A 72,089-nucleotide genomic window follows, 5' to 3' on the forward strand; every position below is an offset into this window, starting at 1 on the left:
GTTTATATCAAAATATTCTCACCTCAGAACTGCGCTTCTCCTACGGTGCTGGTCCTTTTCAAACCTGTTTCCTCTCTTCTTTATCCTCATGACCTCCTGTGGTACAACAGGAAATAGAAAGTTGGTTAAAAAGGAAGGTCAGTATTTTTCATTTTGTCTCCTATTAGATAGTTTCTTTTTTTTTATCATATTATTAGCACTGAGATAATCTGCTGAGCATTAGTTAACATTCTGGCAAATAAACATGAAGCCACTAACTAGTTTTTAGCATTATTATATTTAAGAAAGTTCAGTCTGATTAGAGGAATGGCAGGAAGCTGTAAGATTGAATTTTTGAGCCAGACATGAGGGAGAAGAGTTGAAAGGATAAAAAATTCCAGCAAGATATCACGCCTTAAACAAGGCAACAACAAGGGAATGGAGAGGAGGCAACATATTTGAGTTAATTAGAAGGGAGAATGGGAGTAGAGCAAGTGAAGACTGAAAAGTCAACACTATTCTTCCTGGAGCTTGTCAGAGAAGGAACTAGGTGGAGAGTTAAACACAAAGAAACACAGTCCATGGGTGGGCTTCACTAGCAAAACAGAGTTATTAGTAGAAGGGAAATGTCCAGGAGGGAGGAAGAGTTCAAAGAACATACAAAAAGAGCATGACTGACATCGGGATAACTGATGGGAGTCATCAATACTCCCAAGAAAGGGGGACAGGAGGACACTCAGAGCAGAGAAGGATTAGCTTTAAACTGGAGGGAAAGATATGCAGAGGACACCACCCTAAAGGCAGAAAGCAAAGAACTAAAGAGCCTCTTGATGAAAGTGTAAGAGGAGAGTGAAAAAGTTGGCTTAAAGCTCAACATTCAGAAAACTAAGATCATGGCTTCCTGTCCCATCACTTCATGGGAAATAGATGGGGAAACAACGGAAACTTTGTGAGAGAGGGCTCCAAAATCACTGCAGATGGTGACTGCAGTCATGAAATTAAAAGACACTTGCTCCTTGAAAGAAAAGTTATGACCAACCTAGACACATATTAAAAAGCAGAGACATTACTTTGCCAACAAAGGCCCATCTAGTCAAAGCTATGGTTTTTCAGTCATGTATGGATGTGAGAGTTGGACTAAAAGCTGAGCGCCAAAGAATTGATGCTTTTGAACTGTGGTGTGGAGAAGACTCTTGAGAGTCCCTCAGACTGCAAGGAGATCCAACCAGTCCATTCTAAAGGAGATCAGTCCTGAATATTCATTGGAAGGACTGATGTTGAAGCTGAAACTCCAATATTTGGCCACCTGATGCGAAGAATTGACTCAGAAAAGACCCTGATGCTGGGAAAGATTGAATGTGGGAGGAGAAGGGGACGACAGAGGATGAGATGGTTGGATGGCATCACTGACTCAAAGGACATGAGTTTGAGTAGGCTCCAGGACTTGGTGATGGACAGGGAAGCCTGGCGTGCTGCAGTCCATGGGGTCACAAAGAGTTGGACATGACTGAATGGCTTAACTGAACTGGAGGGAAGGAAAGGGGGCCACGAGCTATTTACAACATTTCAGAAAGCCTTCTGGAAATTGCAATTAAATAAAATGTCAAGTTTCTTTACTTTTGACAGGCATTAAATCAACCCTGCAGGCCAACACTGGTTATCACGTGCTGATCAGAAATTCTAATTTGCTGTTGATGACATCATAGAAATTTCCAAGATGTGATTTGGTAGACCGTATACTGTTAGCGACTTAGCAGCAGCAGCAGCATACTGTTAGCAGAGTTAACCGTTTTTGGTGTTTTTTTTGCAATATCTGATTTAATTCTCCCAGCATGTGATCAACCTTGGATCAGAAGAACGACAGCCAAAATTAAGCAACCATTTCCAGGGAACAGTGCCTAGTGTTTGTACACTTATTTAGCTTTATTGCTTATTAGCATTATATCCATGACAGTGATGCATGTGATTTCATTTAAGTGACAAAAATCTTTCAAGATATGGGGTCCATAGATAAAAACATAATAAAAAGAGTCCTTGGATGAAAAGAATTAGGATGACAAGATCTCTACAGTCCCATCATATCGAACATTCTATCACTTTAAGAGGGATCTGTAAATACAAGTTCAGGAATGGCTAAATGGGAAAGTTGCAAAGAACGCCTGAAAACACCCTAACTAATCAGTAACTCACTCAAGTAGAAAAGGAAGCAAATGTAAATAACCATTCCCACATGGAAGGCAGCACAGGGGAACCTAGAAAACTAAATAAATAAAATGGGGGACTAAGGAGCGTTTAACAAAGGCAAAGGAGTGCTCCCTTTTGTGATAACCTCACTAACCAACTTCAGGAGCATGAGTGACGGTCCCGAGAACACATTTTGACGTCTGGCCCAACCACCTAGGCAACGCTCGTGTAAATACCAAAAAGTGGAGTTCTTTTCTCACCAACACCTACATTAAGCGAGGCTCGTTTTGTACCTTCTACTCTGTTCATTTCAGAAGGGAGTGGTAACCCACTCCAGTATTCCTGCCTGGTGAATCCCATGGACAGAGGAAGCTGGTGGGCTCTAAGTTCATGCGGTCTCAACGAGTCGGACTTGACTGAAGCGACTGAGCAAGGAAGCACTCTGTACTTTTGATATACTTTCGCTCACTGGAACTGGGTAAACCCAGGACATTTTTTTTTCCCCCAGCTTTCTGCAGTGTCTACACCTGGCTTGCATCTGGGGGGCATCCAGACTGACCAGAGAGCCTGACGATAAGCCCTGGTGACACTGGGGTGGCCTTCGCGTCCTGCTAGGCAGGTTTAGGGAGTAGAAAGCTCGTTAAAGGGTGTGTTGGGGAAGGAAGGAGGGGAACGATGTGTGCTTTTCTTCCGGAACAGTACTTCTATTGCCCCAACCTGGGCTCAGGTTGCCGCCAGTAAGCTAACTGAAAGCCCAGGAGTCGCGTTCGGGCCAGGGTGCAAGCCTGGTCCCCTCTGCTCACGTCCCCATGTCTCTGCCGCCGCCGCCGCCGCCGCCGCCTGCCGCGGGCGGCCCGGTGACCCAGGCGGACGGCCTGGGGTCCGGGGCCCCGGAGGCCCGGGCACCCGGAGCCCCCTCGCCAGCGCAGCCTCTCTTACGACGGGAGGCCAAGGCGGAGGAGGAGGAAGGGGAGGAGACAGGCGTCCAGGGCGCCCGGGGGACCGGCACGGCGGAGCAGCGGCGGCGGGGCTGCGGGGAGGCCGCCGAGGCGGCCGGGGAGGGGCAGGCCGAGGCCGGGGGCGCCGCGGGGGCGGCCTCCGCGGCGGGCTGCGCGGGCGGCGGCCGCGGGGGCTGGCGGCGGCTCCTCGGCTGGCCGCGGCGGCGGCCGCCCCAGTGCTGCCCCTGTGCGGCGCCCCTGCCCCGCTCGGCCGCGCACTGTTGTCATGGAGGAACCAAGATGGCGGCTCTGGCCTACAACCTGGGCAAGCGGGAGATCAACCACTACTTCAGCGTGAGGAGCGCCAAGGCCCTGGCGCTGCTGGCCGTCCTGCTGCTCGCGGCGTGCCACCTCGCCTCCCGCCGCTACCGAGGTGAGCGCGCCCTCCCGCCGCCCGGGCCGGGGCAGGCGACGCGGACGCCGGAGGCCGCCCCCTCGCCCGACGCCCGCCCGCGCTCGCGCGGCCGCCGCCGGGACCCCCCGCGCCCCCGAGCGGTCCCCAGCCCGGGCGAGGGCCCGTGGTCCCGGGCACCGCCCCTCCCCGAGCCGCCCGCACCGCAGTCGGGGCGCCCGCCCGCGCCGGGCCCAGCGGGCGGCGGGGGTCCCGGCTCCCGCGCGGGCTGGGCCGCGGGGCTCGCGGCAGGCCCGGGCTCGCGTGCGGCCCTCGGGGAGCCAGCCCAGCGCGCCTGAGGGCCAAGGCCGCCGGGCGCGGGGGCACCCCCGCTCCAAGTGGGGTCGCCCAGTTCTGCGCCTTGGGTGCTAGGGTGTTTAGCCTTCGTTTATCCCGTTTCTGCCCCTGGAACAGCGAGGCCAAGCTGTTGGACAGCGGCAAGGGCCGCCCCATTCTCTTTTGCCGCCGAGTTGACAGCTGGCAGAAGATGCCCTTGGCCGAATGGAGGAGGTGTCACCCAGGCTTTGTGATTCAGACACGTTTAAAGGGGTCTGGTTGCATGCTTTTTACAAAGTGAAGCCGCAGCTGCCAATATTAGAAAAGGACTTACGGGTTGACAGGAGTTGAGGTGGGCAATGAAATCAAGTTGGAAGCAGTCTGAGAGGAGGCCTTCGCTGTGGGTTTTGAAATTGGTGCAAAGAGTAAGGAAATATGACCTCATTACTTCAGAACGGGTTATTTTTCAGTAATCAAAAGATATTTACTTGTCCTTTTGGTTGTTTTTTTTTTTCCCCTTAATTTTCTCTGTAAGAATGTCACTAGGATCGAGGCTGACAGGCTGAGGGAAACTAACAAAGATAGGATCTCTTGTTTGTGGTTCTTACACTCTTGAAGCCATTATCTGGACAGCTTTTGGTGATTGTGAGATAACTGGACAAGAGGTAACGTGTAATAGGTGCGCGTTTAAGGTGTTTCCCCTTTAGCTTCACACCTACTTTGGCAAAATATCCAGCAAAGGGGGCACTAGAATCTGAACTCTGTTCTCATTTAAAAGTAAAGGATATTTTGATCAGTTGTGCTGCTTTGTTTTCTGCAACGCTTGAGAATTAAAAATCTTATACTACTACTGTACTGGATGAATAGACCTTTATATAAATACAGGAAATCGATTGGAAAAGATAAATTGCTTATACCCTGTTGGCCTTTCTTCTCCAGCTTCCCATAGATCACATTCACATGATCTGGCAAGACTTTGGTTCATTTGCTGTAAGGGAAGTCCACCACTTTCCTGTACAAAATAAAGCTAGCAATTTGATACATGCATTTATTGTCATTTTACATAATTTTCTGACCACTGACATTTTATGCTATTTTATTATAAGATGACAGTAATCTAACTCAATTTTATGTATGTGATAGTGGAGATAACTTCTATAACTGTGTGCTATGGTCCTCCTGTAAGTTAAACATCTAGTCCCCCCCACCCTCCTTTTTTAATTGTGCTTTTGTCTTTTTGATAAAAGTGGATCCTAATTGCTCTATTTAGATTATAAATTTCATCCTTTCAAGATCTGTCATCAGCAGGGAAAACAGAATGTCAGATGGAACCTTATGAGTCAGTGTAGCAATCTGGAATTGTTTATAAAGCCTCCTCCAGAAGCTCATCATCAGCTTCTGTAGGTGCTTCAGTGTCTTGAGTGTGAAGCAGTACACCTGGTGTGTGTACATGCCCAAGCGGAATGTCAGGAACTTGAGCCAGAGACTAGTGGAAAAAATGATCTTACCAGAAACTTTTTAGCCAGCCTCATGCTTTAGCAGTGTGAAACAGTCAGATGCAATGCTTTTCACACAAGGATAATCAAACACTTGAATCATAGCATCATAAATCTTTAGAATAAGTGAAGTGAAAATGAAGTCATTCAGTCGTGTCCGACTCTTTGCGACCCCATGGACTGTAGCCCACCAGGCTCCTCCGTCCATGGGATTCTCCAGGACCTTATATTACATATAGAGGTTTGCTGCTGCTGCTGAGTCACTTCAGTCGTGTCCGACTCTGTGTGACCCCATAGACGGCAGCCCACCAGGCTCCGCCGTCCCTGGAATTCTCCAGGCAAGAACACTGGAGTGGGTTGCCGTTTCCTTCTCCTATAGAGGTTTAGGCTATGTATTAAAATCTCCAGTGTGTGAGTATGGGTTTGCCTCAGGCCAGGAGAGTGGATGCAGTTGAAATGAACAGATTCAGTATCTCTTGTTTTACAAACTAAAGAAAGTAAAAAAATGCACACTACAGAAAGCAAAGCTTGGCAAAACTACATGCTCTCATCGAGCACTTATTATATGCCAGGTGCTGTTCTACTAAGGGTTTTAAACCTTAACTCATTTTGTCTTTGCAACCAGCCTATCAGTTCAGTTCAGTTCAGTTCAGTCACTCAGTCGTGTGTGACTCTTTGCGACCCCATGACTATGGGTAGATACAATTACTAGATTTCAATCTTCCCACTTCCTGCCTCCACCATTTTTACTATCTGTAATCAAGATGAGTTTTTAAAACTTTGATTGCATGTCAAAGTTTAATTGATAACATTTTTCCTACTGTTATATAAAATAATGGTGTATTTTATAATCAGTGGTCTTAGATTCAGAGAATTGCAGTGTTATTTACATTTTAAAGATGAGACATGAGAGGTTAAGTTGCCTAAAGTGAAAGTGAAGTTGCTCAGTGGTGTCCGACTCTTTGCGACCCCGTGGACTGTAGCCCACCAGGCTTCTCCGTCCATCGGATTTTCCAGGCAAGGGTACAGGAGTGGGTTGCCATTTCAAGACACACAATTAGTCTGACTGAGCTAGGATTTAAAACCCAGTTAGTCGTGGCTCATACCATTATGTTATATTCTGCCTTTCTGGAGCCTCTTAGACAGTAGTAATGTATAAAAGGAGTGAGAAAGCGTTTTCTGGCAGAACATGGGTTAAATCATTTAGAAATACTAATTCAACCTCACAGTGCCAGCCAAGAATTGTCTTATTCATTTTCCAATAAATTCTGATTTTCTAGAAGTTACATGTCTAAAACTTCAAAACCTGACCTGTTTACTTGTTCCTTCAAATCCTGGTTGAGATGTCACCAGGATAGAAGTAGAAATTAGGAATTCAGTGTTTCTACAGTAACTAGTACAGACTTACCATCTTGTATTATAATAATTTGTATTTGACTTCCCCACACAAACTTTGAGCTTCCAAGGGTATTTTATTAATCCTTAAATCATCAGAGCTTAACACATAGTAGGAACTCAGTAACAATTATTGGATAAACAGATTTTTGAAGTCCTTATTTCCTTCTCTTTGCCTCCCTGCATTTGGTTCTTTTGCTTTTAATTGAATTTCATGTTCTAAGAGCATGTTCTGATCTTAACTTTAGAAAGTAGTGTTTTGTGGTTTTTTTTTTCATTATTAATATTATTTCACATAATATTAAAAAAATGACATTTTAAAAAGTAGTTATTCTTTAGTTACATTTTTTGTAAATTTTACCATTGTGGAATCACAAGATATCCATTAGTATTGTGATTACAGACTAAAAACATCATTTCTGGGTTAAGAAGCCAGTATCAATAGCCTTAAGAGTAGTTCCAATCTGGTTAAATTTAGATTTTCTAATTGATAAAGTTAACTTGCTTCAAATATCTTAGTTTTGTTGAATTATAATTCCTTTCTGTCATAGGCATATTTAATGCAAATATGAAATAATACTGCATGGAAAATTGAGTTCAAAGCTTCAGAAATTAAAACAAGAAGCAGCGTTAGGTCTCTCCGGCTTTTCCTTCTTTGGCTGCTAGAAAAATCCTGATCTACCTGACACCGCTTGTAAAGAGGCACTCCTAGCTTATCTAAAGAAAATTGTAAATGGTGATTTTTCAACACAGAAGTATAACTTGCTAAATTTGGGGCAAATAAAATATTCTGCAGATCACATTGTAAACTTAATGATCTGGTATTTTCATGGTTGATAGACACATACAGATTTGTCAAGATGATTCAGTCTGAAGGTGCCCTGTGCCAGGGGTATTCTATTCAATGAAAAATACAAGCCTCAGTTTATTTAGCAGGTCAGGTGTTTTCTTTAGTTGTTACATTTTGTTTTTCAGCTTTGTTTTTTTGTTTTTTTTTAACTTGTTTACCTTTTTACTTACTTTGTTTGCTCTTAGTATCTTTCTATTATAGAAAAATCATGCATAAAAACCTGAGACTTTAGATTGACAAACCAGAGTGCTTATGCTTAAGATAACAGAATGAAGGGAAGGCAGCCATTCATCTAGATAATCTTTGTATTAGAGATAGCTGAAGTAGATAATTCTATCCCATTAGTTGCATTTTTTAAAAATTCTGTTCCTAACTTGATTTATCTGAGCACTTGGCAACTTTCATCTCACTGGTTGTATTAAGGTAACTACCTAAATTATATGAAGCAATTGAAAATAATGACTGCAGTAATTTGTTTTCTTTTGTTTGGGGTTCTTCTGGGTAAATTTTGAAAGGAAAATAATGTGCCAGCATATGTTAACTTGTAGCTAGTATACACGGAGAAGGCAATGGCAAGCCACTCTAGTACTCATGCCTAGAAAATCCCATGGACGGAGGAGCCTGGTGGGCTGCAGTCCGTGGGGTCGCTACGAGTCAGACACGACTGAGCGACTTCACTTTCCCTTTTCACTTTCACACATTGGAGAAGGAAATGGCAACCCACTCCAGTGTTCTTGCCTGGAGAATCCCAGGGACAGGGGAGCCTGATGGGCTGCCGTCTATGAGGTCACACAGAGTCGGACACGACTGAAGTGACTTAGCAGCAGCAGCAGCTAGTATACATAATATAAATGTGTCACTTTAACATTTAGATTTACATTTAGTGATTTGATTTTAAAACTGTTTCCTTCCCAGGAAAAGAGAACTAGTTTTAGAGTATAGAATTTTGTGGAGTTTTTTTAGGACTAGTTAATTGATTTTTAATCAGATATTGTAGTCTGCACTAGTGCTCCTGTTTTTATTATTTTGCTGACAAATATGTAAAAGTCTGTGTCCTGCTAACCTGTTCAGTTATCTCCTTAGCAGCTCTTTTACTTTCCTGACAGGTCTTCGTATTACACTCTCTCTACTCAAATAGCTGGTGTAGTTTCTGTGTTTTGAGTAGACACTTAACTGGCTTCCCTGGTGGCTCAGACGGTAAAGAATCCACCTGCAGTGCAAGAGACCTAGGTTTGATCCCTGGGTCAGGAAGATCCCCTGGAGAAGGGAATGGTTACCCACTCCAGTATTCTGGCCTGGAAAAGTCCATGGACAAAGGAGCCTGGCAGGCCTCAGTCCATGGGGTCCCGATGTGTCAGATACTACTGAGCGGTTTTCACTTTAACTGATAAGATACAGAGACTGTTTCAGATACAAGGTTGTTTTTTTTTTTATTTTATTTTAATTTGCATCATAGACTATATTATGAAGAGTCACTATTAACTATCATTTATTCAACTACCGTATTAAGGATATTTTTCCCAGAAAGACCAGCTAGTTTTTAAAATACAGTGTTCATAATGTCTTTTGGCCAGTGACAACTTTAAAATCTGTCTTGGTATGAGGTTTTTCTAATGTGGGGTCTTGAGATTAGAGCTTTTGTTTTCTACCAGCTGAACTACTGAAAAATAATGTCTGAGTAATAATATTGAAGAGGGAAAGAATTTGGCATTTTAACACACTTTCTGGTGGAGAAGATTGGTTATCTTAAGATACTGGTGTGACACTTCCATCTCCACAAAATCATGTTGATAACCTTTAGAGATGGTTAAACAAATGGCATAATCTAACACACTGAAGATTGAGCCAATTTCTATTAAGGAACAGAAGTCAAGTAACAACAACAGCAAGAAGGGATGCAGAAAGGAAAACTTTACAGAATGCCAGTTGTTGAAAACTTCTTATATAACTTTTTAATAAATGTGTTACTAACTTTTTGCTTGGTTTAGTAGATGTATTTAAAGAGGTAGAAGTGCTGTAAATATGGAATTTTCATCCTAATTTTGAAAATTTACTGGATTTTTAATAGGATTTTACTGTATAGCGATTATTAAAAATTGCAGCAGCAGTGCTGTTTTTAGGAAATAATTGTGTGTTTCTATAGTCCTTTCTTTACTCCTCCATGATTGTTTATGTAACTTAATTTTGTTTTTTAGAACTAGCATTAGTTTTTGATAATTGAAAAGAATTAAGAACTGATTATTTATAGTTTCCTTAGAGAGATGTTATTAAAAATCTTTAAAATACAGAAAAAACTGCTTAGGCTACATCTGTAATTACAAAAATATAATAATTTATCGCCTACTTTCCTCATGCAGTTTTCACCAACAGAAACAGCGTACTCTTTTCACTTTCCTCCCTGCTCTGTTTTAGAATTTATGACACTGTGGCATCAGCATTTTCACTGTTTATGCTTACTTGCCTTGTGTTTGTATCCCCTCTTATCTGTGTGTTGTCCAGATAAATGGATGACTGGATGGAGAAAAGAGATGTGTTCTACTTAAAATATCTTTGGCTCTTTCCTATCTCCACTGTTTTGTTCTGTAGTATTCTTTTTACCAGATTCTCCAAACTGACCTTAACTATTTGTAAAACAAGTAGAGATTGCTAGTGACTGTTGAAGAACTGGAGATCAAATTTAAAAGCACATTAAGTGTAACCCCACAGTTCCTGTACACATCTCATTTCTCCTTCGTCCATTTGACATATTTGACCTTTTCTAATGCCTCAGCCCCCTTTTTGACCACATACATTGGTCATGTACATTAAGCTAATGTACAGCAAAATGGCCAAAGGAAGAAGGGTAGCCATCTGTCCCCGTCTACACAGGAGTGAGGGGGTTTGCAGATACGGGATTTTCTGTTTGAGACTTCTCCCAGCCACAGTGGGAGGAATTTGCTGTCATCCTAACAGTGGAGGCAAGAGACACTCGAGAGAAGTAGAGGATGGAGAGTAATAATAGTATTTATTACTGGTAATTGATTATGTGTATCTTCAGCCATCTTATGACTAACAGTGTTTCAAGTCTTTGTGAGATTGTAAAAGGATGACATTTTGTTATGCGTTTTAAGAAGTCTTTTTAATAAGTCTTTCTCTGTTTGCACATTTACAGAGTAGGGATATAGCCCATTTCCTTCCAGGGAATTTGTGAAAATGAGGGCGTAGATTTATAAAATACTTCAATATTTACCAGGTTTCTGATGTACTAACACACGAAGTACTGTAATAGTTGAATAGGAAGTCATTTCCAAAGTCTTCTCTTTTATCCCTTAAACGTTTCTTTCCCAACTAGAAGTAGAAGTGATAAACAGATACAAAGGCTCTTTTGAGGCAAGATGTCATTGGAGGGAAAACTTGCAGTAGAAGGAACTGCCAAAGCATTAAGGTAGCACGGGGGATGAAGTATATTCTAGGTAAATTATCTGTACTCGTGTCTCTTATTGTTTCCAATATTAATATATTAATGGCTACTATGCTTCTCATGGATGAGTCGTGTGTACCTAGAGGTATAGTGAAGTGTAGAAAACTGTACTCTCTCATCTCCAAGGGTAAAATGGGGTAGACAACCAACGTATAAAAATATAACTATTGTTAGCAACAGTATGTGTTTAATTATTACAGGCAATGATTCATGTGAATACCTTCTCTCAAGTGGCAGATTTCTTGGAGAGAAAGTTTGGCAGCCTCACAGCTGTATGATGCATAAGTACAAAATCAGGTAAAGTTTCTTCATTTATTTTTCTTTTCTAAGATGGGTCTTAGTATCTGGTAGAGAAGTGTTAATAGAGCAAAGAAAGTGGCAGTTGGTACTTCCCTATGTGATGGTAGAGAAGTGCTGACAGGACAGGAGTGGGGGTGAGTCCAAAGGAGTATTCTTGCTCTAAAGCATTAGGGAAAGCTTTGGACCAATCTACTTTATCTCAGGTGAGAGAAAACCAGGGGCCGAGGTCAATAGCCTAGGAATGAAGGGCTTTTTGCTTTGGTACTTGGATAGCTACCTCATGCAGTTTTTCTGAGAGAGTGAGCATTAAGCACTTACTGTGGTTCGAGTACATATGAAACACTTAATCGAATTAATCAATCATACACGAACTGGTAGGTTAAACAAACCTGGCCACCTGTTTCTAAAACAACAATGTAACTGTATATAATAATCCTGTACTACTTTCTTCACAAATTATGTGCTTTGAAGATGCCTGTGCTGATTTTCTGTATTCTAATTGATGTTTCCTTGTTGATTTCAGTGAAGCAAAGAACTGCCTCGTAGATAAACACATTGCATTTATTGGAGATTCCAGAATTCGTCAATTATTTTATTCTTTTGTGAAAATAATTAATCCTCAATTCAAAGAAGAAGGAAATAAGGTAAAATCTGTCTATTCATTTCATTAGGGTATTGTTTTTAGAAGTTAGGCAACTGAATAGTTATAGGAGGAATGTGCCCTTTCACATTAACAAAAGAAACTATAAAATTTTTAGTTTGGTTTTGGGAAAGGTAACGCGGGACAATTTGCCATTACGGAGCCATAAGAAAAACAAGTGGTGGGTAAAGTATTGACAAACCTTTTATTGACTTAAACATTTTGTTTTCAGAAATATTAAAATTTTTTCCATGGAAAAACTTAAGACAATTTTTTTAGAAAGAATAAAGAAATATCCCTTATACTCCTTTTAATATTTTGCTATATTTCCTTTCAGTCTCTTTTTTAAAAAACAAAATTGTAATAGATTAGCATGTACAATTTGAGATCTTCTTTGCCACCACTTATCATAATTTACCATGTTATTATAAATCAGTGTAAGTATCTTCATAAGGGCAGCATACTAGTGAGTGGATATAATGTGGTCTTATATAATCTTCCCTTTTCTTAAATTTTTGTAGTTTTCTAATTTTTAATATTTTGTGATTTTAAAAAGGACATTTTAATTACATTTTTGTGTAAAAACTTTGCTTTTTAAATTGTTTCCTTAGGATAGCATCTTTATAGTGCAAATATTAGGTTAAAGAATATAGTACTTTAAAAATTATTGATTATATTGTTAAATTCTTTCAATTTATACTGTAATTAGCAATGTACATTGGAACCTAATTTTCTGTAACCTTTCTGGCACTGGACATTCATGCTATATAATTGAAATGACAGTGTGACAAATTTCTGCTTTTTAATTTCTCATTTTAAAAATGTATCTTTAAAAAAAAAGCTAACAAGGATGAACATCTTTCTAAATGTTAATTTTGTTAATTAATTGATTTTCCTGAACTATTTCATCGTATCTTTCTGTTTAATACATTTTTAAGTGATCTGAAGTTCTCATTTCTGTCTTTAATTGCATATGGTTGGGAGTGGGGAATAACAAGAAGAAAATAGTAAAGTACAAGAAAGTTCAGAATTGTAGGGGTAGTAACTCATTAATTTATGATAAAAATCTGCCTGTACACATCACATTGGTAGGAAACTGAAAAATCAGGGACTTTACAGCTAACTAGTCTCATCATGATGATGGTAATGGATATGAAGTCCTTAGGAACTCTTGTAAGAAGAGTCCAGTAGCGATTTTGTCTACTAGGAAAAGCTAGTATAGATTTTAAAGCTGAATAATAGAAGATAGCAAAGTCAACTTTTCATTTTATTTGATATCTATAAATGTATTTTGCATTCGTATTTATACATACAAAACTATACAGAAGATTTGAAACTATTTAATGACTTGAGATTCTTACAGTTTAAAGTAAAAAACCCCAGTAAACTTAAAAAATAGATGTCTGAATTTAAAAAAAATAGTTTTACAACTTCTAGGCTTAGAATAGAGGATTTGAAAATTGGAATAATGCATTTGGCAACAGTCAGTTGGAAAAAATCTATAATGGTTTCGTCCATGGCCAGAAGTAGCTGCAATGTGGTATGTTGTTCCTGAGCACTAGGTTCCCAATTTTTATTTTCTAGAGGTTCCTAGTTATCCCACAATTACCAAACAAGATGCATTTTATGTTATATACATTTTGCAAATAAAGTTTGTTATAGTTTTAAAGAGACAGTTACTGTGAAACTATTTAGTTCAAACTACTGGTGGAGCATTTGCAAAATTGTATTTTACTTATTCTCTTCTCTCTGAACACCTTGAGGACAGAGATTGTGTATTATCATTATTTTTTAAATATGTTTCTTACATATTTCACAACATAGCCTGCCATGTTGTGAAAGTTGGTTAATTTTTTTTTAGCCTTGGTAATGGGATTCTTTAAGTGGAATAGGAGTATTGAAATTAATTTTTTTGAATTTCATTTCTGTATTGAGGAAAAAATTTTTAAAAAGCTTTAGAGCAGGATTTACTTTTTTCAAATTATATTTTGTGGAAGACTATTTCTGTAAGAAGCTCTGGTCAAATGTTTGGGCAGAGGCGAATATCATATCCTCCTCTTAGATAGTTTTAGTTTAGGCTAGGATATTAAAAACTTGAGAAGTCTTGCAATGAAGAAAGCTGTTTGTGTTACTTCTAGCCAGAGGGCAAGTTAGATACTCTGGGGGCCCCTTCCACCTCAAACCAGCTAGATCCAGATTAAAAAATACTTGTTGATGTATTTCTAGACTTTGAAATGGGGGACACATCCCCCACAAAAAAGGAACAAACTGTGAGGCAAATCCACTAATGGGAACAATAACAGCCAGTATGCAGGAGGTTTGGGTTGCCCTAAAGATAGATGCCTGTAGCTACAATGCCCTGTATGTAGCAAACAAAGCTCTGAGCCAGCATATTTCTCAACAGTAATATTGGTAGCCAAAGGACAGTAGACTAATAGCTTTAAAGTTCTGATAGAAAGTATGTTTTAACCTAGAATTGTATCCCTAACATACGAATTCCTCTATTCTTGAATTATAGGACAGTTTTAGATAAAACAACAACTACGAGGACTTACTGCTATATAAACTTATACTAAAGAGTTTTCCAAAGAATAAACTTCAAGAAGGAGGGAAATAATTCAGGAAAAAATGATCTGAATTAATGGTTAAAGAAAATAGGAAACATGTATACGAATCTAAACAAACTGTGTCAAATAGTATCTTTTTAGACTTTATGAAAACACAGTACTAAAGAACTGACATCGCATGTAAGTCCGAGAGAGATGACCACAATTAAAGTGTTCTGATGGCCTCTTTACACTTTGAGGTATCATCTTCACTTAGAACCTAAGATGCCCTTTAGTCCAAGGACAAGGACTAGAAGGATAGAGTTAGGGTGGGTAATTCCAAACCAGAAGAAGAAAAAAATTAAATGAAACCAAACTCACCTAATATCAAATATAATACATAAACATACATACCTAAGCACACACGTACGTGTGTACTCTGATATACACATGTGAATACATATATATATAAACATTTATATTACATGTTAAAAAATCAGTGTTTAATTTTGTTTGTATAAAATATATATACGTGTGAGGGAGCTAGAAATCAAAAATTAAGGTGGAAACATTTATTATCAAAATAAATATAAATAGTCTAAACTTGTCAGCTAAACAAAGATTTTTCAGATTGATTTCAGACTGTCTACCATAGTGGAAGAATTACTCACTGCTCATGTAATTAATGATAGTGCAAGCAAATAAGTAAATATAGGCTTTTAGTATGCTGATTTTATAAACTTGTAACTCAGTACTTAAAGAATATGCTAAGATATCAGAGAATATCTTTCAAAGCACACATGAAATCCTTTTTTTGATCACATATTGGTCCATTAATCAAGTCCTAACAGTATCAGGGAATTGGTATCATCTCTCTCTTTTAAGTAAACTCCTTTATATTCTTCTTCTGATAAAAATTCTAAAAACCTGCAATAAATGTTCCAGTGGTAAGATGGTAGACATATGTCCATTAAACTCAGGATGTTCATTATTGCTTCTTCTATTCAGTATTGTATTAGGGATCCTTAGGGAGACCCAGGTTCAGTCCCTGGGTTGGAAAGATCCCCTGGAAGAGGAAATGGCAACCCACTCCAGTATTCTTGCCTAGAGAATCCCATAGACAGAGGAGCCTGGTGGTCATGGAATAGCAGAGAGTCAGATATGACTGAGCAACTAACTCTTTCTCAGCCAAAGAAAGGTGGTACTTTGAAGATGTAAGGATTGGAAAGAAGTAACTTGATATTTTATAATACAGTTATCTACATAGAAAATCCCAAAGAACCTATAGAAAATTTACTAGATATAATAAAAATTTTAACAATATAGCTAATTATAAATATATGAAAATTGATTGTACTGACTCAATAAAGCTGTTAAAAATTAATTGCATATCTACATGTCAGGAATAGAGAGTTCAAAAATGTTATTTAATATATACTCTGTGCAATAATAATAATTAAAAAAACACAGTACATAGGAATAAACCTAGTAAATAAGCCTACATCTGTATGCAGAAAGCTCACAACATTTTATTAAAAGACAATTTAGTTTTCTGAGGAACCTCCATACTGTTTTCCATAGTGGCTGTACCAACTTACATTCCCACAAACAATGTAGGAGGGTTCCCTTTTCTCCACGTCTTCTCCAGCATTTGTTATTTGTAGACTTTTTAATGATGGCCATCTGACTGGTGTAGGCTGGGACCTCATTATAGTTTTGATTTGCATTTCTCTAATAATTAATGACACTGAGCATCTTTTCATGTGCCTGCTGGCCATCTGTTTGTCTTCTCTGGAGAGATGTCTATTAAGGTCTTCTGCACATTTTTTGCTTGGATTATTTGGTGTCTTGTTGTTGTTGCTGAGTTGTATGAGTTATGTATATATTTTGGAGATTAAGCCCTTGTCTGTAGCATCATTTTCTCCCATTCTGTGGCATTGTCTTTTCATTTTGTTTGCGGTTTCCTTTACTGTGCAAAAGCTTGTAAGTTTGATTGTGCTGTGCCGTGCTTAGTTGCTCAGTCCTGTCCATCTCTTTGCAACCCCATGGACTATATCTCATCAGGCTTCTCTGTCCATTGGGATTCTCCAGGCAAGAATACTGAAATGGGTTGCCATGCCCTCCTCCAGGGGCTCTTCCCAACCCAGGAATCAAACCCAGGGCTCCTGCATTGCAGGTGGATTCTTTACCAACTGAGTCACCAGCGAAGCCCAAGAATACTGGAGGCGGTAACCTAACCTTTCTCCAGGAGAACTTCCCGACCCAGGAATTGAACCAGGGTCTCTTGCATTGCAGGTGGATTCTTTACCAGCTGAGCTACGTGGGAAGCCCCAAGTTTGATTAGGTCCCATTTATTTATTTTTGTTTTTATTTCTATTTCCTTGGGAGACTGAGCTAAGGAAATATTGGTAAGATTTGTGTCAGAGAATGTTTTACCTATGTTCTTTTCTAGGAGTTTTATGGTATTATTATGTTTAAGTCTTTAAGCCATTTTGAGTTTATTTTTGTACAAGGTGTGAGGGCATGTTCTGTCAGACAAAAATATAATTCAAAAAGATGCATGCATCTGTTATAGCAGCACTGTTCACAATAACCAAAACATGGAAACAACCTAAATGTCCGTCAGTGGATGAATGCAATGCGTAAAGATGTGGTACATATATACAATGGCACAGTACTTAGCTAGAGAAAGGAACAAAATAATGCCATTTGCAGCAACATGGATGCAACTAGAGTTTATCATATTAAGTGAAGTAAGTCAGAAAGAAAAATACAGATATTAATAGTAAGGACTGTGATGAAAAAAAATGTCATGGTCTAAAGGTATTGAGATCATACAGAGACTGTTCTCTTATCACTGTGAAATTATGTTAGAAATCAATATTAAAAAAGATATTTGAAAATAACCCACATATTTTCAAGTGCATTGTGACATTTACCAAGAGAGATCTTTGGCTTAGACATTGAAAGCCTCAATAAAGTCAGAAGACAGAAAACACAGAGGGTGATTGCAGAGAAGAAAGGATTTAAATGAGAAATTAATATCAAAGATACTTTTAAAAAGCCCATGTATTTGGAAATTAAGTGACCCCTTTTAAGTGATGGGTGTATCTAAGAAGCTGTAACAAGGAAAATTAGAAAATATTTGTAGCAGAATAAAAATGAAAAAAGACCGTACCAGGATTTGTTGCATGCAGCTGAAGCTGCTGTTTTGGATTTGGTTTTGTAGAGTCATTTTCTTCTTCCTTCTTTTGTTCTCTTCTGATTTGATGACTGTGTGTAGTGCTGTGCTTGGATTTTTTTCTTTTTTGTATGTATATCTTTTATAGTTTTTTGGCTTGTGGTTACCGTGAGGTTTTGATATAGCAATCTCTCTATACACACACACATACTTTGGCTTGTGGTTACCATGAGGTTTTGATATAGCAATATCTCTCTCTATACACACACACACACACACACACACACACGATTGTTTAAGTTGCTGATCTCTTAATTTCAAATGCATTTCAAATATCTTGAATTTGTACTTTCCACCTCTCACAGTTACTGGTTTATATATTATATTTGTGTGAGGGTAGTTTTCTTTACTATATGTTTGATTTATCCAGTGAGCTTTGCCATTTTGTAATTTTAGTGTTTCTAATTGTTGCCTTCTCTTTTTCTTATAGAGCAGTTCATTTAGCATTTGATTTGGTGGTGCTGAATTCTTTTAGTTTTCGCTTATCTATAAAGTTATGATTTCTCACACAAATCTGAACAAGGCCTTTGCTGGGTAGGGTATTTTTTCATTGTAGTTTCTTCCCTTTCGTCACTTTAAATATATCATGCCACTCAATTCTGGCCAGTACAATTTCTGCTGAAAAATCATCTGATAGTCTTAATAGGGATTCCCTTGTTGGTTATTTGTTGCTTTTCCTTCATTGTTTTTAATGTTTTTGCTTTGTTCTTTAATTTTTATTGGTGTTATTACTGTGTTTCTGGGCCTGTTCCTCCATGGATTAATCCTATATGGGACTTTGTGCTTCCTAGACTTTGTTGACTGTTTCTTTTCCCATGTTAGGGAAGTTTTCAGCTATTGTCTCTTCAGATATTTTTTAGGCCCTTTCTCTCCTCCTTCTGGGATCCCTATTATGTTATTGTTGGTGTATTGGACAGAGCCCCAGAAGGCTCTTAAACTGTCCTTTTTTCTTTTCGTCCTGTTTTCTTTATTCTCTTCCGTAGAAGTAGTCTCCAGCACTCTGTCTTCAAGCTTGCTTATCCATTCATCTGCCTCGTTTATTTTGCTGTTGAGTCTTTCTCATGTGTTTTCATCTCAGTTGTTGTATTCTTCATCTCCAGTTGTTCTTGGTATTTTCTGACTCTTCTGTAAACTTCTTGTACCTTCCTGCTCTGTGCACGCATTACTCTTAACTCTTTTCTCGGATAGACTGCCATCAGTTGTCATCTTGGGTGTCTTTCTTTTTCCTTTGTCTGGAACGTATTTGTCTGCCATCACATTTTGTCTAAATTTCTATTTGTATTTTTATGTATGTGGAAGTTTAATTATGTTTCTCATAATATGTTTCTCATATTTATATTTCATAAAATTATGTTCTCATATTTATGTTTCATAAAATTATGTTCTCATAATTATGTTTCTCAAACTTTTTTTGGAGAAGTTTCCTCCAATAGGGATGCCCTCTGTGTCCAAGCAGTACATTTCCCTCTTATTACCCAAGGTCCAGTGACCAGCTGGTCCCAAGGTTGGTTCTGACCTGAATTTGCAGACTCAGTTCCATAGGGTGCTGTACCGTAGTTTTCTCGCCTCTGGTGTCTGCCCTCTGGTGGGTGAATCTGGTCCAGAGTCTTGTACAGGCTTTCTGGTGAGAGGCCAGTGTCTGCCCCCTGGTGGGTGAGCCTGTTCTAGAGGCTTCTGAAGGCTTCCTGTCAGGAGAGGCTGTTGCTTGCCCACTGGTGAGTGAGGCTGGGTCTTGGTTCTCTGGTGGGCAGGGCTGTGTCAAGGGCCATTTCTGTAGGTGACCATGGGCTGAGAAAGTCTTTAGGCAGCCTGTCTACTCATGAGTGGCCAATACTTTGGCCACCTGATATGAAGAACCAACTCATTGGGAAAGACCCTAATGCCGGGAAAGATTGAGGGCAGGAGGAGAAGGGGATGACAGAGGATGAGATGGCTGGATGGCATCACTGACTCGATGGACATGAGTCTGAGTAAGCTCCAGGAGTTGGTGATGGACAGGGAGGCCTGGCATGTTGTAGTCCATGGGGCCGCAAACAGTCGGACACAACTAAGCAACTGAATTGAACTGCTAATGAGTGGGGCTGTGTCCTGCCCTGTGGATTGTTTGGCCTGAGACGTTCCAACTTTGGAGCCTGTAGGCTGTCGGGCAGGACGTGGTCTTGCTGCTAATTACCCACGTAAGATGTCTGCCTTTAACAAGAGTTCAAGTAGAGGAACACTCCCCAATATTACCACTGCCAGCTATTATGACACTAGAGAGAGCCACAGCTGCCCCATGCCTCCACAGGACACCCTCCAGGACCAGCAGGTAGGTCCAGCCCAGTCCCCTGTGAAGTGCTTGCTTTTGCTGTGGGTCCCTGTTCTCATGGGACCTTGCGTGCACCCTCCACGTATGGAGTCTGTCCCCCAGTCCTGTGGAACTCCTGTAATCAAGCCCCTTTGCTGAGAAAGCCAAATGCTCTGGAGGCTCCCCCTCTCAATCCCAGACCCCTACACTGGGGAGCCTAGCATGGGGCTCGGAAGACGCCCTCCTGTGCGAGAACTTCTGTGATATGGTTTTTCCCCAGTTTGTGGGTCAGGATATGGAATCTGAGTGTATCACAAGTGTGACTCTCCTGCCGTTTTGTCGGGCTTCCTTTGTCTTTGGATGCAGAATACCTTTTCTGAAGGGTTCCAGTCTTTTCATCCGTGGCTGTTCAGCACTTAGTTGTGATTTTGGTGTTCTCGTGAGAGGAGGTGGGCTCAAGGTCTGTTTTCTCCACCATCTTATCTTCAGCCACAGACATGATACCCGGCTTTTATTGAACTCTAGGTTAAAATATAAGAACTGTAGCAGAGACTTTATTAGGGAAAGTTGAACATGCACTGTATTATTAGATTTGATAATATTTTATCAATGTCAAATTCTTTGGAACTGTAGATTGCAGTTATGCAAGAGAATGTCCATATTCTTCAAAGATATGTGTTTAAATATTTAAGGGTGAAATGTTATTAAGTCTGCAGTTTACTTTTACATGGTTCAGCAAAGAAGAACTGTGTATGTGTGGTGCATAGAGACACATGAAATTAGTGTAGAGACACCTGGGGCAGATTCTTGTCAATGTATGGCAAAACCAATATAATAATGTAAAGTAATTAGCCTCCAATTAAAATAAATAAATATTTTTTAAAAAAAACAAAACAAAAAAAAACTGAAAGAAAAAAAAGAAAAAATACAATTGGTAAAGGATGTCAATTTTGCTGTAAGTTTGAAATTTTTCAAAATTAAAATGGAGTGAAAGCCAGCGACATTGAACAGTGTATCATTTAAAGATGCATATATGTGTAACAAAGCTGTATAATAAAATAGAAAGCAAAATAAAATTTAAGATGATTGTTCTTTTTGGGTGAAGCAAGGAATTTAGAAAGGGAGAAGCCAACATAGCTCATTTCGTGTGTTGGCAACACTGATTTGTGCCATGGATTCATGAGTGCTTATTTATTTTTACTATGACTTGTGACTTACGTATAGGTGATATGTTATTTTGTATATATCAGATGTTATATTAAAATAATAAAAGAAATGAAGAGATTGAATGGACTGAATTAATGATGCATTGCAAAAAGGAGAACTATTTCATGACACACTGTGTCTCGGAGGGGGAATTTTTTAAAGGTTAGGATGGGATAGGAAGAGGAGAACACCTGTGTGATTTTCTCTGACCCTATTTCCCAGACTTATTTGACCAAGGAAACTCTTTTTGTATAACATACCTTGAAGTACTGGAAAAGGAAATGGCAACCCACTCCAGTATTCTTGCCTGGAAAAATCCCATGGACAGAGGAGCCTGGTGGGCTGCTGTCCATAGGATCACAATAGTCAGGCATGACTTTAAACCACCACAAGTACTATTGAATTAATGGTCTCAAGAGTCCTTTTGGGAAAAAAGAATGCAAGTGAACTTATTTAAAACACAGAAGTAGAGTCCCAGATGTAGAAAATGAACTTATGGTCACCAGGGAATAAAAGGGAGGAGGAATAAATTGGAATATTACGATTAGCATATACATACTACTATATATACAATATATAACTAAAAAAAGAGTGGATGAACGTGTATGTATATCTGATTCACTTTGCTATACACCTGAATCTAACAACACTGTAAGTCAATGCAATTTTTTTTTTTAAAAAAAAGCCCTTTTTGGAAAAGATCCTTAAACAGGACTGACAAGAATTTTTAAATTTAGCCTGTTGATAAAAACAAACTTTATTTCTTAATAAAAATGAATACTATCTGTCTAGTTAAATTAATTAAAATGTTTCAACCTTGATTTAGGAAGACAGTTAGCTTCTTATTAACCACCCCCTGCCATCAGGGATATTCAATTATGAAATGATTTTTTTTCTTTTTATGAAACAGTTGCAAGAAGTTATAGTCTTTGGATTTTAATTTTTTTCTGCAACTGGACTATTTACCATCTTCAAAGTGAAATCTTTAATAACCTAGAGTCTTATGTGTCCATTCATGTTTAGGCAGGGCCTTCACTAGTATAGTGATGAGGATGGACTAGCTGTTGCTACAGCAATGAACCCGTATCACAGTCTTAATACTTAGCACTTCTTGTCCTAGCCATCTGGGACAAAGAGCTTTGCTCCCTGCAGTCATTCAGGGATCTTTGCTGTTGGAATTTTTACTGTTTTCTAGTTGTTCCATTTGGGACATTCAACTTCCTCAGTCTCTGTATCAGGTTAAACCAGATGAGCAGAATTGCCCTGGAAACTTCAGCCTGGAAGTGACCCATATTACATCTAGTCATAGGACATTGGCCAGAACTAGTCATGTGGTCCTGTCTAACTGGAAGGGATTTGGGAAATACAGAGCAGCAACTGGTCTCTGCCATAGGTAATAATACTAGGACTAAATTGGAATCATGGGAAGCTTGACAAAAAGATAATTTATGTAGGCATGTTCGCCTACCTGCTTATTTATAGTGGGAGTTTTATCTGTAACCTACCTGTAAGATGTTGAAGATCACAAATAAAAAGTTTTTTTTTAAATAGTATCACTTATTTTGGGGTAGTCTATGCAGGTCGAGTGTACTCCGGGAGTTGGTGATGGACAGGGAGGCCTGGCGTGCTGTGATTCATGGGGTCGCGGAGAGTCGGACACGACTGAGCGACTGAACTGAACTGAACTGATGCAGGTCTTTTCCGCTTGGGGTTAAAGGTAGATAATTGGGATATGGTGTATAAATGAATCAATGAAAGCAGTTGAAGGAGGATTTATTTACATAAAATTAATCTATACCATTAATATTTTTCTGTCATCTCTCCCTCATTATGGTAGCATGAAAACATTCCTTTTGAAGACAAGATTGCATCAGTTAAAGTGGTAAGTGCATATAGTAGTAAACTCAGTGTTATGATGCTGAAACTATTCGTTGGTTAATTTGCATGTACATGTAGTGTCTTGAGAGAAGACAGGTAGAGTAAGATCATGTAATGCGCTCACTGTTTTGTGTAACAGAAAATTTGGGCTCTTAGATTTTTATCCAGGAAAAAATAATCTTGTATGTCAATTTGTATGTTAAGTGTGTATTCAGGATTACTCTTCATAAGAGAACACTATATGAATTTTCTGAATTCCCAGTGCCTTCTAGGTCCTGAGAGTACAGATGGGGATCAAGACAGCAGTGTCCTAGATCTATCTAACGGAGCTTGCAAGTCATTATAGTTTTCTGTGAGCATTTAAACGTGGGATTAAGTGTTAAACTGTTAGTCACTCAGTTGTGTCTGACTCTTTGCAACCCCATGGACTGTGTAGCTCACCAAGCTCCTCTGTCCATGGAATTCCCTAGGAAAGAATGCTGGAGTGGGTTGCGATTCCCTTCTCCAGGGGATCTTCCCAGCCCAGGGATCAAACCCAGGTCTCCTGCATTGCAGACAGATTCTTTACTGTCTGAACCACCAGGGAAGCTAAGGATGGCAAAAAGAAAAAAGTAGGACATTATTAATGTATAGAATAGGGAATTGAAAGTAGTTTTCCTCCTTGAGGAAGTCATGCTTTACCTGAAGCCTCAAGGGTAAGTAGGAGCTAGGTAGACTGAGGGGGAAGGAAGCTTATGAGCATTATAGGTGGGAGGAGCAGGAACAAAGCCCTGGAGAAAAAGGAACATGTAGAGCATCCCAAGAGCTGAAGGAGAACCAAAAGTATACTTAGAACAAGACGCAAAGTGGCAGAAAAAAGGCAGACTATCTAGGCAGAGGCCAGACCTGCAACTTCTTGGAATTTTAAGGACTTTGAAACTTATCCTCAGGGCAATTGATTGATAATGCTTAAATCCTTAAGCAGGGATATGGCAAGATCAGATTTTAAATTTTAAAACATTACTCTGTTGAAAATATGCGGAAATAGTCTAAAGAATAGCAAAAGTAGACATACAGAGAACTTGCCGAATTGGGATGAGAGGTGAAGATACTGTAGATAAGGTAGTGTTTTACTTTTGACCACTGTCAGAGATGTGTTAAAGTTTGTTTTGAGCAGTGGACACAGTATTGTCTTTGACTTCTTTTCTTACATTTCTCTCTTAGGATTTTCTGTGGCATCCAGAGGTTAATGGTTCTATGAAACAGTGTATCAAAGTGTGGACTGAGGTCTGTATTTGAAAATATGGCCTTGCTGGTTTTCAGCAGTCAAATTTTGAAAGCTCATTCTCCTACCCTCCTCTGCTTTATAGCCTTCTTGATTTCGACCGTGCTAGACTGATTGTCACTTTACAGAGAAAACAAAGTTTTGATCCAGTGTCTCTGGACATTGCCATTCTAACCCTGTTGTGATTAGGCTTATACCACACTTTACTGATTTAAAGCTTTCTTGATTTAAAACTTTCTGTTGTGTGCGTTTGCATGCTCAGTCATGGCTGACTCTTTGCAATCCTGTGGACTGTAGCATGCTCGGCTCCGCTATCCGTGGAACTTTCCAGGGAAGAAATACTGGAGTAGGTTGCCATAGCTCAGTTAATTCAAACTCAGATAATCTTTTTATCACAATACACATTTTCTTGAGCATTTTTCCACTTTGTTCTTCAAACTTATGTCCTGATACTTCTGGAAAAAAATTTTTTTTAATATCCTTATTCCCTTTTATTATTACATTTGTGACCTAAAAATCAAGCCTAGTGTGTTTTGCTCATAATGTTTGGAGATAAATTAGATATAAGACAAGAGTGCTGTTATCCTCAGAAAACCCCTGACTTCTCACAAGTCCACTTTAGAATTCCCACGGTGTCTCCATACATCTCCTTGTCAGTCCTTTAATTAAACCTGTGTCCTTCCCAGAGGTATTTGCACTGAGGATGGATAAAACAATATGTGACTTTGTTGGCCTTGCTTTGCTTAACTACTTGTGTTGCAGCGGTATTTTTCTTTGCTTCTTTTCACAATAAGTATTTTAATGCGGCAACTGTAACATGTTAAATAGAATTTTGTAGGATCCAGTGAGAACCTAGTTAACATTTTTAACTTTGTTTCTTTGAGAAAATGTTTAAGTTTTCCAAAAACAAACATACAGACAACTTTTAGAATTCAACTTTCTGGAAAATTTGGATCTCACATAATTTTGTTTTGTTTTTATTAATATATTTTTAAATGTCCAGAAATAAGAATAATGTTATGTGTGTATTTTAGATGATTTAAACTTGTGATTTATATTTATGCTGAACCTGAAAGTATATCCATTAAAGTTGTAGAATTTCACAGTTAAACAACATCAATGTAATATAATTTAGAATTCAGGCACGATCACAAAAACCTTTGTTATGACTAAGCTGAAGATATACTGCATATTCAGATCTTCTATTCTTATAATTTGCTAAAACTTGATTTTGGAGCTTTAGGTTCTATTGTAAACCTCCTTTTGATTCTTGGGGAAGAGGAAATATTCAGCTTATTGGATAAATGGTCATGTAATTACCTGAGATTGATTAGTTGACTGGTTTTAATTATTCAAGGAGTATGTTTGTATGCATATATTCATGTATTTTTTACTATTTCCATAGTAAGCTGCTGAATCCTGAGAGTACATATTTTTATTATATCTGTACTGTGACTAGCTTTGTTCTTAGTATTAGGAATGTGACTGGAAATTAGCCCCAGTCTCAGCCCTCAAGGAGTATGCAATCTAGAAGGTAGACTAGACTTTCTTATGAAGGATGACATGATAATATGAAGGGTAACAATAGACTTGGCCACAGAGAATTATGAAAGCACCATGGACAGAGGCACTTAGGATGAGAGTTGTTTAGAGTACAGGTGAAGATCTAAGAAAGCTTTACAGAGGAGATAAGAACATTGGATTAGAAAGTTATGAACTGAAATAACCTTACAGATACCTACAGGCATAAAAGCAAAGTTGAATTTAAATAACTCCACTGTTATCCGACAGATATTTATAAATCATGTCATATTTTAGGCCTCAGGCTAAACACTGCTGATACTTTGATTAACATAACAAAGTTCCTCTCCTCAAAGAGCTTTTAGATGACTGGCAGATATGGGTAATTAAGGAAGCCAGCAATTTAGATTTATTTCTATAGACGAATGGTAAGCATTAGGTCTCAGTTACTTAGACCAGTTTGGGGAGTCTTGGTGTGAAGTGAGGTGATATTTGAAGCAACTTGAATGGAAATAATTCGATAGACAGCAAGTGTAGATAAAAGAGAATGTAGGAATGAAACAGAAAAGATTCTGAGAGAAGGCAATAAAAGAGGTAAGGCAACAAATGCAGAAGAATAACTGTAATATGACACACGGGTAAGGAAAGAGTTTTAAAAGCGGATAGTAGTGTCACTTTGGGCTTCCCTGGTGGCTCAGAGGTTAAAGCGTCTGCCCCCAATGCGGGAGACCCGGGTTCGATCCCTGGGGCGGGAAGATCCCCTGGAGAAGGAAATGGTCACCCACTCCAGTATTCTTGCCTGGAGAATCCCATGGACGGAGAAGCCTGGTAGGCTACAGTCCACGGGGTCGCAAAGAGTCGGACACGACTGAGCGACTGAACGGAACGGAACGGAGTGTCACTTTAGGAACTATACAGGATAGACTGAAACCACAGGACTTGGCAATTCAGAATTCATTAATGGGCTCTGAGGGAGGTTTTAATGGATTATTAACTCAGAATCAAAACATGATAAATTGAGGCATAAATGAGAAAGAAATTAGCACAGTGAAAGCCAAGTGCCCTTCCGAGTAATCTGTTGGTCAAGAGTGAATGGGAAGCATTTGAGAGTGAGACAGAATTGAAGGAACATTTTTTGAGGATAAAGATGATTTGACATTTTGTGGATTGAGAGAAGGACGAAGAGGATGATGAAAGGGATAATTCCAGAGTTTGAGAAGACGATTTACAGACAAAGCTCCAGATGTAAAAAGGAAAGAGGTACAGACTCAAGAGTAACCGGTTAGCCATTAAGTAGAATGGGGACACATTTGGTTTACTCTTCATCTGTCAGAAGGTGATAGACTGTGTGACTACTGGATTAAGTTGTGAGAATGGAGCCAGGAAGGCAAGACCACACAGACCAGATGAGTTCTGTTTTTCTCTAAATTTGAGGAGTAGGCTTTATGCAGAAGTGAGGAGGAGGGCAGGCGGGACCTGTGTAAGAAAAATATTTACTATGATTTGGGATAGCTGCTGTGAAGAGTGAGAAAGGGAGCCACCTACAGATAAGGAAGAAGTTTCAGTAAAATAGCAATGTAAAATGGGGACTGCTAGCCTGGAAATTGGAATATCTAACAGGAAATAGACTCATTTTGTTACTACGTTTCTCTGCTTTCATAGTTCTCTGCACTTAGCATGTTTTACCTTCATAATGAGACAGTAACTGTCACTTCTCTTTTTGTAAATGGCTTGGACGTTTTCTGATTTCTTACTGTGAATCGTTTCTTGTGCACGTGATCGTAATGTCAGGCCTTCTGTTGTAAAAAGTGCACTGAACTCAGTAGTCAGGGACTGAAGGTCTGCTTCTGTCTCTGCCAGGCCTCAGTAATACCTATAAACTTGAGTCTACAGCCTTCTTTAAAACAATGTATACATATGTATATCTCCCTGCCTGTCTCGCAAGTGGCAGGAATCTATATTAAAATGAGGTAATTTAAGAGAAATACTTAGTAAATTACCAAGTCCTTTGCAATTGGTGTGTGTGTGCTCAGTTGTGTCGTTGCAACCCTATGGACCATAGCCCACCAGGCTTCTCTGTCCATGGGATTTTCCTAGCAAGAATGCTGGGCTGTGTTGTCATTTCCTCCTTTAGGGGCTCTTCCCCACCCAGGGATCTCCTTTGGCAGGTGGATTCTTTACCATTGAACCACCTGGGCAGCCTCTATATAACTGGTGGTATTATGAATAGTATAATTTGCATGAGGTGAGGATTTCTTCCACATTTCTCCTTGTTTTTTTCCCACATTGTGGTCTATAATAGTTAACACACCAGACTCAGAAGATCTTGTCTCCTTAGAGCCCTACTTTTACTTAACACTGTAACTGTGTACCCTGTAGTTTTCCAAAGAAACTTTTTAATTGGCTGACATAGTATTCTAGAGCTTTACATGATTTACTCAGAATTCAGAATAATATTAGGCCATATCAGATTTTAGTAGTGTTTTTTTGGTTTGGGTTTTATCTTCAGTTCAGTCGCTCAGTCATGTCTGACTCTTTGCGACCCCATGGAGTGCAACATGCCAGGCCTCCCTGTCCATCACCAACTCCTGGAATTTACTCAAACTCATGTCCATTGAGTTGGTGATGCCATCCAACCAACTCATCCTCTGTCATCCCCTTCTCCTCCCGCCCTCAATCTTTCCCAGAATCAGGGTCTTTTCAAATGAGTCAGCTCTTCGCATCAGGTGGCCAAAGTGTTAGAGTTTCAGCTTCAGCATCAGCCCTTCCAATGAACACCCAGGACTGATCTCCTTTAGGATGGACTGGTTGGATCTCCTTGCAGTCCAAGGGACTCTCAAGAGTCTTCTCCAACACCACAATTCAGAAGCATCAGTTCTTCAGCACTCAGCTTTCTTTATAGTCCAACTCTCACATCCATACATGACTATTGGAAAAACCGAAGCTTTGACTAGACGGACCTTTCTTGGCAAAGTAATCTCTGCTCTTTAATATGCTGTCTAGGTTGGTCATAACTTTTATTCCAGGGAGCAAGTGTCTTTTAATTTCATGGCTGCAGTCACCATCTGTAGTGATTTTGGAGCCCCAAAAAATAAAGTCTCGCTTTTTCCATTGTTTCTCCGTCTATTTGCCATGAAGTGATGGGACCACATGCCATGATCTTAGTTTTCTGAATGTTGAATTTTATCTTAGAGAACACCAAAGAATTAGCCATACAAGCTTCATACCATCCTGTGTAGTCATACAATCATGTAAGGTTTTAAGCATAGGATGTCCATCTTGTTGTAACAAGAATCTGATAAGGAACCCTAGAAAATTAAAATGCATTTAAATGGAAGAAAAACTTGAGGGAAAATAATTAAGTAATATTACTTATCGATCCTGGGTGTTCATTGGAAGGAATGATGCTAAAGCTGAAACTCCAATACTTTGGCCACCTCATGCGATGAGTTGACTCACTGGAAAAGACTCTGATGCTGGGAAGGATTGGGGGCAGGAGGAGACGGGGACGACAGAGAATGAGATGGCTGGATGGCATCACCGACTCGATGGACATGAGTTTGAGTGAACTCCAGGAGTTGGTGATGGACAGGGAGGCCTGGCATGCTGTGATTCATGGGGTCGCAAAGAATCGGATAGGACTGAGCGACTGAACTGAACTGAGCTGAACTAGCTTGTATTAATCTCCTGACTAGAACACTATTATAGAGATTTTTCTTTCTTCAGGATTCTGTTGCAAAGCCCCATGTGATTGTAGCAGGAGCTGCCACAGTAAGTTATTATCTGTATTCTTACATAAATGATTTTTGTTTCATATACTTAAGAACATGCTAAGAAAAAATTAACTTATGCTAAATAGAATTCTTGATTATACTTATATTTAATTCTTATTTCTCTTATAATTAATTAGACTGATAATTTTAATAAAAAAGATCTGAATGAACTTAGGAAATTTGATAGAAAATGTCAATATTATTTTTATATCTAAAATTACATTCTTTTTTCTTGACTGTTATACATTGAAAGTCTAATTTTTTATCAGCTCTTTGTAACTGCTTTCATGTATTTCATGAAATAATTGACCATATTTTATTCTAATATTGAATAAAAATGGGAATTCCCTTAAAATAACCTTTTTTACAATAGAGGAAATTATATACTTTCATTTCCCTGTGATAAATACTGAATTAATGCCTAATTTTTACTTCCTCTTAGTGGTCTATCAAGATTCACAATGGCAGCAATGAAGCGCTTTCCCAATATAAAATGAATATTACCTCCATAGCACCACTTTTAGAAAAACTGGCAAAGACTAGTGATGTTTATTGGGTCTTACAAGGTAAAAGTAATGAAAAAAATGTCATTTGTATGTGTTTTGAGGTTTGAGTTTCTATTATCTATTTCAAGAAGCAAAATTAGTACTTTATGAGAATAAATTTTGGAGTAAGGTTTGCAAAATTAGAGTCAACTTGAGCTGTTTGGTTTCCTGTTTTGAACTTAAGGAACAGACAGACTAATAAATATAATAAGTAAAAAATTAATAATAAATTCTCCAAGGAGTCTCAGCAATTAGAATAGAACAAAGAGAATAAGTCCTAAAGGCAAATTAGATGCTTGCCTTTGATTTTATTTCTTATCAAGTTTTTATTGTGATTGGGATATAGAGAAAAAATTATCTGGTTCATAATATTAGACTCATTGGAAGTAAACATTCTTGGGAATTGACAGTATATTCAAATTCAAACCATCTAGTTTATATTTGGCAATGAACTTCTTTAAGAAAAAGTTGACATTAGATCAACTCACTTCAGTTTATTGAATGCCCATTATTTAATGGCCTGCACAATATGAAATGCCTTGGGTATTTTAGCAATTTAAGTTGTTTGTCAGAAACTCAATTTAAATGATTATGCTTAGTGGTAAAAAGCTTTGATTACCTCCTAATTGTGTGAATAAAGTTTGCAAAAGTTAAGCAGCAACAGGAGGAAAAAACAAGATTGACTGCTATTCTTAATTAGGAGATCTTCCATAATCCAGTTTTGAATTCCCATTACCTGATACAATCCAGCATCCAAAATTTTCAAACTCTTTAAGACATGCTGGAACATAAAAATGTTTCCTGAAAGTTGTGTACCTAAGAGAGAAGAGGTATAAAAGTCTTTTAATTTGAAGAGAGATATAGATTGATTCAAAATTTGCATATAAACTAGGAAGTCTATTACAAAATCTTGGTCAACTATTTTAAAAAATGAATTATTAGGTGCTTGGAATTCTCAACTTTAACAGCAAAATATGAAATGCAGTTAACTAACTTGCATGATTATAATTTCTACCAGTAGGGACTTATAAGTGTATTTTTAAAAATATGTTTCATGTGCAGATCCTGTTTATGAAGATCTATTAAGTGAAAATAGGAAAATGATCACTAATGAGAAGATAGATGCCTACAATGAAGCTGCAGTCAGTATTTTGAATAGCAGCACCAGAAATTCTAAATCAAATATTAAGGTATTCAGTGTTTCCAAATTGATTGCTCAAGAAACCATCATGGAATCTTTGGATGGCTTACATCTTCCTGAATCAAGCAGAGAAACTGTAAGAATTCTTGTTATCTGTCAGTAGGAACCATAATATCTAACCTGTAGCTATATATCACTATAACATGGTAATAAATAATTTAATTACAGTCAGTTATTTTCAGTTTTTCTGTCTCAACATAGATCTAGAAATAATTTGACTTTCCATCACCTAGCTGAATATGTAAGCGTTTTCGTATACTCTAAGGAAGAAGGTTATGGAAGGAAGGAAATGCAACTTCATTTAGTCAGTGCTAGTTACTCTTAAAAAGCTTTTAAGTCCTCATTACACTCATGTTTGAAAACTACTGCTCCATGTTCTCTTTGCCCTAAACCTTAAAATTAAGCTTCTGCGAAGAGCATATTTTAATATGATGAACAATTTTTTATTATTTCCTTCTAATTCTGATACCCTAAGCATTAGTCATGGTACAGAGTAGATACTGAACAACTCCAGATTAATGGGTGGAAAGGGATTTTAGTTTAAATACAAGAAAGGAGTGAATTATTATAAATTTTCACACATAGTGCAACAGATACAGCAGTGGTCCTGAATCTTTTTGAGTATCACATAACCCTTGTATCTGATAAAAAATAACTGTTCCATTCCTCTCCTGTAGAAAAATGCATATTTGCGTACTCACACACACAACAATTCTCCATATTTTTTCAAGGGCTTTGTGGACTCCCTAGAACTGTTTATGAACCTTGGGATGGAGTTTGTAGACTAGTGTCTGCAAGAGTTCCAGGCTCAGAATCTTCTAAAGTCTGAAAGCTGAGAGAATGAGATTTTCTAAACGGCTGAATACTTTGAATGCTTTAGGCTTAAGTAGTATATAATCTGGAGAAGGAAATGGCAACCCACTCCAGTATTCTTGCCTGGAGAATCCCAGGGACGGGGGAGCCTGGTGGGCTGCCGTCTATGGGGTCGCACAGAGTCGGACACGACTGAAGTGACTTAGCAGCAGCAGTAGCAGTATATAATCATCTTAGAGTTCTAAAGGTTTTTAGAACCATAAAGTTTTTATAAAACTAAATTTGACTGAACCTTCAGCTAGAAAGGCTCCTGATAGCTTGCCTAGAATATTTTATTATGATAAAACTGTGTTGAAGATTCTACACTTCAAGTTAGAAACACTAAAACTATTGAATCCCAAGTGGTCCATAAACTGGTAAACCAAATGAAAGGCATATGATAAATATTGTTAGCTAAGAGTTAATCATTTTTGATGGCAGTTACTCTACATTCTTTTTTCATATCTAAAGACTGGAAGTGTATCTTAAGTATCTTGGTATCTTCTGTATTGAACATCTGTTAATTACAATTCTTTGGTCCTTGACATCTGTCAGTGTTTTTGTAACCAAAAGTCACGGACCATTAACAGTCATGAAGTCCATATTTTTTTCTTTTTTTTAAAGAATAGAATAGAAAAAGCTCAGATGCATTCTGAGTAGTCAGGATGGATATAATGAACTTTTCACTATGGATCATAACCCAAGAAGTTTGAAAAACCCTGAACTAGTTATTTACAGATTGAAGGACTATCATTATTTACATGATTGTTTGGGAAATGGTAGTAAAAAGTACAAAAGCATTTTGGTTTCAGTGCTAAAAAGTCAGTTGTATTCACAGGAGAAAATCTAATGGGAAATACATTACTGACAAGATAATAACGAAATCACTTGATTTGTTCACAGAGTGCAATGATTCTTATGAACGTGTATTGCAATAAGATTTTGAAGCCTGTAGATGGTTCCTGTTGTCAACCTCAGCCTCCTCTTACTCTCATACAGAAGCTAGCTGCTTGCTTTTTCACTTTATCTATTATTGGATATTTAATTTTTTATATAATTCATCGTAATGCTCATCGGAAGAATAAGCCTTGTACTGACTTGGAAAGTGGAGAAGAAAAGAAAAATATTGTCAATCCCCCTGTGTCTCCATTAGAAATACTTTTACAGTCTTTCTGCAAACTTGGCCTGATTATGGCTTATTTCTATATGTGTGACCGGGCAAATCTATTTATGAAGGAAAACAAATTTTATACACATTCAACTTTCTTTATTCCAATTATCTACATCTTGGTTTTGGGAGTATTTTACAATGAAAATACCAAGGAGGTAAGAATCATTTTCTTTTTAGTTCATGTTATCCTTCTCATCTCATTATGAAAGTCTGGATTAAAGAATTAATACTATTTCTCATGCTATCATATACAAACATTTACATCTATAGAAGCCGATGCAGGAATATTGCAGTTGTACGTCAATTAGTGGACTCTTAACTGTTGCTTTTTTGAAACAGTTTGGAGAAAGTTCAGTTTCATAAAGATTGTTGAAAAGTTGGGAAATAATGACTGTGGAAAAGATGCCATGACTTGGTGTTGTTTTGCCTGCCTGAGGGTGGAGAAAGCAGAGATGCTCCCAACTTTGTGATGGTCCACAAACATGAGACACTATTATCTTTTACAAGTTAAAAGTATATAATTACACTAATAAACACTTTTTATATATTTATACACTCAGGCATGCACACACAAATTAGAACTTACATAATAATGTGGGCACTGTTAAAAGTGTTCTGAATGCCTATTTTAGCTTTGCTGTAATTGCTCGGAATATAAATGTAACTCCTTTATAAGTCATGATTTATTTGAATTAATAAAGTCTTTTGTAAGAAATAACTTTCATATGAAGATGATTAATCAGTTCTTCATCCCCAGTGGGAATATTCTAGAGAAAATAAAGTATGATAATGGAGCTTTTTTCTTCACAGTGCAGTGTAAGAGAACTATGAGAATTTTTCCTAACTGAAATTCTAAGATTTTCTTAAAGAAAATTATAAAATGCCACTTTTTAGATTTATAAATACATCTGTCACAGTTTAGAAAATAATATAAAACTATATGTATCAACTTTTAAATCTCTTATATTCATTTTTTAATTCATATTATACTTAAATAGTTTATTATCTCTTTTATCAAGAAATTAAATGACAGTCTTTAGACGTTTTTCCCCCAAGATTCTTTTGAAAGAAGCATTAACTTATATCCTATAAGAAAAATTTTAACATACTTAATATATTCTGTCTAGATAATAGCTTTTTGATGAGTTTTAAAACAAATATTGATTCTTTTGCACAGACTAAAGTATTAAATAGAGAACAAACAGATGAATGGAAAGGCTGGATGCAACTTGTGATTTTGATTTATCATATCTCTGGAGCAAGTACAGTAAGTATTTCAAATTTAAGTTCAGAAAATATAGGAAATAATGTCACTTTGTCACGACTGAGCGGCTGAACTGAACTGAATGTTTGCTTTAGGGCACCAACTGTTTGTGTTTTATATTCTCTACCATTTAGAGACCCATCGTATTTCCCACCCAGTCTTTCTGCCTTCCCATTTCTCTCCTACCGCCTGATCAGAGAATGTATACACATAAAAGCAAATTAATTATTTTCTTAAAGATAAGGCAATAATTTGTTTGTATTTACCTGACATTAATTTTGATGTAGTAGGAACAATCAGCCAAGGGTATTGTTTCATGTCATCCTGTTAGAAAACTAATTTATTAAGAGACTTTCTAGATGATACTTAGTTGCAAAGGATTTAGAATAGGCAAGTTACTATTAAAAGAAATCAGCTTAGATGATTATATTTTATATTCTACCTTTCATTGTATCTTAGCAAATTTGACCAACCAGTTTTATACTTCTAAAGTTTAAAAATGTAGAACTCTCTTGCCCCAGTATTCAGAATCCTCAAATACTGATGATCTGTTGTTGATCATGTATTATGTTCCATACCTCCTAAGTATTACCGCTTCCATGAGATGGAGGACCCTTCCCTTAGCTCACCTGGTACCCTCTGTACCTGGCCAAAATCATTTTTCCCTCAACAGTAGGTGTCTTTTTAAGTCTTTTAGACTTAGGATTCTCATTAACTGCAGACACCAGATTTGGTGGAGTAGAAAAAAAATGTATTCAGAATTGTAACATTAGAGCTACAGTTAAAACAAGCTTTTAAAAGTGAACCTAGGTATCTAATAACCACTTTTCACACATTTTAAGTGAAGGTACAAATTGATTTCTATAAAATTTGCTTTTATAGAAATCAAATTTTATTTGATTTCTATAAAATGTTTTAAAAATTTAACAGATTCTTTCATAATTTGGGAACTATTGAACTTGAACTGGTTTTTGTTTTATTTGCTTATATAAAGCACATGTCTAAAAACAGTAATTTAACATAGAATCAATATTATGTTGAGATAACAGGGGAGATTTGCCAGAAAGGAGTGTTTTGAAATTTCCATAGCAGCAGTTAAGATAAATAATACTGGGGTTCACCAGATATCTCGTAACAGTTAGAAAATACTAATGTTATTCTTTGTTAAGTCTCTTTATTTTCAAAACTTGCTGGTCATTTTATGAATGACTTGTTTAAGGGGTAAAAGGCAGAGGGAGAAGTTAAAACTGAAGTTGTACAGCTATAATATGTATATCTGTGACAGCAGTAAAATTCCTGTGCCACTGCAGCTGAAGGGGATCTAGTAAGTTCAAGCAATTGTGAAAGAGCCAAGACAGTGAAAGAGATCCAAATCAAGAAGACATGAAGATAGTAAGGGTTACTTTATAATCCCGGTTCAGAATTTGTAGGATAAATTTAGCAAGTTCTCTAAAAAGTAAGTAAAGGTGAATATCGAATCATAGAAATAGCTCTGACACCTGAAGAAAGATTAGATTAATTTGGGGTGGGGGTGGGGAAAGATTTGAGAGGGTGTGGAAAGGGTTTTGTTTTAAGAAAATGACACTTAAAAACATAATTAATTGCTGACATATTAAAAGGTAATAGTACTGTAAAAAAAAAAAAAAAAGATAAAACGATAAAAACCCAAATCAGAAAGTATTAATGGCAGATTCAGTTTTTCAGTTCAGTGATTCCAGAAAGCATTTGGATCATAAAGGGATGAAAACAGTTTGGCATTCTATTATAATCATTTGCCAAGTTAGCATTCTAATACATCTTTAACTACATCCCAATTCATTCGAAATTATAATTTAAAAATATCTATATTCTGGATAGATATAAAGATCATTTGTGATGATTCACATATCCCTCTTCTTTTATATAGAATTTTGTGGTTAAAAATTACCTGTATCTACATTTGGCAAAGCAATATCAGCATGGGTTATAACATATTTTGGGACTTGATTCTTGGATATTTGTGGAATTACCCTCATTAAAAACTTTTTAATTGTCATGATTATTTTAATTACCTCATATTAATGTTTTATATTTTGAGTAAAATATGTCAGGCTTTAGTTGTGCTGTGTTTTTATAGTAAAATAGAAACTATGTAAAAAAATTAGAGAATTATTAAAATAATCCAGGTGAACTGGCAGATTGCAATTGTTGGTGTTAAAATTCCTTTAAAACATAACTTAGATATAGATAAAATAATGTGAAATACAGAGTGTGCAGCAAGTTAGGTATATACAGTAGATGACTTTGTGACTTTTTCTTCTTTGAGAGTTTGTAAATAACTTCCCTGAAGGGACCTGAATAAAAAGGTCTCAAGGGAAATTTTGTGAGGCTAGAAAAAGAACAGAACCAGAAGTCAGCCTTATTAATTCTAATGAAGTTGGATACTAAATACATTTTTAATAATAACATTTTGTTGTAATATTTGACTGACTCCTGAAAGACAAAAAAGGAAAACAGTTCAGATTAAAGGAGGCTAAAGAGGAATAAAAACTAAATGCAGTGTATGATTCTTAAGGTTCCTAAATTTTTTAAAAAAATTAATAATAAAAGATATTGCTGGGACAATCAGAGAAATTTGTATATGGATTGTACAGTGGATGCTGTTCTATTCATATTAAATTTCTTGGGTGTTATAATGATAATACAGTCATGTAAGAAGCTGTTCTTTCTTCGGTGATACTGATAGTTGCTGAAATTTCTAGGGATGGTGTCAGGTGGGCAGCAACACACTTTTTAAGTAGTTCAGCATAGTAAACAGGCGTGTGTTGCACTGTTCTTGCAACTCTTCTGTTGGCTTTATCTTTAAAAAGTCAAAAGTATTATACAACATTTGCAACAATGCAGCATTGTTACAAACTTGGCAAATTGTTGTGATAGTGTTTAATTCCATTTAAATGGTTGCATTTCCTGTTTAAATATAACTTAAGTCTCAACGCTGTAGGCCCAGACCCATCCTTAAAGGGGCTCAAAAGCATGTTTCATGGAGAGTGGGTTACGTAATTGGAAATCATTAGCCTCAGTTTGACCTCTGTTTATAAATGCTTACAGAACAATCAGATGTAAAAGTGATAAAGGGCATGCATATGGCTCTAGAGCTAAACTGTCCATTTTGGTGGCCACTAGCCATAGGTGGCCATTGAACACTTGAAGTGCAGTCAGAATTGAGATGTTCTGAAATGTGAGATATGTATCAGATTAAGTATGATTCATTTTGATAAATGCATACAAAGTTCACAAACCTAGTGTGAAAAAGTATGAAATGTCTCAGGATATGTTGGGATGATAATTTTGGATATATTGAGTTAAATTTGTTTATTAAAATTAATTTCACTTATTTCTTTTAACTGTTTAAATGTCTGGCAGCCACGTGAAAAATTTGCCACATGGCTCGCATTTTATTTCATTGCACAGCACTGCCCTAGAGAGCTTAAATTGGTAGCTTTTACATAGTTTGATTTCAGTTTTCTATGACAAGGAACTTTGTAACAATTAATGACCATCTGAAAATGGAATGGATTGCCTTGAGAATTTGTATGTTTTCCACATTAAAAGGTGCTCAGATACTTGAAGGAAATATTTTCAAGTGCATTTAAGAATAAAGTAAAGATACAGGTTTGGATTAGAACAGTTTTAAGGCTCTTTCAGTCCCGTGTTCCCACCTTCATCCCCATGATTCTCATATGTTATACCTGCACTGAAAATTTCTGATCTAATGGTAAGACATTTAAAAAGAACTAATGATGAAAAGGAATAAATAAAAAATCTGATATGTAGATGTTTGTGCTAAAAGACCTCAAATGAAGAAGAAATGACTTTCATCTGAGAGTAAAAGATTGGGAAATTTCACCAGGGCTTTCTAGAAGAACAGGATATGTATAAATAGCATGTGGTTAGGAGAACATTCCAGCATAGAATGAGCAGGTAAACAAAGGGGAGGTGACAGGAAAACACAAGAAGGGCCAGTTTAGGAGACAGAGAATCTAACAGTTTGGCTAAAGTGGAGGCTATATTGAAGAACTTATAATTTATTATAATCGGGGGTTTCCTTCCAGAAAAAAATATTATCCTTCAGAAAACATAAAAGAAATGTTCATGGATGCGTTCAAGGATACATACAAAAGATGCATATGTTCAAGGCCTTAATAAATCTGTTTAAGGCATCTGCTCAGTTATTTTATCCTGCAAAGTATCACTTGGGGAAGAAACACTTAGCTAAAGTGGCCATAACCAGTGTTAATGCTGGATAATTACAGAGATGATCAGATGAGTCAATCAAATAGAAGCAAAAAAAAAAAATGTTTACATAGATTTAGTGATTATTCGTAGAAGAATGGCCTTATTATTACAAATGTTGGATGTCACTGAACAAGTCTTTTAAAGATCGTTTTGAAAGGCAGTGCACTGCCTGTATAGTGAAATAGTGAATAGACAGCTGGGGGACCAATACGTCGTAGAGAGGTGCACTGACAGTGGTTTAAGGCTAAGAGGATTAGGACTTGTAAATGAAATACTATTTCCAGTGACTCCCACAAAATATAGATGAGAAATGTACTTCATTCAGCTTAGACAGAAGTGAAGATGTGATGCATTGAAAAATCATGGTAAAGATGAAACATAGAGGAGGGAAAAATAAAATTGTTTTATAAAAGAAGATTAGGAGGGAAATAATGTTTCTGAATTATGTTTGCGTATGTTTCTTAAATGTGCAATTTTTGCTAAATAAGTAATCTTGTGACAATTTTGTTTACAAGTCTAAATTCCATATGTTTAAGGGGGCCAAAGATGTAGGATTTTATTTGGTTTTTTTATCTTGTTATTGAGAAAATGTGAACTCCAGAGTGACCTCATGTTCAGCATATATGATGATTAACAATTATGGATATCATATATTTAATTCAACTTGAATGAAGTGTATAAAGTGCTTCACATTTATTAAGTCATTCATTTCTCACAAAACCCTTTGAGAAAGAAGAAGATGGTTTCATTTTGCAGTTTAGAAAACTCTAAAGTCACATAACTAAGTGTTAGAACCAGAATTTGAATCTAGATCTATCAGATTCCAGAGTCTACTTTTTTTTTAACCAACCCCTGCTATGATGCCTAATTTTTGAGAATAAATCTTTTCATTGAGCTAACACCTAATGATAATAATGCTCCATTATCTTGGTTAAATATTTGGCCTGTTTATTTTTGTCCACAGTTTTTGCCTGTGTACATGCACATTCGGGTTCTGGTTGCTGCGTATCTATTTCAGACAGGGTATGGGCATTTCTCATACTTTTGGATCAAAGGAGACTTTGGAATCCATAGAGTATGTCAGGTAGGAATGCACTGTTATTCTTTTTCTTTCATTTCAACGTGCTTTTGTGCCTGACTATTGAGAAAATATAAATATGGCCATGAATAATTTGAAGTAATTTGAATTTGTGAAATAGCACTTTAAAGTTGTGTTATTTCCATGTTCTATGGTTAATAATTCAAGATAAGTAATTTATTACTCAGGGATGGAAAAACAGAATTTAGATGAATGTATAATAGATGCACACAAGGGAAAACATTGCTGATTCACTTTAGTTTTGTAGAAATGTCCAGTTACCCGGGATTTTTATAATATGCTATGTTTTCTCTCTCTAAGAAGAGGATTAAGATTTATTAAATTTCTACATTGTGCTAGGCAGTTTGTAAACATTATTTTATTTACCATTCATTACAACCTTGAGTTATGATCTCTATGTTTACAGACAAGGACATTGAGGCTCAGAGAGGTTAAATAATTTGCCTAAGCTTCCCTGGTAGCTCAGTTGGTAAAGAATCCGCCTGCAATGCAGGAGACCCTGGTTCAACTCCTGGGTCAGGAAGATCCGCTGGAGAAGGGATAGGGGACCCACTCCAGTATTCTTGGCCTCCCTGGTGACGCAGCTGGTAAAGAATCTGCCTGCAATGTGGGAGACCTGGGTTCCATCCCTGGGTTCAGAAGATCCCCTGGAGAAGGGAATGACTACCCACTCCAGTATTCTAGTCTGGAGAATTCCATGGACTGTAGAGTCCCTGGGGTCTCAGAGAGCCGGACACGACTGAGTGACTTTTGCTTGAAAAGGTCACATTGTAAGTGATAAAGCTCTAATATTAAATCTGCTCAAATTCTGTGTTCTTTGACATCACACCATCTGAAATGACTGTTACGGAAGTCCCAAAGATACTTTTGTTTTTCAAAGGCCCTTTTAAATTTGAGTAATATTATTTTGTATCTATTAAAACTTTCAACTTAATACCAAATGGGATAAATCAACATCAAACAGAGATCAAATGGACATTCTTTCATTGAGATAATCTAATCTTTGTTTATGAACTGTAGCTCTAGGAAGGAAGTTTATGATTCTTTTCCTGCATTTAACAAGAGGACAGCTCAGGTTGGTGCTTTGCTGGGATCCAGTTAATGTTAAATGATGCATAAATATTTTATGTTCAACTCTTTACAATGATTTTAGAACAAATATGATATTTTAAGGATTAGTAAATGGTACTCTTCAGTTATTATTTTAGTCTTAAACATTTATACTCTGTCAGAATCTGTCTGCTTTTCCTGCATACCTAGAATGAAACCGTTTTCCTCTCCTTTTTAATAGGTCTTATTTCGTCTCAATTTCCTGGTAGTGGTGTTATGCATAGTAATGGATCGGCCTTATCAATTCTATTACTTCGTCCCCTTGGTCACTGTATGGTTCATGGTCATATACGTTACTTTAGCACTATGGCCACAAATAATCCAAAAAAAAGCAAACGGTAAATATATTTTCTTACTAATGTTAATAAATATATTCTTCCAGTGCAAGTTTCTTTTTAGTTGCTGAAGGCTATTATTTTTATTGAGACGTATTGACAGTTTAAATTTATATGTAGCTTTGATATTTTGAAACTTTGTGCTTAAATTATGTTTCTAGAATGTTAGTTACGTGGTTCAAGTAGTATTAACAGTGAGGAACAGTAGTTTGCATTTATATTATGTGTTCTCTTTTTAAAGTTAAACTTTGAAAGCCATTTTACATATCAGCTAGTGCAGCCGTTTTCAAACTCTCTTGTATGGAGCCAGAATGGAGTGCGCCAGAGGGCCACATACCTGCTTCAGTCTTGGCAGCTCTGGTTTACTTGATCCTGTGTCTGTGTGTGTGTGTGTATGTAGATTTTGAGTAGACATTCATTTGCAAAAAGGCCTTTTGTGTCAAACAAGCTTAAAAATCACTAGTATAGCTTATCTTCTAACCAACCTTTTAAGCAGTTATTATCAACCTGTTTTATGTTTAAGGAAACGTAAGTGCCCAAAATTTGAAGTAGCTTCAAATTTTACACAGCTCGGTCTGATGAATGTTCAAAGTAAGGTCACAGTCATTGATCCTAAAGTCAATGATTCTCTGTCAAGATCATGTCATTAAAATTAAGGCCTGGTGGGTTTTTGTGTTTTTTTTGAAAAAGAATTTTTTTATATTTAATAATGTCTTTCAGGTCTTTCAATCAAATATTATATATCAAAAAAATATCTTCTGTTGACTTCTATTATAACACCAAATAATTTTTCAGGCAAGAGTTAAGCTCCAGCCTTCAATAAAGTCCATTTGTGTCTTGGAGAGTCTCTGTAGTTTAATTTCTCAACACAAACCCTGCATATTTATAAAATGATAGTCAATATGTATAAACTGTGAACACATAACTTAAAATATGCATATGTTAAGATACATGTTATGATTAAACTAATCCACTGGGAAGTTCTTAAGCTCTCTCCTTAAAACTGTAATGTTTCAGCAGTATTACCTAAGTTATTAAACATGAGTGTTTGTTAGAATTACATTGAACCTGTTGTTCCAAGTTTTGTTGTAACTTTCAATAATGAATAATATAATTGAATCTGGGATGTATTTTCAAATGCATTTATAGTGGCTAAATATCAGGTATATGGGGTGTCAGATTAATGTTGTAGCCTCATTCCTAGTAAGGATGCTCCACCTTTTCTTCCTTTGTGTCCCACTTGTAATTTGGTACTACTTACATACATTTTGTATGTCCTGTAGGCAGCCTTAAATTATTATAAAGAGCTATGCAGGGTATGAATATGTTAAATAGAGAGTATGTAACATGTTTTCTAATGTAAGTTTACATTTCTTAGTAAATTAAATATTTTCTCTCTTAGGAAATTGTTTGTGGCATTTTGGCTTACTGTTGAAACTAGCCTTCTTGCTGTTATGTATATGTTTTTTGGCATATTCTCAGGTTTGTATTGTCCTTTTTGGTTTATATTTTGTTGTATTTTATTCTAAAGTTCAAATCTGTTAAAGTATGAGAGAAGAATCAGAGCTTTTTTTTTAAGCTTCATTTTTTAATGACTGTAATAAAAGTGTCACTCTGTAGTTGACTACTCAGTGTAGTTCTTTTGAAACCTATCTACTTTTGTTACCTCTGTTTTTGTTGTAAGAGCAATTTAAAGCTATTCCTCTGGCAATTGTTCAGAATCCATTTTACTTGACTTTGATCAATCAAACTTTTATTGAACGCCTCTTATAAGACACTGCTCTAAGTGAAGATCAAAATTCTCTTGACAGAATTTGCAACTTAGTTTGTGCATTATTCATGGCATCAAAATGTTACTTGACTTTTCCCATAACTTCATAGAGCAAAATTTTGGCTGTTAATAAAGCCAACTTAGGGGCAAAGGGGCTTGTTTATATGTAGTATGTATCTCTAACCTTTTATCCCCCTATTTTGATGGTTGAGATTTTCTCAACTGTTTTTGCAAGATGGCAAACTGCTACCTGCTGGTCAGTCCATCAGACAGACTTATTATTTGGGCAACATGATATTTATAACAAGATTTTAATTTAAATGCATTTAGTTGTGACAATTCTGTAGTTTACTCCCATCTCCAACACTGTCTTGTATCCGACTCTACCAGATAAAAATGCCATATGAACATTATGTGTGTGTGTATGTGTGTGTGTGTAAACTCCTTTAGAGGGCTTTTCTTTTCTTTTTTTTCTGTAGGCTTTCCTATTTATTTTCATTCTTAGAAATAAAATATCTTATGTCTGCCTGACTTCTAAGGTTTTTTGCAGGAAATATGTAAAGTGATAAGGAAACAATCGGCAAATGTTAAAGAAATAGCCAGTTAAGTGTCACACTACTTGACAGTTATTCATTAAAATTCCCAAGACTCCCTGGTTCATCTGAGGGAGGGAAAGGAAGACAGACCAGGAGTTCATAAAAAGAATTAAGATTTAGCTTTGAATCAATATTGACTACTGGATAAGAAAAAAATTGTTCATAGCCCAGTACAACCCAGTGGCTTTCACAAATGGGTGCTCATTAAATACTTGCTTATTGATTACATAAAAAATAAATTTTGATGAGAAATAAACTTGATACATGATCTACAGAATCCTTTATCTCTAATACATATCGGTGAAATAGAGAAATGTGATATAATAGGTATACACTTTATATTGCAGGTCTTGGTAATAATCACCCTGAGGCATAGACCTTGATAGAACCTATTTTTATAAATGACTAGCATTTTAAATTCTGTGACTAAATGGAGAATATTGCATTTTATTAAAATAATAAAGTTCTTCTGACCTAAAGATTTGGTATTACAAATTACATAATACTATTTTCATGTTTTACTTTGATTTTTTATTAACCTTTTAAAAAACTGAAGTTACACTTTTTTTTTTTAATGCCATGGCATCATGTGTAATCATGGAGTTTCCGTAATAGAGTTTGTTGTCATTCTTTAGTCTGGAAATTGAGTGTTTTGTTCTCTTTTTTGAAAGACTTCATTAATGTACAGAAATGTACCCAAGACTTCTGCCCCTTCATTCCCAGATTTTCCAGACTGTCAGATCAATAAGAAGGTACATTCACTAACGACCAGAGTAAAGTTGTAAGCTTTGTTTCAAAGTCTAATAATGGCATTTGGGTATAGTTGATTGAGTAAGGTGACTAATTCAGAGGATTCTTTTAATTCATATGGTTCATTATAGATTGATTATTAAGGACATTACATAAAGAAAAACTATAACCATCATCCCTTAGGTTATTGATACCATATTGGATGAAGTAATTTGTAGTTTTGTGTTTTGATCATTAAATAGTAGCACTTTTTGTACACTAGATTAAATTGAATAACTTTCCAATTACCAACTTGGGGTTTGTTTTGTTTTTTTGACTTTGCAGTCTCAATAGCCTTTCATGTGCTATGAAAGTAAGTTAACAAAAATGTTTTGTTATCGTTACTACCCATTAATAAAATAAATTTCTTTTCAAATGAAATGACATTTTGACATGAAATAGAATTTTAGAAAATTACAATTTATAATAGAATTGCAAAAGCCAGTATTGACTTATACCATCTTAATTTATTTTCTGAATTCCTCTTCTCAGGGTGCATTTGAGAAGATCTTTTCTCTTTGGCCACTGTCCAAGTGTTTCGAACTGAAAGGCAATGTATATGAATGGTGGTTCAGATGGAGGTTAGACCGTTATGTATGTATTTACTCTGTGCTCTTTTGTCATTTCAAATTATACTTTTAAAATGTATTTGGAAAAATGTGATCTGTTTTTATTTAGTTTTGGAATAAGGAAACATGTTGATTTGGTAAATCAAAGCAATCCAGCCCACCCCGTGGTTTTCTTTTCTTTCCTTTTTTGCAGTGAGAAAAATACTTTTTTTATTTTTACACAGGTTATCTTAACATTTATTGTTTTGATTCATCTGGTCTTTTAAAAATTATTATTTTTTGATTGAAATATACTTGATTTACAATGTGTCAGTTTTTAAATGAAAATTCTTAAATGTTGGGAAAGGTTTAAAGTCAGGAGTATCATAGCAGTTTGGCAACATGTATCCTGGGCTTGTTGTTGTTGCTGTTTAGTCTCTAAGTCATGTCTGACTCTTTTGAGACCTCATGGACTGTAGCCCACCAGGCTCCTCTGTCAATGGGATTTCCCAGCCAAGAATTACTATTACTGCAGGTGGCATTTTTCTTTCTTTTTTTATGGCTGAGTAATCTCACTGGAAAAGACTCTGATGCTGGGAGGGATTGGGGGCGGGAGGAAAAGGGGATGACAGAGAATGAGATGGCTGGATGGCATCACCGACTCGATGGACATGAGTTTGAGTGAACTCCGTCCGGGAGTTGGTGATGGACAGGGAGGCCTGGTGTGCTGTGATTCATGGGGTCGCAAAGAGTTGGACACGACTGAGTGACTGGACTGAACTGAACTGAATGTTCCATTGAATATATATATGTACCGCATCTTCTTTATCCATTCACCCATTGGTGGATGTTTAGGTTGCTTCCATGTCCTGGCTGTTGTAAATAGTGCTTCAGTGAACGTTGGGATGCATGTATCTTTTCAAATTATGGTTTTATCCAGATATATAAAATGTCTTTATTTCCTTACTTGCTGCTGAGACTACTTGAAGTAAACCAGCTTATCTTGTCATTGCAAGAGATGTTTGCTTGTCCATTGCAGATTGTTTCCAACGATCATTGACTTGATGTCATTTCTTGATGTTTAGGTTCTTCATAGAAACTTTGGACCTTTAAGCTTTTAACCTATATACTTCTATACATATTGTGCTCCTTTACCAAGTATATTTGCTATTTATTGAAAAGTAGCTATTTAAAACAGGTTTCCCCCCTTTATTTTTCAGGTAGTCTTTCATGGAATGTTGTTTGCTTTCATTTATCTGGCTTTACAGAAGCGCCAAATACTTTCTGAAGGAAAGGGTGAACCTCTTTTTTCAAGCAAAATTTCAAATTTTCTATTATTTATTTCAGTAGTTTCTTTCTTGGTAAGTTTCACATGTAATCTTCTAAATTTCGAAAATCCCAAATGGTGCAGAAAATTAACCTTAAGAGATAGGAATTTTATCATTTGTTTTTAACAAATGAAATCTTTTACTTTTGAAATTTCTTTTTCTCATTTTAAATTGAACATACATTCTAAAGAGAATATACCAAAATGAGTGAGAAGAAAACCTGTGTACAGTTTTTATTGGATTTTTAAAAATAGCATAATGAAGTATACTGTCAGACTTCCCTGGCAGTCTAGTGGTTAACACTTTGCCTTCCAATGCAGGAGGTGCGGGTTTGATCCTTGGTCAGGCAGCTAAGATCCCACATGGCTCCTGGTCAAAAAACATGAAACAAAAGCAATATTGTAACAAATTCAATAAAGGCTTTTAAAATGGTCCACATCCAAAAAAAAATTATAATGTTATAAACAAAGAAACTTCTTAAAATTGAGTGCTGCCTTTTTAAGGCATAGCTATTTCTGTGAAGTGATCCGTAAATTTTTTGTTTTAGACCTATTCCATCTGGGCTAGCAGTTGTAAAAACAAAGCAGAGTGCAATGAACTCCACCCATCCGTTTCTGTGGTACAGGTAATTATCTTTATTTAGAGAAATTTTTCTCAATTTTTGATTAGAACAAGGAGTCTTTAGAGACAGCTTTTAGATCAAAATCTATTAAATGTAGTATATCTTTCTAAGCCCTACATTCGTCTACTGTAAGGGTGGGATGATTTGGGAGAATGGCATTGCAACATGTATATTATCATATGTGAAACAAATCACCAGTCCAGGTTCAATGCATGATACAGGATGCTTGGGGCTGGTGTACTGGGATGAACCAGAGGGATGGGAGGCGGGTTCAAGATGGGGAACACATGTATACCCGGGGCAGATTCATGTCAATATATGGCAAAACCAATACAATAATGTAAAGTAATTAGCCGCCAATTAAAATAAATAAGTTTAAAAAATAAATAGAGATACTAAAATCTCCTTTAAAGGGTGGTTATTAAATGTTATTATTAAATGTATAGAAATGATCGGTGTTTATCACTTGATCAGCACTTAGAAAATGTTCATTCATTTCTCCTGTTTGCTTTTTCATCATTTATTTATTCAGATTTCTTCATTTACTTGTTTTTGGCCTTACTTATTAATGGCCTTCCATGTGTTAAGAACCATGATACAGGTCAGAAGTGCATGTAGTGCCTGCCCTCAGAACTTACAGTCCAATAGAAATATGGATCAACATTTATTCATTTAACAGTTTTTAAAATTCATATAACAAGTCTTTGATACTTCTGTGTGCTAGATATTATGCTGAGGGATGTAGTGATGAGCAAAGCAGATGTGGTCCCTACCCTCACAGAGCCTGTATTCTTCAGTTGCAGATAGTAATCATATAATCACCAAGTAATCATAAACAGAAGTTCATGACGCTACAAGGGAATACAATAAGGGCATATGACCTAGCTGGAGTTGGAGTGAAGGTGGTTAGGGTTCAGAGACGGTTTCCCTGATACAATTAAGCTGAGAGGAGCTTCTCTGGTGGTCCAGCAGTTAAGACTCTGTGATTCCACTGCAGGGGGTGCAAGTTTGATCCCTGGTCAGGAAGTTCTGAATGCCATAAGGTACAGCCAAAGGGGGGTGGAAAAATTAAGCTAAGACTGGAGGAATGAAGGCTTGCAGTGAGAACTTAGGCCCTGTGGGTAGAAAAAAGGATAGATATTCCCATTCAGGGAACTTGAAGAAAGCCATTGGGGCTGGAACTCAGCCAGAGTCTAAAGAAGTACATGATAGTGACTGGGAGGTGGGCAGAGGCTGCTCGGGGCAGCCCAAATCAGATTTGCATTTTACAGAGATACCTGTGGTTGCAGGTAATCACAGGACGTTGTGATTAGTGTGGTGATGGTTAAGTACAGGCCACTTTAGAACATTTGGGATTTCTTCCTAATCCATCTTGATATCAGAGCAGGGTTCTTGGAGAAAGTTATGTCTAAGCCAAAGCCTAAAAACTGTATGGTTCAACAGAAAGGAACAGGGAGGATTTCTGGAGGATCTTCTTTTAGGTTTTAAGTTCTCTTCAATGAAGAAACTATTTCATCCATCTTAAACCTCTGTATAGTCAGTGGAGCTAAGCATATGACCAACTCTCCAAACATAATTGATAATGACATTTTAAAAATTGTACTATATTAATATCGCATTTTCAGGACTCCTACAGAAGTCATGCTTACAAGTAACACTTTGTCTTTTGTATCTGATGTCATTCCTGTAGCTGCATGAAAGGAAGGGGGCTGTCCCACTGACATTACACCAGTGCAGATCAGTGCAAGAGTGGCTGAGGGGGAGAGCGACTGCACCTAGCACAGGGCTGACAGAAACCCTGCTGAGCCCCCTCACTTTCCCTCCTAGTCACTCTGCGCCACGTATTCATCTTTCCTTAGCTACTTTTCCCCACATTTACACTGCTGTCAGTAGAAGGAGCCTTGAAGAGACCAAAAAGATGAGGGTGGGCAGCTCCCAACAGAGTGAATACTTTGTAGAAGAAGCAAAATCATAGCATGGAATTTTATTAATTTTGATACATAAATATGGCATTTCTTTCTACACAAAGGTCCTCAAGATGAGTTTATATTTTTTCTAATACATATGAAATAAAACTGTCCAGCCATATAAAACCTGCCCTTGTTTGCACTATATAGACCACATGCTCAGAAATCGTTTGAGTAGACTCTAGATCAAAAATAACTTGCAAATACTTTATCTGTTGAGAAAAAAAAACAGTCTATGTATTAAGTTTAGTAACATAAAGAATACAGTTATCACTTGAAGAAAGCAAAATTCTTTCAATAAGCAGATTATTAATATTTGCCCGTGTGTTTTTTCTTTAGATTTTAGCCTTCATCCTAATAAGGAATATCCCTGGGTATGCTCGTTCAGTTTACAGTTCATTTTTTGCTTGGTTTGGAAAAATTTCATTAGAGGTTGGTACATTAATATTTTGATCTGTCTTACACCAGTGTTTTATGGAGTTGTGTATTTAAATGTATATATAGGTGTGTAACTGACTTTTTTTAAAACCAAAGCTATGTTTATGAAATTATAGGCAAGAAACTTTGAACTTTAACAGAAGTATTGTAGAATGCTTTTAAAGTCTTATTTAAATGGCTCGATACAGATGATTTTCACATATTTGTCTTAAACTTTCAGGTACAGCCAAGATGCAGAAATAGGAAGAGAAAAAAAATGAAATAGATACAAATGAAATTTGTAAATAGATATAAATGAAATCAAGCTGAGAGGATTTTGATTAATTGTTCATTTGTAATTAAATATATTGCTGGAATTTAGTTTATTCATGCCTATCATAATAAAATTCACTCTTATTGAAAGTTTGGGGAAAATTTTTAAACTCATTATTTTATATGCAGTAACTAATATGAATTTACCCTCAAATCAGTTTAAAGTAGGTATGAAATACATTCAGTGTATTGACTTTTATTATTAAAATAGAACAGTTAAAATAGTAGAATTCATTTAATCATAAAAGATACATTTTAGAGTTATAATATGTATTAAGTTGTCTTTAAAATGGGAAAGACTTCTGTGTGATTCAATTACACATTCTTTTTCAGATTCTCTTCCCTTCTAGGTTATTACAAGATATTGAGTATAGTTCCTATGCTATTTATTAGGTTCTTGTTGGCTATCTGCTTTACATATAATAGTGTGTTAATCCCAGCCTGCTAGTTTATCACCTCCCCATTTTCCCATTGGTAACTAACCATAAGTTTGTTTTCTGTATTTGCGAATCTCTCTCTGTCTTGGAGTTAAGTTCATTCGTTTTGTTTTGTTTGTACGATTCTACATATAAGTGATACCGTATGATACTTGTGTTTGTCTGGCTTACTTCACTTAGTATGATAATTTCTAGGTCTGTCTATGTTGCTGCAAATGGCATTATTTCATTCTCTTTTATGATTGATGTTACACACACACACACACACACACACATCTTCTTTATCCTTTCACCTGCCCATGGACATTCAGGTTGCTTCTGTGTCTTGGCAATTGTAAATAGTACTGCAGAGATGACTAGATATTTTTGAATTATCATTTTCTCCAGCTATATGCCAAAGCGGAATTATTGGATCATATGGACACTTGAATGTGTACTCTGTGTTTTTTTTTAATGTAACGTCCTGAAGGTATCATTTAAATCTGACTATTCTGTTGTATCATTTAGCATTTCTGTTGCCTTATTGATTTTCTCTCTCAAAGATCTGTCCACTGATGTGCCTGGCGTGTTAAAGGCTTCTGATTATTGTATTCCTGTCCGTTTCTCCCTTTATGCTTGTTAGTGTCTCCTTGCAGTAGTCCTTTTATCATTATACAATATCCTTCTTTATCTTTCTTTATATCCTTTGTTTGAAAGTCTACCTTGTCTCATATGAGTATTGGGACTCTAGTCATTTCTGTTTGCATGAAATATCTTTTTACATCCCCTCTGTTTTAAACTTTAAGTGTCCTTTGCCCTAAAGTGGGTCTTTTGAAGGCAGCATATTTTAGGCTTTTGTTGTTTTAATCCAGTCTGCCACTCTGTGTCTTTTGATTGGAGCATTTAGTCCACTAACATTTAAAGTAATTATTGATAGATGTGTTATTTATTGCTATTTTAAACCTTGTCGTCTTGTTGGTTTTATATTTCTTCTTTGTCTGTTTTTCCTTTTGTGGTTTGATGGTTTTCTTTTGTATTATGCTTATGTTCTCATCTTGGTTTTCATGAATCTGTTGTGTTTTGATTTGCCATTGCTCTGTTCTCAAGTATATTAACTTCTTCCTCTATCTATTTGGTTTAGACTGGTAGTCATATAGACTCACACACTTTCTAAAAAAAAAGTCTTATTTTCTTACTCTCCTCCCCCACATTTTATGATGTCCTCATTTACATCTTCATGTTCAACCTGTTGCTGTCCATTGTGGTCATCATTGCTTTCACAAAATTTTTTAATTTTTTACATCTTTCTACTGGCTTATTTTAGAGATGTACTTTTCAATTGTGATATTTTTCGTCCCTATAGATTCCTCTTTTCTATTTAGAGAAAACCTTTCAATATTTCCTTTAGGATAGGTTTAGTGTTGCTGTATTCTTTCAGTTTTTGCTTATCTGAGAAACTCTTTCTCTCTCCTTTTATTCCAAATTATAATCTTGCTGGGTAACATATCCTACATTACAGGATTTTGCCTTGCAAGACTTTAGTGCCACTCCCTTCTAACCTGAGGCATTTCTGTAGAGAAATTACCTGGTAACTTTATAGGGGTTCCCTTGTAATTAGCTCTCTGCTTTTCTCTTACAAGCCTTTAGAATCTTCTCTTTGACTTCTGCCATTTTAATTATGTCTTGAAATAGGTCTGTTTGGGTTCATCTTGTTTGGGACCCCTGTGTACTTCCTGTACCTGAGATATCTCTGCTTCCTTCTTTAGGTTTGGGCAATTTTTAGCCATAATTCCTTCAAATACATTTTCAATCCCCTTTTCTCTCTCTTCTCCTTCTGGGATCCCTACTTGTGGATTGGCATGCTTTGTCTTATCCTATAAGTCTGTTACATTGCTTTCTTTCTTTTTTTTTTCATTTGGCTTTCTCTCCACTATTCTAATTGGGTGATTTCCATTATTCTGTCTTCTAGATCACTTATTCTTTCTTCTGCAGTATCCATTCTGCTCTTCATTGCAGTTAGTTCACCTTTTGTCTATGCAAATGAATTTTCTAATTTTTCTTGACTCCTCTTCATAGATTCCAGTCCCTTTTTACAATAATTAGCATTTCTGTCCATAGCCTCTCTTCATTCCTTCAATATTTTCACTGTCTCCTTTTTAAACTCAGTATCTGTTAGACTGACGAGGTCTGTTTTATTGCTAGTTCTTTCAGGGGAATTCTTTGCATAATTTTAATTGGGAGTGGTTCCTCTGCTTCTTTATTTTGCATATTTCTCTTGCTGTCTGAGTTTAGAAGGAACAATCATCTGCTGTGGTCTTGGAGGTCTGTTTTTCTGTAGGTGCGTCCCTATGTAGCCTGCATGGTTTTAGTATTTTTTGGTGCGAGCGCTCTTTTTATTATGGATGCCTGCCATCTCTTTGCTCAGCTATACTGGTCGTTATCCTTTTGATAGGAGGTATGACTTGTGGTGGCCAGAGCCTGCACCGGATATTGAACTGGGCCTCTTCCTCGCTCTGTAATTGTCACTGCCCTATCAGGGGCAGGGTCTGCTCCCTAGTTGTTGGTGTAGAGGCCCACAGATGCTTTTCTGAGCTGCATTTCTGAGCTACAGTGTGAGGTAGGTGGGATTGGAGCTCTCCCATCAGGAGAGGAGCCGCTGAGTTTTCCTTGCAGGAGCTGCTCACCAGTGAGTGTGCTCTGTTGTGTCACCTTTCACTTGTCAGGGCTCACAGAATGCATTGTTGTTGACACTGTCCTTGGCTCTGCCTCAATAGTGGGAATGTCAGCCATGGCCCTGGTGTCCCTGGGGTGTTGTCTTCACAAGGCCACCAGCGCAGAATCTGGGTTCAGTCAGGTCCCAGGATCACAGTACTCACGCCTCTGAATCCAGGGTGGGAGCTGTGGAGGCTTACACGCCCTTGTACCCACAGAGCCCACAGCTGCTGAGGTCAGAATCCTCCCAGCGGCAGAAGCACCTGTTGTCTATTTGTATGTCCCACAGGTGCTGAATTTACAGAGCTGCCAGTGGAGGTGTAAGTCCATGGCTCACACAGCCACGGGGAGAGAATTCAGTCCTGCTTCCTACATTGCTTGGCCCCTGGGGCTCAGCTGCCCCACTTCTGCATGTGGGCAACCCGCTGGCATCTGCTTCTGGGGCGTGCTGACATGGTGGTTGACACAGGAGTCTCCTGAAGCAGTGGCAGCTGGGGCGCACTCTCCTGGAGGCGGAGGAGGCAAGGCATGGGCCAGCGCATGGAGCAAGAAGCTGCTGTGGTGGCCCCACCCTGCACACACCACTTCACAATGGCCCTTCGTTTCTATGGCAGGGCCACGCTTCTGCAGGCACCCGCTGCTGCAGCCACACCACACCCCAGACCCTTCAGGCTGTCTCCATGCACTCAGCACCAGTCTTTTTCCCAGGTCTGCCTCATAGTAGTTTTGATTTGCATTTTTCTGGTAATTAGTGATGTTGAACACCTTTTCATGTACTTTTTGGCCCTCTGTATGTCTTCTTTGGAGAAACATCTCTTAGAGCTTCTGCCATTTTTTGACGAGTTGTTTGTAGAATTTTTTTTTTTAATTGTATTGGAATATAGTTGATTTACCATGTTGTGTTGGTTTCAGGTATACAGCAAAATGAATCTGGTATACACTCTTTTAGAGTAGATTCTTTTCCCACATAGGTCATTATAGTGTACTGAGTAGAGTTCCACTATATAGTAGTTACTTGTTACCTGTTTTATGTATAGTAGTGTATATATGTCAGTCCCAATCTTCCAGTTTATCCCTACACCCTCTTTACCCCCTGGTAACCATAAGTTTATTTTCTACATCTGTAACTCTGTTTCCATTTTATATATAAGTTTGTTATATATAATGAAGTTCTTTGACCTTCCCTTCACTCATTATTAATCCGTGTCCATCCATGTTGCATTAAATGGTGTTATTTCATTCTTTTTTATTGCTGAGTAATGTTCCATTGTAAACATATACCACATCTTCTTTACCCATTCCTCTGTTGGACACTTAGGTTGCTTCCACGTCCTGGCTATTGTAAATAGTGCTGAATATTGGTGTACATGTATCTTTTCAAATTATGGTTTTCTCTGGATATATGCTCAGGAGTGGGATTGCTGGATCATATGGCAGCTCTATTTTTAGTTTTTTAAGAAACCTTCTTACTTCCTGCATAGTGGCTTCCTGCATATATACCAACAGTATAGGGGAGTTCACCTTTCTCCATACTCTCTCCAGCATTTATTGTTTATACATTTTTTTTTTTGATGATGGCCATTCTGACTGTTGGGAGGTGATACCTCATGGTAGTTTTGATTTGATTTGCATTTCTCTAATAATTAGTGATGTTGAACATCTTTTCATGTGTTTTTTAGCCAGCTGTATATCTTCTTTGGAGAAATGTCTGTTTAGATCTTCTGCCTATGTTTTGATTGGGTTTCTTTTTGATACTGAGCTGCATGAGCTGTTTGTATATTTTGGAGATTAATCCCTTGTCAGTTGCTTCATTTGCAAATATTTTCTCCAATTCTGTAGATTGTCTTTTCATTTTGTTTATGGTTTCCTTTGCTGTGCAACAGCTTTTAAGTTTAATCAGGTCGTATTTGTTTATTTTTGTTTCTATTTTTGTTACTATAGGAGCAAGATCTTGCTGTGGTTTATGTCAAAGTGTTTTTGCTGTGTTTTCCTACAAGAATTTTATAGTGTGTGGTCTTACATTTAGGCGTTTAATCCATTTTGAGTTTATTTTTGTGTTCTGATTTCATCCTTTTACATGGAACTGTCTGGATTTCCAGCACCACTTACCGAAGAGGCTCTCTTCTCTCCATTGTGTATTCTTGCCTCCTCTGTTGTAGATTAGGTGACGGTAGGTGTGGGTTTACCTCTGGGCTTTCTGTCTTGTTCCACGGATACGTGTTTCCGTTTCTGTGCCACTGTCATTTTGTTTTTGTGCCAGTGTCATACTGTTCTGATTATTGTATCTTTGTAGTATAGTCTGAAATCGGGGAGCCTGATTCCCCAGTTCCATTTTTCTTAAGATTACTGTGTCTGTTTGGGGTCTTTTGTGTTTCCATACAGTTTTTAAGATTTTTCTTTTTTGGTCTAGATCTGCAAAAAAATGGCATTGGTAACTCAATAGGTACTGCACTGAATCTGTAGTTTACTTTGTGTATAGGCATTTTGACAATAGACTTTTCAAGGCCAATAGTGAAATAATTATGCTACCATATGAATTGGGAAAATCTATAATATATTTATGGACTTTCTGAAAATATCTAACTTGAAATATTTTTCCTTCCAGCTGTTTATTTGCCAATATCACATATGGCTGGCAGCAGACACAAGGGGTATCTTGGTCCTCATACCTGGAAACCCTATGCTCAACATTATTGTCAGCACTTTCATATTTGTTTGTGTGGCACATGAAATTTCTCAGATCACTAATGATCTTGCACAGATTATTATTCCTAAAGATAACTCATCTCTGTTGAAAAGATTGGCATGTATAGCTGCATTTTTTTGTGGACTCCTCATCTTATCATCCATTCAAGATAAATCAAGACATTAGGATTCTAAAAACTTAAAACTCTTCAGATTAACTTTGAATCTACCTAGAGGAGAACAGCATCTGTCTGGAGATGCATTGTAAATGTATATGTAAATAAAAATTTGTGTGGCAAGAGGATAGCTCAGTGACATCTGTTGAACATGTGTGGTTGTATATTTTGGAAATGTACATATACAATGAGAAATACTGAAAAAATTGAAGCAGAATGCATCGTATAGGATTGCATGTGAAAAGTCTTTTCTACTGGATCCATTTTCCATTTATAAGTGATTTTAAGTTAACGTATGAAGTCAGGGAAATAACTACCTTTCCAGTAAAAAATACAGATAATTTAATTAGCTTAGTAACACCACTGAGTGTTTTGATATTTACTAAATTTATGGTAATAAAAATTGTATGCACCTATATTCATCATGGAACTTCCTACTTCATCGAAAACTTTTGCAGTGTTGTTTTCTTATATGTGCAATGATATGGAATGACAGACAGTATGTCTTTTATTGTTCATGTTCTGATATTTATGTTTCCTGATATGATTTTTCTTCCTAACTGTGGTTTTCAGGTATATAAGCCTAAAATCTTTGTACACTTTGTCCCAGAGTTGTTCTAGGCTCCATGACAGGGTTTTGTCATTGATGCTATTGTAGCTTTTTATAAAAAGGCCAAATTTTCTTTCCAGTCCAAACATTCACCTGTTTCCTTTCCTTAAGATACACCAGTGTAATACCAGTTACCCTGTGGATTCATCACATACACTTTCCCCCATCTAATTAGTTTTTGTATATTATTTCCAATGTTTGGAAGTTCTTTATAACCATTTTGGTATTTTCTATTAACTCCCTCCTGTTTTTTAAAAAAATATTTATCAGTCTAAATGTGTGCAGTGTAGTAAAGATTCAAGATATGTTTGAGATGTATAAGTAGAATTTTAAGTAAACTGGTCACCTTGGGCAATGTTTGTTTTTGGTTTTGTTACAGGCTTAACTGTTAGAGGTATAAATTTATTTATCTGTTGTACAGATTTGATTATAGATTTTAATGTTTTAAAAATTGCACTTGTTTGCTGTTACTGTGTATGGGGTAAAATATTTTTTGTTCATGGTATATGAAAATATGGAATAATTTAAACAGTAAATAAACATTCTGTGGATGCTTATTTTTGTATTGTAAAGTATCAATTAAACTATGTGGTTTTTTTAAAAGCTGAATCCATTAATGATTGGTTCAAATGTCTAATTCATTTCCTCAGTTTAAATTTACTTTTTTAACCTCTTAGCATATATGGGTAAGTCACAGTGATAGTTAAAGAATAATTTAGTTATCATTACTCTACAGGATAATCTGCCCTTTCTGCTCATGAGTTAAAACATTGTTTTATTAGTAATATTACTTGAAGATTTAAAAAATTGAAGTATTTCTTTAGCACTGCATTTATGTGCTAATGATATATTTCCGTTAATTGAGGAGTGTCTCTCAAACAGATGTGTGTTCTTTCTTTTTCTCTCTTCTTCTGCCCTTACTTAGTCTTTTGACATTTCCCAGATAGACAATTGTAATGATTCATTGCTCTGCTTCCTAGACTGCAGGCTTATAAGTAGAGAATAGTATAGTTATAAATCAAAAACTTCCAAGTACTGTGATCACATTATTCTTGCTCGTGTGGCTTGCCAATGAGTAGAGTGCATTTTAATTTAGCTTGTAAGTTTTATCACCTGAGAAAGATTCTTCCTGATGAAACAACTGAAAAAAAAAAGATGACCAGTATTTGTTTTTTAGAAGCATTTATGTCTTCTGATAGTGATACCCCAGTGAATTTAGGTTTTCTTCCCTGTTTGAACTCAAGCCTCAAACTTAACTGGTGAGCCCTATTTCTTCTTCACGTGTTTTCATTTAATGTATACATAAAATAAAACAGTGACAGATAAAAATTAAAATAATTAAAATACACATTTGTAATTAAAATAGTCTATTTGTATTTGATTTTTTTAATGAGTCTTTACAGATAAGAGGTTGTTGTGTCTGAGTTGCCACAATGTTAGCATCTATGTATGGTATGTTTTAATATTTTTTTCTGCACTGACTCACATAATGATTATCTGCATTACTCAGTCATACCATTCTTCAGAGAAAGATGTTTAACAGAATATTTGGATATGCTAAAATTTAGAGAAAATCACAGGCTCTCTGAAACTCAGAGTTTCTGTAAATTACATCACGTTGAAAAATCTGTCCTCTGGCCTCAAAAGGCACTTGCCTTACTCAGTCTACCCCAGTCCTGCCCTGTTGCCTTTGTCAAACCTTTCCATTTGTATAAATGGCCAAAATAGTGTTAAAAATTCAGAGCCTTGTGATACACCGTATTAACAAATTGAAAGATAAAAACCATGTGATAATCTCAATAGATGCAGAAAAAGCCTTTGACAAAATTCAGCACCCATTTATGATGAAAGCTCGTCAAAAAATGGGCATAGAAGGACCCTACCTCAATATAGTGAAGACCATATGTGATAAGCCTACAACAAACATTATTCTCAATGGTGAAAAATTGAAAGCATTTTCCCTAAGATCAAGAACAAGACAAGGGTGTCCACCTTCCCCACTATTATTCAACATAGTTCTGGAAGTCCTAGTTACAGCAATCAGAGAAGAAAAAAGGAATCCAGATTGGAAAATAAGTAGAGCTCTCACTGTTTTGCAGATGACATGATACTGTACATAGAAAACCCGAAAGACAATATCAGAAAATTACTAGAGCTAATCAGTGAATTGAGCAAAGTTTCAGGATACAAAATCAATACACAGAAATCACTTGCATTTCTATATACTAACAATGAAAAATCAGAGAAATTAAAGAATCAACCCCATTCACCATTGCAACAAAAAGAAATATCTAGGAATAAACTTACCTAGGGATTGGGGGTGGGAGGAGAAGGGGACAACAGAGAATGAGATGGCTGGATGGCATCACTGACTTGATGGACATGAGTTTGAGTGAACTCAGGGAGTTGGTGACGGACAGGGAGGCCTGGCGTGCTGTGATTCATGGGGTCGCAAAGAGTCGGACACAACTGAGGGACTGAACTGAAGGAGACAAAAGAACTGTACATAGAAAATTATAAGACACTAATGAAAGAAATCAAAGGTGACATAAACAGATGGAGAGCTATTCCATGTTCCTGGGTAGGAAGAATCAATATTGTGAAAACAATTATACTACCAAACGCAATCTGTAGATTCAATGTGATCCCTATCAAATTACCAATGACATTTTTCACAGAACTAGAACAAAAAATTTTACAATTCATATGGTAACACAAAAGACCTCAAATAGCCAAAGTAGTCTTCAGAAAGAAGAATGAAACTGGAGGAATCAACCTTCCTGACTTCAAATTATACTACAAAGCTACAGTCATCAAGACAGTATGGTACTGGCACAAAAACAGAAATATGGAACAATGGAGCAAGATAGAAAGCCAAGAAATAAACCCATGCACCTATGGGTACCTTATTTTTGACAAAGGAGGCAAGAATATACAATGGGGCAAGGACAGCCTCTTCAATAAATGGTTCTGGGAAAACTGGACAGCTATATGTGAAAGAAATTTGAACACTTCCTAACACCATACACAAAGATAAACTCAAAATGGATTAAAGACCTAAATATAAGACCAGAAACTATAAACTCTTAGAGGAAAACATAGGCAGAACACTCAACATAAAGCAAGATCCTCTATGACCCATCTCCTAGAGTAAAAGAAATAAAAACAAAAGTAAACAAGTGGAACCTGGTTAAACTTAAAAGCTTTTGCACAGCAAAGGAAACTATAAGTGAGGTGAAAAGACAACCCTCAGAATGGGAGAAAATAATAGCAAATGAAACAACTGAGAAAGGATTAATTTCCAAAATATACAAGCAGGTCACAGAACTCAATACCAGAAAAACTAAACACATTTCTCCAAAGAAGACATACAGGTGGTTAACAAGCATGAAAAGACACTCAACATCACTCATTATTAGAGAAATACAAATCAAAACTACAATGAGATAGCACCTCACACCAGTCAGAATGGCCACCATCAAAAAGTCAACAAACAATAAATGCTGGAGAGGGTGTGGGGAAAAGGGACTGCTCTTGCACTGTTGGTGGGAATATAAATTGATATAGCCACTATTGAAGACAGTATGGAGATTCCTTTAAAACCTAGGAATAAAACCACCATATGACCCAGCAATCCCACTCTTAGGCATAAACCCTGAAGAAACCAAAAATGAAAAAGACACATGTATCCCATTGTTCATGGCAGCACTGTTTACAATAGAACATGGAAGCAACCTAGATGTCCATCAACAGTTGAATGGATAAAGAAGTCCTGGTACATGTACACAATGGAATATAACTCAGCCATAAAAAGGAACGCCTTTGAGTCAGTTCTAATGAGGTGGATGAACCTAGAATCTTATACAGAGTGAAGTAAGTCAGAAAGAGCAATATCGTATTCTAATGCACATATACAGAATCTAGGGAAATGGTTCTGAAGAATTTACTTTCAGGGCAGCAATGGAGAAACAGACATAGAGGATAGACTTATGCATGTGGGGAGAGGGGAGGAGAGGGTGCGATCAGCACGCCAGGCCTTCCTGTCCATCACCAACTCCCGGAGTTCACTCAAACTCATGTCCACAGAGTCGGTGATGCCATCCAGCCGTCTCATTCTCTGTTGTCCCCTTCTCCTCCCGCCCCCAACCTTTCCCAGCATCAGAGTCTTTTCCAGTGAGTCAACTCGTCGCATGAGGTGGCCAAAGTATTGCAGTTTCAGCTTTAGCATCAGTCCCTCCAATGAACACCCAGGACTGATCTCCTTTAGAATGGACTGGTTAGATCTCCTTGCAGTACAAGGGACTCTCAAGAGTCTTCTCCAGCACCACAGTTCAAAAGCATCAATTCTTTGGTGACCAGCTTTCTTCACAGTCCAACTCACATCAATACATGACCACGGGAAAAACCATAGCCTTGGCTAGACGGACCTTGGTTGGCAAAGTAATGTCTCTGCTTTTTAATATACTACCCAGGTTGGTCATAACTTTCCTTCCAAGGAGTAAGCGTCTTTTAATTTCATGGCTGCAATCAGCATCTGCAGTGATTTTGGAGCCCAAAAAAATAAAGTCTGACACTGTTTCCACTGTTTTTCCATCTATTTCCCTTGAAGTGATACTGTTCCCCAAATGTACTATTCCTTAGTTCCCACTCTTTCATCCACCTAAATCCAACTTTTTAAACATAGAATTTAAACTCCACTTCCTCTGTGAAACCAACAGTTTATATTCTTTTCAACTATTCTAGCATTAGTTACCTGATTCCATTATATTGTCATTTTTTCCCACTCCTTCAGTAAGATTGCAACTCCAGTGTCAAGATGGATCTAGTCATGAGCTATTCACAAAGTAAGTAAAGAAATGCTTGACCATCAGTTAAGGAGTTCTGGTTTTACTTCTGCCATCCTAAAAACAAAACTCCTCTATCTCTAGCATTCCCAAAGCTACTGCTTCGTTTATCTTCTCCTACAGACCTGAAGTGCCTCTTGTCAAGATTAACAAGAGCCTCCATATTGCTGAATCTATTGATCAATGCTGTTTCCACCCTACTTCACCTATGTTTGACACAGTCGATTTGCTGCCGTCTCCTCCACTACAATTCCAGGATGTCACCATTTCCTGTTTTCCTACTACCTCAACAGCCATTCCTTCACCGTGCTAGATGCTGGATCCTCTTCATTCTGTCAGCCTCTAAACTGCAGTTCCCCAAAGCTCAGTCCTCAGAACTTCAGGTGATATTACTTAAGGAGTGAGTACAAATAGTCAAATGCCTTTAAACATTATATTTGGATGTATTTTGATGTCTACCAGCCAAATTTATGTCTTTAGTCTGAACTTCTTCCCTGAAATTCAAACCTAGATACCCGAATGTCTCTATTTAAATATTCAGAAGACATCTCAAACTTAACAGGTCTAAAACTAAGCTTCTCCACTACTGGCCACAAACAAAAACACCCATAGTCTTTTTTTTTTTAAAGAGGCCTAGCTTTTTTTCTTTCTTTTCTGCTGTGCTGGGTCTTCATGGCTGCACGCGGGCTTTCTCTGGTTGCGGCAAGTGGGGGCTTCTCTAGTTGCAGTGCCTGGGCTTCTCATTGTAGTGGCTTCTCTTATTGCAGAGCATAGACTCTAGTTGTACGGGCTTCAAGAGTTGCAGCACGCACAAAAACAGCCGCTGTCTTTTTCTCAGTAAATGGCAACTACATTGTTCAGTTGTTCAAAAAACTTTGGCTCTTACACTTTTTGTTTTATACTTTAGTAAATCGCGTCATTTTCATCTTCAAAATAGATCCATCATTCAGTAATTCAGCCACTTTTCATCATCTCCTGTGTGATCACCCTGTTCCAGAAGTCCACTTGCTCTTTCCTGGATTATGGTACTAGTCAGCTTTTTTCTTTGTAGGTCTGCCATACTTACTCTTTTTACATACCTATGATTTTCAGCTTCCATCTCGCCCCTCCTTAGAACATAATCTTTTGAAGACAAGGCTTTTGTTTTACTCCCTAGGGTATCCACAGCTCCTAGAACAATACCTCATAATTATTTGCTGAATGAACTAATTAATGAAAGCTACAGAAATAGTATCAAGTACTAATCTCATACAGGGCAGGTGGGCAGCCCTGCAAAATGATGAAAAGCAAAATTATTTTCCCAGCTGCCTTCTTAGTGATTTGGACGAGAGGCTAAAAATATGCTTAATTTGAGTTTTAGGATATTGATTTTAATAATGTTATAAAAAATTTAAGCCACTTACGTGGTCAGATAAAGAGTGAGTGCAAATAGTCACATGGCACATAACCTGTGACTCTGCAGCAAATAAGGGTCTTTGTGTGGCTTCGCAGGTGGCATTAGTGGTAAAGAATCTGCCTGCCAAAGCAGGAGATACAAGAGACCTAGGTTTGATCCCTGGATCAGGAAGATCCCTGGAGTAGGAGATAGCAACCCACTCCAGTATGCTTGCCTGGAAAATTCTATGTGCAGAGGAACCTGGTGGGCTACTGTGCATGGGGCTGCAAAGAGTCTGACAGGACTGATCAAGTGCGCCTAAGGGTTTTTGCAGCCTAGATGGAAGCCACTTGCATACCTGAGTGCTAGCCATACTAGGTAGAACAGGCTCTTACTGTGCATTCTACTATTTTTCATTTTCTTGCTTTATGCTGGGAAAAATGTCAATTGCAATTTGTCATTGTACTTATGCTATTATATTTGTTATAGTAGCCGGAATTATTTGGAATCCTATCTCTACCAAAAGTGGAAAATGAAAAGATAAACTAGGAAGGCTATGTATTTTAAAAAGAGATTGTGCTTTTTGTGGAAGTAAAAAATATTCTTCTGTGTTCAGACAAAATGTGACTGTGTCATAAAACTACTTAAAAATACTACTTCAAAAACCATTATGAAATCAACTCTACCAAAAACTATTGCCGGTACATAAAAATGTATATGTAGGTGCCAGTATAAGTAAAACTCAGATTAATGAATTAAATGAAAGCCTGAAATTTCAACAGGACTTTAATGAAAACTTGGGTGCTAAGTCACTTCAGTCGTGTCCAACTCTGTGTGACCCCATAGACGGAAGCCCACCAGGCTCCCCCATCCCTGGGATTCTCCAGGCAAGAACACTGGAGTGGGTTGCCATTTCCTTCTCCAAGGAAAACTTACTAAATAATAAATGCTGTGACCTTGAGATATATATTAAGGGAAAAAATTACATCAGAACATGTAATAGATGGTAAGTTTTAAAATCATATCCATTGAATGTAGCAGAAATTACAAGCCAAAAAAATAAGCTTTGAAAATCTAAGGCTAATGAGGAAAACTTATCTCCCTCAGTATATCAAGATATGGCCACCTAATTATATTTGTGCTTACACTGAGAATTCTAATGTAACCAACTCAAAAATATACCAATGTCCTGTTCATTATAAGAAAATGATATACTGATTGATTGAGGAGATCCTAAAGTTTGATATAGGATGAATACAGTCATTGATATCATAAACTAGGAGTGTTTGGTGGCTTATCTTATGGACAAGTCAGTATTTTCTTTGATAAATTGGATGTACCATATGGGAGCCTGTTATATAAAAAGAGGTTCCATGGCATTGTACTTAGAGTTCTTTAGAACTATTGAAAGAGATTAAATTTTTTTCATAATTCAAGAGAAAATTACCATTAGCCTGGTTTCAAAGACTGAAATAAAGATGGCTATTCAACTCATCTTACCAGTCTGAATATTTCTCTGCAAAGACATTCAAAACTAATTGAATATATGACTCGATTTGTTCATTCTCAGGATAGCTGAGATTCGGAGAAATGTATTTGGCAACATTTATTCTGGTTCATTTTCTTACACTAAAAATGGTTTCTACAGAAGGAACAGTTGGCACCTACATTCCCAAAATTATAGGGTTGAAGACTAAATTCTAGAAAACTTTTTTGTGTTTTAAATTTTATAAAATGTAAAAGCACTATTCGTTTTCCTCTTCATATTAATAGTGACAGTATACGTGAACCATGAGGGGAAAGTGCAGGTTATATGGCTGCCACACAATACGGTACCAAAACATAAATATGACAAAATTGGAATACCTGAATTCTAGGTAACACCAGAAACAGTTGCTTTAAAATATAAAAGTTATACAGGTATCTTATGCATTATGAAGAATTTGGGGAACTATGAAACAGGATAAAGTGAAATGCTTTGTCTTTAAAGGATTCAAAGATAAAATTTTACTAAACATCATAACAGAAAAAAATCTGACATTTTTACATCTTAAGAAAAAATGGTACCAAGATTCTTTTTCCAAATTTGAGGTAAAGCGACAAAGAAAAACTTTTGTGTTTTTTATTTTGAAATTTAAAATATCTCCAATATTATGTTATATTAAAGGCTTACACAATCTTACATTAAAAATAAAAAGGTTATTTGGTAGTTGTGGGTCTTTTTTTTTTTTTAATTCTTAGCTTTCTTTACTCTCTAATCAAAGTACTTGATTTTTGACCATAGTTTTTTCATAACTAGGTCAGTATGTTTTGTTTTGTCTCATAAGTCATAGGATCGGTGTGAGTTGCTCAGTCATGTCTGACTCTGTGACCCCATGAACTGTGGCCTGCCAGGCTCCTCTGTCCATGGGATTCTCCAGACAAGGTAAATAAACCTGAGAGCATCATCTGTGTTCTCCTCACCTCCCCTCAGAAAACAGCAGCCAGCACTTCCTCCTGTGTTTCCTCCTTCAGTGGAAGGCAGCACCATCCTTCTTTCTCCCCAGTGGAAAATCTAGGAATCATTCTCGACTCTTGTATCTTTCTCATACACTCCATGCAGTCCATTTCTTAAATCCTTTTCAGTCTTCATATTTCTCTTCTCTCGTTGCTACCGCCTCTGTTCAGGCTCTTATTATTTCTCCTCTAGAACTTGGAAATATCTGGCTTTGCTTTAATCTTTATCTAGGTCATTTTCTTCTTCCTTTCTCTTCAGTGTTGCATATTAAATCAGATTCTGGCCAATGAGGTCAATGAAATTAAAATCTCATAGGGTAGATGAAGATTAGTATTTCTTATATGTTCTGCGGCCACATATTGTAGAATGTGGCTAGGCTGAGAATCAATGTTGGAGAAATTTCAGATGTCTTTGCTAGTCTTTGTACAAAGTCTTCATGATCTTCAAGATGGTTTGTCATTCCCTTCTCCAGGGGATCTTCCTGACTCAGAGATTGAACCTGGGTCTCCTGCATTGCAGGCAGACTCTTTACCATCTGAGCCACCAGGGAAGCCCTAATTAAAAGGATCATACTGTACTCTGTGAGACTAGACTAGATAGGTTTGGAGTGGCAAGACGAGTTTTTTCCTAAGTGATTCAGGAGAAAAGTAGTGACAGCCATCTCTGATGCAGAGAGGGTAAACTAGAAGTAAGGACCCACCTCACCTCCTTCCATCTCACCCTCACCTCAGGACACTATCAATAAGAAAAAATAATGGAAAAACGTTTACTTGAAGCCCAAAAGGTCCAGCACTTTCAAAACACATTCACACAAGGGAAATAGAGCTGGAGCACTTAGAGATTATGAAATTTTAAAGGGAAACTGTAGAAAAGTAATGAATGGGCATGGCTATCCAAAACAGAATTTCAATAGAATAATGGAAGGAACACACACATAAAATGGAAGGAGCAGGAACTGTAGTGAAACAATTGGATGTATAGACACATTAAGTTCTAGCTATTAATGTGGAATAGATAGATTAGTAGAATATAAAACAAATAATTCAGAAAAAATTAGAATAAGGTAATATTTGATTTTACATTGCTAAGGAAAGATAGACATAGTCTTGAAATTGTCCTGAGACAACTGCTTAAGTACGGGAGTGTGTACATGCATGGGTAATCACTCAGACATGTCTGACTCTTTGCAACCCTATGGACTGTACCCTACTAGGTTCCTCTATCCATGGGATTCTCCAGGTAAGAATAGTGCAGTGAGTTGCCATTTCCTACTCCAGGGGATCTTACCAAACCCAGGGAATGAATCTGAGTGGGGGCAATAAATTCCCTTTCTTACTCAAGACTGTATATTGTCACTCTGTTTATTTAACTTATATGCAGAGTATTGGGCTGGGTGTGAAATGCCGGGCTGGAAGCAAAATGCTGGGCTGAATCAAGCACAAACTGGAATCAAGATTGCCAGGAGAAATATTTGTAACCTCAAATATGCAGATGACACCACCCCAATGGCAGAAAGCAAAGAGGAACTAAAGAGCTTCTTGATGAAGGTGAAAGGAGAGTGGAAAAGCTGGCTTAAAACTCCTTCAAAAAAACTCTGATCATGGGATACAATCCCATTGCTTCATGGCAAATAGACGAAAAAATGGAAACAGTGATAGACTTTATTTTCTTGGACTCCAAAATCACTATGGACGGTGACTGCAGCCATGAAAATAAAAGATGCTTGTTCCTAGACAGCCTATTAAAAAGCAGAGACATAACTTTGCCAACAAAGGTCTGTATAGTCAAAGCCATGGTTTTCCCGTAGTCATGTACAGATGTGAGAGTTGGACCATAAAGAAGGCTGAACACCAAAGAACTGATGCTTTCAAACTGTGGTGCTGGAGAAGACTCTTGAGAGTCCCTTGGATTGCAAGATCAAACCAGTCAATCCTAAAGGAACTCAACCCAGAATATTTGTTGGAAGGACTGATGCTTAAGCTCCAGTACTTTGGCCACCTGATGCAAAGAGCTAGTTCATTGGAAAAAACCCCGATGCTGAGAAAGATTGAGGGCAGGAGGAGAAGGAGATGACAGGGGATGAAACGGTTGGATGGAATCACCAGCTCGATGGACGTGAGTTTGAGCAAGCTCTGGGAGTTAGTGATGGACAGGGAGGCCTGACGTGATGCAGTACATGGGGTTGCAAAGTGTCGGACATGATTGAGTGACTGAATAACAACTCCATATATCAAAAGATATTTAAGGTGATTAAAGGATTTAAAGACAAAAGAAGAAGTAGAAAATGTACATTAAGAAGTCCAAGCTCATACTGCTCACCACCCAATAGGTCAATTAATTGAGAGATGAGTTGCTAGGGTAAGGAATAATGACTTTATTTGGAAAGCCAGCAGAGTGAGAAGATGATAAACTACTGTTCAATGAACCAATGTCACAAAAAACCATCTTCTCTGATTTAGAACTCAGGCATATTTGATAGGGGGAAGGGATAGTTAGGGAAGTGGAATGGACAGGTACACACTGCTGTATTTAAAATGGATAACCAACAAGCACCTACTCTAAAGCACAGGAAATTCTGTTCGATGTTATGTGGCAGCCTGGATGGGAGGGGTGTTTGCGGGAGAATGGATACATGTATATTCATGGCTGAGTCCCTTTGCTGTTCACCTGAAACTATCACAACATTGTTAGTCAACTATGCTCCAATATAAAAGTGCTGGTTTTTTTTTTTAAAGTTCAGAGAGAGGTGAAAAGGAATACTGAGATCATCAGGAAGAGAAGGTATTCCCATTGTGACAGAGGGAGGGTGAGTTCCCAGGGTCTCCATGCCTCCCTGAAACCTGCATAGTCCATTCCCCTGCCAACAGCCCTCTGCTCCATTCTGTAACCCATTAAAGTTCTGAGAAATGTTAAAAAAAAAAAAAAAAAATTCAGGCTTCTTTTATATTAAAACAGAGTGGGGGAGGTAAAATCCTAGAAAGGATGTGTTAATTTCTTATTGCCGAAGACTGTTCACCGGTGGGCCTGGTCAGCACGTTTCCTGTGAGCTAGACAAAGCTATTTTTAACTCAACACTCACTTCCTGGGAGGCAGGGTTCCCAGAGATGTGCCATTATGTGTAATTTAGGCTTATAGGCAATATCCCTTTAGCGGTTAATTTGTAATAGAATACAGAGTTTCTTCCCAATTACACTTTTCCACTGTCAATGATCCATTTCAGAATCCTGTGGGAAAAGGGACAAAGATCTCTCTAATTCCAGCTGAAGAGGGAAGACAGGTGGTTACAGAATGGAACTGATCAATCCTGAACAGAAAATATTCCTCGGAATCTTTTGATCAGTAGTACAATCCTATTTCCTTTTCCATCTACAACTATCTGAATCTGGTTAAAGCCCTTAGCACTTCATTGTCTAATTTAATTGAACTTGGGGTTTTGGTTCCTGGTCCCAACACATATAAATTCCTATGCCATTTATTTGGACAAAATTAAATATGCTGACCCTTCTCTAGCTACAGTGAAATTATAATGAACACTTGGTTTTTTTTAGAAAGCAAGGTAAAGTCTTCTAAGAGTTCACAAACCCACTGCTCTCCGGGCCTCTCAGAAATAGGGTCAGTTTTGGACAATAGTGGTACTGCTTTTTAATCCCAGTGTGATGAATCCATGGCTTACTCAAGCCAACTTGACAGATGAATGCATGGTAAACAATAGCGTGTGTGGCCCTGCCCACCTTGCAGTCAACTGATGCCCAGGCCCTTATTCTCCCTGGGTGTTAAAAAGGACTCAGTCTCCAGGTCAGAAAGGATGTAAAGCAACTTCAGTTGGAAAGGCTACTTCTGGTGGAAGCAAACCTATGAGCAGGGATTGTTATAGGGTCCCAGGTTTTAACATAATTGGCAATTTCTAGGTCTTTAGGGCATTTAAAGATTCTCCCACCCAGGCAGACACCTGGAATGGCTGACCATACCATATTCTCCAAAGCGGCCTAATTTAAGCCCACTTCTAGGAGCCACTCTGATCCATAGCAGGGTCACTGCCGAGGCCTTATCCCAAGTTAAATTAGTCTCCTGACATTTTAGCAATGCTCCTTTTTAACAGATGATTCATTTTCTTGGTTTTTTTCTATTGATTGTGGCCTCTGAGATGAACATAGTTTCCAATTAATTTGCAATGCTTTAGACACCTGTTTAATTATACTGGAGACAAAAACAGTTCCACTGTCATTTTGAAGGGCGTGAGCAATCCAAATCGGGGAATAATTTCCCTAAACAGGACTTTAACCACTTCAGAGCCTTTTTCTGTCTGGATGGGATATGCCTCCACTAGCCTGAAAAAGTACCCAAAACACTGGCAAGTCTATGAGATTTCCTGCAGCTGAAGGCATTTGAGTAAAGTCTACTTGCCAGTCCCCAGTGGGGCAGGTTCCTTTGTGTGGAGTCCTCATCTGGGGAGGTCTGACAGCAGTCTTCAGTTATTTTCAAGCACATTTCATGCAATTCTAAGTGACTTCCTGGATGGTCTTTTGTAGGTTGCTGTCTTTCCGTCATGTTTGATTCTTTGCAACCCTAGGGACTATAGCCAGCCAGTTTCCTCTGCCCATGGGATTTCCCAGGCAAGAATACTGGAGTAGGTTGCTATTTCCTCCTCGAGGGCATCTTCCCAACCCCAGGACTGAACCCACATCTCCTGCATTTTCAGGCAGATTCTTTAACTTTGAGCCACCAGGGAAGCCCAGCCGAATATTACTCAGTCATGAAAAACAATGAAATAATGCCATTTGCAGCAACAAGGATGAGTCCAGAGATTATCACACTAAGTGACCTGTAACAGACAAAGACAAATATTATGACCTATATTGGAATTTGGAAAACAAAAGATACAAATGAACTTATATACAAAACAGAAATAGACCCGCACACATAGAAAACAAACATGGTTACCAAAGTGAAAGGGGAGGGGAAGGGATAAATTAGGAGGTTAGGATTAACATATATAGACACTACTTTATATCAAATAGATAATCAACAAGGACCTACTGTCTAGCATAGGCAGCGATACTTATTATTTTCTAATAACCTATAAGGGAAAAGAATCTGAAAAAGAATACATATGTGTGTGTGACTGTGTGTGTGTGTAACTGAATCACTGCTATACACCTGAAACCAACACAATATTGTAAATCAAACTTACACTTCGCTTTTAGAAAGTAATGAAAGAAAAAAATGGCATTTAGCTTTGCATCTTCTTTTTGCAGCCATTGTTCCCTGTTGGTGGCTCAGAGGTTAAAGCCTGCCTCCAATGCAGGAGACCCGGGTTCGATCCCTGGGTTGGGAAGATCCCTGGAGAAGGAAATGGCAACCCACTCCAGTATTCTTGCCTGGAGAATCCCACGGATGGAGGAGCCTGGTAAGCTACAGTCCACGGGGTTGCAAAGAGTCGGACACGACTCAGTGACTTCACCAACTGAGAAAGGTTCACTCCAAATGCACCATTTAATGTTTGCAACTTTCTCCTGATATCTGAGACTCTTCCTCCCAAAAAGCAGTCAAATTTACCATTCTCATGTTTTCAGGGGTCTCGGGATCTATATCAGGACAGTGTCTGTAGCCTGATCAATACTTTTCCTAAATTCAGAGGTGAGGCAGAGCAGCAGAACTGCCTGCAGGTCTGTTCTTGGGCCAGGCAGCCCTTTGCAGCACCAAGCCACCCAGTGTGCCTGCGCCCCGACACCACAGGAGTGCAGGTGGAGACCATATTCCTGAAGGCCGGCCCTCCATCCCCCAAAGCAGCCAGACTTGCGTGGTGCACTACATGAGGCACTTGAGGTTGGAAAGAAATCTGATTCCTCCCAGGAGACAAATGAGCCCTTGAAGTTTGTGCTGGGTGCTGAGTGAGCAGGAAGTGATCTGAGGCTGGAATGAAAGAGCTGCTCAGATGCATTTGGGTCACAGGGCCAAGCTGCCTCCCCAGACTATGCCTGCGGTGCCGCTGAGCATCCAGGCATCATCCCCCCAAAGGCAACCTGGTCTGTGTGGGAGCTTCGAAAACTGGAATGACTGGAATGGTCTCCTTCCTGGGCTCCCCATTCTTGGAAGTGCCATAGAAGGATCTGGTTCCTCCAGCTAGGCACAGTGAATCTGCAGGTAGCTTTCCTGATGATCCACTGCTCTGTAGAAACGTCTTCCCTGGCTAACTCTGTTCTGTCACTGGCTTTGCTCATCCCCTTTCTCCTCACATGGGTGTTGACCTGAACTATGGGCCATAAATCTCGCTACTCGTTTTAGTTTGTTTTCATTTTGAGGTGAAGATTGAGTTTCAGTCTTCAGGATCTAGGTTTCCAGTTAGGTTTTAGTCAAGTATTAATAGCACATGTTAGGGGTTAACTTTAGAACAGGAATTGGTATTTGTGTGTGTATGCTGCTGGGGGGAGGTGATGCAAGAATCTATATCTTATTTTTTTGGATGAAAGCTTTCAGTTCAGTTCAGTCGCTCAGTCGTGTCCGACTCTTTGCGACCCCATGAATCACAGCACACCAGGCCTCCCTGTCCATCACCAACTCCCGGAGTTCACTCAAACTCATGTCCATTGAGTCGGTGATGCCATCCAGCCATCTCATTCTCTGCCGTCCCCGTCTCCTCCTACCCCCAATCCTTCCCGGCATCAGAGTCTTTTCCAGTGAGTCAACTCGTCTTGTTGCTGTTGCACTGCAAAGTCACAGTAGATTTGAGGTGCTTTTGAGGGCCAAATTATTCTCCAAGTTTAGAGATGTCTTTGGGTTGAATTAGAAACCCAACCCAAAACTAAAATGGGCAGGGGGAGAGTCTTTGCCTCTACTGTCCCACCCCCACCATCCCCTGTATCCGT

At 37.6% G+C, this 72,089-nt stretch overlaps 1 protein-coding gene across 4 annotated transcripts; it reads left to right on the forward strand.

Annotated features, from left to right (window-relative positions):
• The first annotated feature begins 2,917 nt into the window (after positions 1-2,917).
• Positions 2,918-57,116, forward strand: CASD1 (CAS1 domain sialic acid O acetyltransferase 1). 4 transcript variants are annotated; one of them, XM_088833301.1, is made up of 19 exons: positions 2,926-3,534; positions 11,230-11,326; positions 11,853-11,973; positions 23,087-23,131; positions 24,331-24,393; positions 29,639-29,683; positions 30,128-30,251; positions 31,293-31,507; positions 33,187-33,609; positions 34,632-34,721; positions 39,958-40,077; positions 41,384-41,540; positions 42,940-43,019; positions 44,576-44,656; positions 45,186-45,287; positions 46,462-46,602; positions 47,117-47,194; positions 49,498-49,590; positions 55,642-57,116. In XM_088833301.1, exons 1-19 carry the CDS (start codon positions 2,973-2,975, stop codon positions 55,906-55,908), a joined length of 2,904 nt encoding a protein of 967 aa, XP_088689427.1. In that variant the 5' UTR covers positions 2,926-2,972; the 3' UTR covers positions 55,909-57,116. The 4 variants fall into 4 exon arrangements, with proteins under 4 accessions (XP_088689424.1, XP_088689427.1, XP_055276414.2 ...); XM_055420439.2 differs by lacking the exon at positions 44,576-44,656 and having other exon boundaries at positions 2,944-3,534; XM_088833299.1 differs by lacking the exons at positions 2,926-3,534; positions 11,230-11,326; positions 11,853-11,973; positions 44,576-44,656 and adding an exon at positions 22,879-22,966.
• Positions 57,117-72,089: the final 14,973 nt, after the last annotated feature.

This window comes from Moschus berezovskii, chromosome 3 (genome assembly GCF_049115385.1).
Source record: "Moschus berezovskii isolate FMDL1 chromosome 3, NW_MosBer_1.0, whole genome shotgun sequence".
Lineage (NCBI taxonomy): Eukaryota > Metazoa > Chordata > Mammalia > Artiodactyla > Moschidae > Moschus > Moschus berezovskii.

Coding starts and splice junctions, on each gene's coding strand:
- CASD1 (XM_088833301.1), top strand. CDS start 2,973: ATGTCTCTGCCGCCGCCGCCGCCGCCGCCGCCTGCCGCGGGCGGCCCG. Junction 11,974..23,086: donor TCAAAGAAGAAGGAAATAAG/GTAAAATCTGTC, acceptor TCATTATGGTAG/CATGAAAACATTCCTTTTGA. Junction 47,195..49,497: donor CATCCGTTTCTGTGGTACAG/GTAATTATCTTT, acceptor TTTTTTCTTTAG/ATTTTAGCCTTCATCCTAAT.